The sequence below is a fragment of the Magnolia sinica genome, chromosome 9 (assembly GCF_029962835.1).
Source record: "Magnolia sinica isolate HGM2019 chromosome 9, MsV1, whole genome shotgun sequence".
Lineage (NCBI taxonomy): Eukaryota > Viridiplantae > Streptophyta > Magnoliopsida > Magnoliales > Magnoliaceae > Magnolia > Magnolia sinica.
Window position 1 is genome coordinate 50,365,243 of NC_080581.1, and position 68,677 is coordinate 50,433,919.

The window sequence follows — 68,677 nt, forward strand, 5'->3', positions numbered from 1 at the left end:
ACAAAGAGAACCCAAAATTCAACCCTAGATGCGATATAGGTTGTTATGACTAATCATTAATGAACCCGACCCTTAAATCGACCATCAAAACCATCCAATATGGACCATGGAAGGCCCTAATCTTAGATCATCTTAAAGATCGGGACCTAAATCATCAGATTCACTGTTCACCATATTCACACTACTCAATTTAGAAATCCATCACTTGACCACTATAATCAAGCCATATGATCACCCAATCACTCAATCTACTAACAATTGTCATCTATACTAGGAAAGAGATTTTAGAATGTTGATCTTAATCATAGGTAGTTTGTATAACTTGGATCTAACTGTACAATTTCATAATCCATGATAGGATTCGATCCTAAGGGCACACGTATTCCCTAACAACATTGGTAGGTGATTCGACTAATAAGGTGATGACTTCTTCCCCTTGGGCTTTCCGCTTTCATGTTAGCTTAAGTGATAGTTTCTATTTTAATTTTGACTGATAATTGATCTCTATTTCATTATTACTAGTGCTAGTTAATGGAATTAATCCTCAAATTATATGCTCAACATATATATTGTATAAACACTTACATGCTGCACTTGAATATCTGCTCATACTTGTGGATTGTTTATGGAACTTAAATTGCTACATCTTTTAGTGGAAAACTCCACTTATATATGTATATCCAAACTTGGGATGTAACTTGATTAATTGTGATTATAATGAACCATCGACCTAGTGGCCATTTTTCTTAATGGATTAAATGGAATTTTTTTGTATATTTATGTAACGCCCTGAAAATCGGGGGTCGAGCAGGCGCCCAGCTCCCGAGTTCCAACACTTCACTTATGCAACACAGATAATGATGATTAAATATTGTCTATATTAGTGCATTAAACATGAGTGGGATTATACCAAAATCAGCATATCATACTCCAGAGACAGTTAAATTACGCAAGCAGAAGACTGTGATATTATATAAATCATATAAGTACTTATAAGTCTCTTGAGTATGATCATGTTGCCAGGTCAATTAATTACATGTAAAATTCTAAAATATACAAAATGTGTAATGTCATCTATTCAACATCCCAGTAATCCCCGTCGATCAGAACATGGTCTACATAGACCTACCTGATAACTGCATGTAGGAGAACTCTTCCTCGTCGTCATAAAAATCAGGCTCCGCCTCGTAAGCATCCCCATCATTTGTAACTAAACCAGAGTCTTGTTGGTGTTTTAAAACACCGTCCTAGAGTGAGAGTGAGTGATCAACTCAATGGTACTATAAGGCAAAGGTTAACATGTTATCAACTCAATCAAGCAGTAATGATAAAGCAGTATAACAAACATAGTCTAAGTACTCTTGTTAATGTAGAAATGGTATGTGATAATGATGTATGCCCTCGCCTACACTCCCTCAATGACATCATCTCATGATCATGGCATGCACCACTCCGGACACATGCACTTCCTCGCTAAAGCACCGTGCAATGCGAATGCATGATCGTGTTAGCCAAGTTCTTATTTAGGCTTATTCAAATAGCATATTCGGGAAGCTAAGGTACCTCCCTTATATCATTACCCAAACAATGATCCATCTAGGGTCATCAATCCTAGTCAATCACATACGATGTGCATGTTCCAGGTCGCCATGGAGAGGCTCGTCACCTCAGCGCAGGCCTAGTTTATACGTAAGGTCACTATAGAAAGGCTCATCACCTAAACGTAGTCCTACTGTATACTCAAGGTCACTACAGGAAAGGCTCGTCACCTTAACTTAGGCCGACAGCTCGAATACAGTGTCTCATACCACCGTATTTGGCTCACGAGTTTGGGTTGCTCATTGGTCACTACGGGGAGGCTCATCACCCCAGCGTAGGCCAACAGCTCAACCACGGTGTCCCATACCACCATGTTTGGCTCATGAGTCTTAGCGGATCAAGGTACCAAGGTTAAACGGATTTTTCACTAGTAAGTTAGTACCTTAGATTTAAGCAGTAGCGTCCATACATGGTGAACATACATTAGGCCAATCGGGTTGTTTGACGAGCTCGACTGGTATGAGCGTACGTTGAATTGATCGACATGGAGTGTGTAAGCATTCCACGTGGCCTAACCACTGTCAACAATTGGCGTACGACTCGGATTCATCGAACATGTCTTATGTGGTGTAACGACCTCGGCCACTAATTCGGGAATTCATTACCAATTGCCTGGACTACATCGTAGCCCCAAATCACACTCCAAACAATAGCATTAGCATATGATAATCCAAAACAGCATATGACAACCAAATCTAAACATAAATCTCATTCAAACATTTCAACAAGCACAGACTACACATGTCATCATACATAGGCATCTCATTTGTAAATCACATAGTAGTAAGATAGGTTACATAAAGGAAACTGTAACTATGTATAAGGGGATTAAGAATCCTATCTCAAGACCCTCATTAAGTACGTTACATTAAGCATTTTCTCATTTAGGCATTTTATCAAACACTTAGGCTACACATATTAACATGCATGTAATATAGTAGTTATAACAAGAATTATAGCAAATCCTTTCACAAGGAAGTTGCCACACGTACAACAATAATGTATCCTCAAACATAAATTATGGGAAGCACAAATCATAATTCTATACTCATACAAACATTTCAACAAACACATGGAATGTATGTATTTCAACATAGTTCATATATATGTGTAATACACGGAAAACATCGTATCTAAGTATATGTGATAGCAATCAAGTCAGACACAAATTATTGCTGACATTGAAAGCCTTAAAAACCATAACCTAAACGTCTATAGTCCGCACCTTTCGCCGGTAGACTCGTAACGAACTCGTTTCGAACACTATGTCTTTGTCTATGGCATAACGACAACCTATAGCATGAAATAGGTTAGCTATTCCACCATCTGCTCTATTTGAATCCCTAAAATATATTAGGGTTAGGATTTCTTACCTGAAAATGGAATCAAAATCGCCGGTATAGCAACACGGAAACGGTAGCTAAGCACGTGAGTGGTGGGATCGAATCCTAGGAGCAATCCCTAACTCTCTCTCTCTCTCTCTCCTCCTCACTTTCTTCTTCTCTTTTCTCTCTTCTCTCTCCTAGGGTTTTAAAATTCGTATGGTAAGGGAGAGAGGGTTTAAGGCCCTTATATAGGCCCAGAACTGATGAGAATGGCCCCAGGGCCATGGTATACTTAGGTTATAGCCAAAAGTTAGCTAATTCGGTCCAACGGAGCACATCTGGAGGCCCCTTTTCATGTACGGTCCGGAGTAAGTCCCCTGACATTGGATATAGGTCCAGTTAAGTTTTCGGTCTGATCGGATTTACAGATCGACCACGGAGGACCAGTTTCAGTTCAATCGTCATCGACACTCGATCAAGGCCACAAGTGCACTGACCTGTTTTAGAAATTTTTCCTAATCCGAGGGTGTAGTTGGGTTAAAATCTGATGGTCTAAAATCTTAGATTTGACCTACAATCGAACGACTCAATTCACTTAAGTTTCAGTTCATTTTCTAAAGGTATTCGCGTTTCTCACACACTTCGCTCCGGGCTCACGTTTATGCATTTCAGGATACTATCTGGACTTGATTTCTGAGGTGGTAGTCAAGCCCATTAAGGCGGTCATAACCTGTGATTTCGCAGTAATCAAACTTTTGACGCGCGGTCCAGGTCCGATACGGAGTTTCGCGATGCTCCCGAGAGCAACTGGGTTTTGAGACGGATCCTAAGTTTTTAGGTAACGTAGCGTTAACGATTCTACTCGTTTTAGGTCTACAGAACGTATTTAAAATGCTTAGAGCTAATTTCACAGATAATCTAGTTTAGCACTTAGTTAATTCACGTCTAATTTCTAAAGGATATGGTCCTTAATGATTTCTGCCTGAGGTGGTCCTCGAGTCTTTGTACAGATTTTTCTGAGAGTTACAATTTACCATCTTATGGATCATTGTGCATATGTGGCTTTTTGGGGATAATCCTTTTTTTATTACATTCCTCGATGGACTATTTGTCCTTTGTGGATTTGATTTGATATTTGCCCTATGTGACTTCGATTTGATATTTCCACATGTGGCTTTGATTGAATATTTGCCCTAAGTAGCTTGATGGATTATTTTTGTATAACCTTGCAATGGTAAGTTCCACTTGTTGAACTATGATTGGCCACTAGTTAAGGAGGTTACCATTAAATATCCTAATGTTAGAATTTCATGAGCCAGGGATGGTGATATAGGACATTATGCATGAGCTGTCGGCTTATACTAGGTGACGAGCCCCACCTTTGAGGTTTCTTAAATTGGCTTTTTGAAATTGAAATAATAATGGTTAGGCTAATCATACATTCATAGCATGCGGATGATGACAGGTGGTTAATTTTGGATGTTATAGCATGTGCCCTTTGTCATGGCATCGTTTCAAGAGCTCCCAAACCACTAACAATAGACCCACTTTTGGTGAGTTAGTCACTACACACGTACTTGATGTATTTTCGCTGGTAGCTGGCCATATGCATGGGTTTTGCCCAAAAGCCAACTGGATGAGCATCTCCAGTTGATGTGCATTCATGCATCCATGCACTTAAATAAGATTGCGTCGTAGATTGTTTTGTATATCTTCTTGTTTGAACTAAGTTTAACTAATATGGTAGTGTGTAATCTTGAAGGGAATTCACATTGAGTTGGTCACTCATTCTTTGAATATATAACCGTATAGATGTGTAGGTGATTTAAAAGATACTTATATTCAGACTAATGGGGGCAGGATACAGATATCGAGGATGCATGGTTGTATCTACTTTGAGAGAAGTTGCGAGATCTTGCAGCTCATGTTTGGCTGCATTTTATTCTATTTTGTGTGTTAAATTTCTCATTCATTTATTTGTCAGCATTGAGACATTAGTTTGTACAAACCCTATGGGTAGCCGCTCGTATATTATAAATGTGTATGCAAACTTTCCTTTATGCTTGATTTATTTCTCTTTCGCTGAACTACTGACTCTAAAAAGAAAAGAAAAATAAAATAAAATATACATGAAATTGGACTATCTTTAAAGGTTGACACTCGAATTTTTAAAAAATGAATAGTGTACTCGGGTAACGAGAATCGGGGCATTGCAGAGAGAAAGAAGAGTTACCGCTGAGTTAACTTGGTGAGTTTCACTAAGTGCAGCCCAGTTCAAACTCTATTTGGTTCAGTTCAACTTATTTCAATTTAGTTCAGATTCAACGATGTCAGGGAACCTTAACTGGGTAATTCATTGAGTTTGGTTTGAGTAAAGAGCCAAGTTTCGCCACCAAGTGAAGTTAACTAAACCTGAACAAGGTGAGTTAGTCTTGAGAATTTTAGGGTTTCACTTCTAATTAGATATATGTCATTTGATTCCTAATTGATATACATAAATCTTACATAAAGGAATCTTTTGTTTGGACTGAGTTGAAATTAAGTTCGGGTGGAGTCGGTTTAGTTAATAGATGTGAGTTATCTCTGAATTGTGTATTGTGAATTAGATTCATTTTTTCTATAGATTTTAATTTTAAAACCTAAATCTACGCCCTAGGTTAGAAACCCTATATATGCACCATTAAACAATATTTTTTTATCTAACCATACAAATGATGTATCGTGATGATCTAACCACACCATATCTGCTAACTTTGTTGGAGGTTGATCTTGAAGTATGCGTGAGAGTATCTAACAACATTGGAAGCCAATTTGACTCTTAAAAGGTGAGGATCACCCTTTAAGCTTTTCTACCACATGATAATTAACCTAGTCCATTTATCTTAGTAATTGCTTAATATAGTATTCAATGAAAATGATGATAAATATTAGTTTCTATTTGAGTAATTCTTCATAAATGATCGATGATTGGATTTAAATTCAAGTATTTGAACATGCTATGGATCCGAAATATCTCTATTATGGTTTAAGATGAGCACTTTATATGTATAAATGCTAACGATATTGTACACGGCCTGTTTTGTCACTTGTGATTACTTGATAGTATTTTGGAGGTCTTCGAACTAATAGCCATTTGTGTAATGGATTAAATGAAATTATGTTGTGGACTTGCCATCTTGTGGATCATTTGTACCTATGTGGCTTTTGGGGATAATCATTTTTTATCGCATCATTTGATGGATTGTTTGTACTATGTGGCTTTGATGGAATATTTGCCTTATGTGGCTTTGATGAATTATTTTTGTATAACCTCGTGATGGTAAGTTCCACTTGTTAAACTATAATTGGACAGTAGGTGAAGAGGTTACTATTAAACATCCTAGTGTTGGATTCTCATAAGCCGGGGATGGTGGTATGAGATACTATGCACGAGCTGTTAGCTTATGCTAGGTGACTAGCTCCCCATAGTGACCTTTGAATTTCTTAATATTGTTGTTTGTAATTGAAATAATAATGGTTGAGTTAATCATGCATTCATGGAATACGGGCGATGACGAGTGGCTAATTCTATATGTTGTAGCATGCATCATTTGTTGTGGTATATTTCGCTAGCTCCTAGACCACAGACAATCGACCTAATTTGTGTGAGCTAGTAACTACGCACACACTTGATGTATTTTCACTGGTGACTAGCCACTTACGTGTGGGTTTCACCACACTTGTGGGTTTTACCCAAAAGCCAACTGGATGAGCATCTCCAGTTGATGTGGATTCATGCATCTATGCATCTAAATAAGATTGCAGCGTGAATTGTTTTCTATGATTCTTATTTTAGAACTATCATTGACTAATATGATGAATTCCAATATTGTTTATTATGATAATTAGGAATGGTTTAGTGTAGATAAACTATGTTTAACTGTTATGATGGTTTGGTAAATCTTAAGGAGTATACCTCACTAGGATAGCCATTAACACTATTGAAATATATCCAGTTGTTGCAGGAGACGTAAGTGATGCACAGGTTGGTGCTCATGGTGAGCATGAGGAGCTAGATGATCTTTCAGCTTTAAAATCTAGAATTCACTTATATCATTTTTGCACTTTCTTATATTTGTAATCTTGAGACTTTGGTTTGTATAAGCCCTATGGACAACCGCTCGTGTATCTTAAATGTGTATTTAGACTTTCCTTTATACTTGACTTATCTCTTTTCCACTGTAATGCTCACTCTGAAAAAGAAAAATTATATGTGAAATTTGGATTATCTTTAAAGGTTAACACTCAGGTTTTTAGAAAATGAGTACTAAACTCTAGTTATGAAAATTGGGGTGTTACAAAAATGCAACCGTTGCCTCGTTCATTAAAACACATTCCCCCAGGGGTTTCCAGAATGATTGTCGTGTCCTGATCAATCTCCACGTTGTGAGAGGGGGGGGGGGAGGGGTAGACAAAGTTTTGTCCAAAGAGAGCAGTGCCACCACCGTTGCCTGCATCGCCGGCATAAACAGTTTGCTTCTCTCAATGGAGAAACCACCACGATCCTGGGGTAAAATTGAGGGTCAGTTTAAAGAATGCGAATCGATGAAATGGTAGACATCTCGTGAGGGAGAGGGGAGTAGTTGGCACTAAAAGTCATGAAGACATCAGCTACGGACAAATAGTTAAATTCTCCATAATTGAGTGGCTCTTCCTTTACAAGAGTGTTCGCTTGGCCAGTCGGGTTAGATACATCTTGCGGGACATTTTGACCAAATGTAGTGATTTCGCCCACGATGTTGTCCTCCTTATCAATATTTACTTCCCCTTCCTCTTCTAAGTCACCGCCCTCAGAAGGGTTGCTTTCTTCAGTAGAACTATTATTGGAGGAATGATTCTTCATTCTCACTCTCCTAATGATTCCTCCTTGGCGGGTTCTTCGATCATGACTTGTTTATCTTGGTTGGAGGGGTCGGCTCTACCCATATGTGTCCTCACTTTTGTTGGGGTAGGGGGAGCACCTTGGTGGCTCTGTTATATATATGGAGAGCGGATTTGCATGTGTGAACAAGTCATGGGAAATGAGGAACTTCATCTTGCATACCTCATCATGGGAGACGCAGACCTATCCTTAATGTTCGTTATAATTTCTCTGGTGGGAGTATGAAACACGGCCGTTGGCGCTTGGGGGGTTGAGTCATTACCTTTTTCCTATGGAGGTGGTGTCATGGCCCAGACAGATTGCTCTCCCGTTCTCCTCAATTTTTCTAAACATATACCATATGCAATCCAATCCTTCAAAGTGTCGACAGGCCTTATGTGGCGAATAGGCTCCTTTAAAGAAATTTTCAGACACAGTAGATCGAAGGCAGGAGCATGATCCTTCTCCATCATGTAGCCAATCCCCTGTTCGGGCATCATCCTTCTCCACTATATAGTCAGTCCCTTATTCAGGCATGATCCTTCTCCACTATGTAGGCAGTCCCCTATTCAGGCACGATCCTTCTCCACTATGCAATCAATCCCCTGCTCAGGCCTGTAGTTCCTCAAGTGCAGAGGAGCAATCTAGATGGGATAATTCACAAAGTGGAGTAGCAATCCAGACAAGATAATTCACTAAGTGACAAGGACGTACTAGAAAATTAAAAATAAAAACCAATGTACCCACCATCGATCCTATAGCATGAAGCTCAAACCAAATGATGATAACTCGAAAGAAGAAAGAGGAATGATTAGAGTGAAGGGGGGCCTACTTATATAGATAGCATGACCCAATTCTATTGCGCGGACCCAATCGTACAACGAATACTAAGAAGAAATTTTACGCGATTAAAGGATCAATCCCCCATTTGATTTTATAAAAATCAAATAAGGGTCAAGGGGGCATCTGTTAGAGCAAAAAAATAAAGTAATCACGAAAAGATAGTATTGTTGCATGGTCGCACAATAGAGGTAAGTTGCATGGCCCCGTAATGAAGAATGATACTGGGAATGGATGGCATTACCCAGTTTGCCCACACTGAATAGAAGCCCTGTTATGTGACCGCGCAACAGGGGTACATTGCGCGACCGTGAAATAAGGACTTGTCGCATGAATTTGGTGGTTCACACGTGCGGAGGCCTATAAATACCCCCACCCCCTCTCATTTGGATCATCAGAAAGGTCCGAGAAGCATTTGGGAGCCCTTAAAATCGAGAGTTACAACTTTCAAGTATCCCGCAGGAAGCAGCCTGGGAGAAAGGAAGGAAGGAGATTTAAGCATCGTAAGAGTCTGGCATGGTGCACAACCGCACAACAGGGCCTGTTTGCATGACCGTGCAATAAGGACCCTTGTGGACCATATGTTATGCTATTTTGCATATTAGTCTGAGATTCAGTCTCTTACGCACATATCCTATTCACATGATGACCTCCAAGTATTCCTTTAAGGTCCTTTAGACAAAAGGATATGATCACCAATCGTATGATCACAAAAAGAGATAATCATCAATCTTTTGAGTTGATCATTGGCAATAATAATGCCGTGGAATGTTAATTGCAGCTAAATTATTATTACGGCCTTCGAAAGGTCTTCAAATAAAATTATATACATGACTTGAAAGGCTTCGTCGATTATCAGGGAATATCGTCAATTATCTTCAATTATCAAAAAGTATCTCCGATTATCTCCGATTATCAAGGAATATCGTCGATTATCTCCGATTATCAGAAAGTATCTTCGTTTATTAGGGAATATCACCGATTATCTTCGATTATTAGAAAGTATCGACGACTATCTCCGATTATCAGGGAATATCGCCGATGGGTTCCCATTATCAGGGAATATAGCTAATGAGTTCCCATTATTAGGGAATATCACCAATTATTTTCGATTATTAGAAAGCATCGCCGCCTATCTCCGATTCTTAGGGAATATTTCGATTACCTCCCATTATCAAAAAAGTATTATTGATTATCTCCCCGATTTCACCAATTATCTCCAATTATGACTAGATTATATATAATCATCGATTTGCCAAATATTATGTAGGGTAGTGGTGTGCGCCAGTGGCTCAAAGCCCATGAAGGCCAACCACGTGTAAGACATATGTTGTATCGCCAATTCACCAAATATTATATATGGTAGCAATGTGCGCTAGCAGCTCAAAGCCTATGAAGTCCAACCACGTTTAAGACATATGTTATATCACCGATTCTCTAAATATTACGCAGGGCAGTGATGTGCGCCAGCAGCTCAAAGCCCATGAAGGCCAATCACTCATAAGACCTATGTTGTATCACCGATTCACTGAATATTACATGGGTAGCGATGAGCGCCAACGACTCAAAGACTATGAAGGTCAACCACATGCATAAGACCTATGTAGGTAGCGAAGAGTGCCAGCATCTCAAAGCCCATGAAGGCCAACCACGCGTGAGACATATGCCACCTGTATCGTTCTTTGGTAGCGTCATGGGGATGGGTGAAAGAAAATCCTCCCTTATAAATAGACCCAGGTCATACAGGCGAAGAAAAGTGGGCCGCAATGTGAGCTATATAGTTCATCCATAGATACGCCAACTATGCATAAGACCCACCAGGTTCCTGGCTTGATTTCAATAATAACTCATGGAGAAGTGTCAACCTCTATACGGCTCCCCCTCATTGATGTATTGGTGGCCTTTGACTTAATACTCTTACAGGTGGCCTTGTGAGCCCTAAGAACTTTAGCAAATTATTGAGGCCAACCCTATGCATAAATACTACCGAGTTCACTGCCTCGTTAGCTTCAATGGGGCCCTTTAATGGACCGAAGGTACGTGGACTCCCCAAGTCGCAGTGGTTCAACGAACTAATGAGAGTTACAAGGACCAACTTGCATAAGCTCTACTTACTTCAAGTACTTATGAGCCTAAATTGTGATGCCTCCAACTACTTACAAGCCTAAACTATGATTGCTCCAAATACTCAAGAGCCTAAACTGTGTATGGCGCCTTAGGACTACTAATTAAACTCTAAGATAGTTTTTCCCACTAAGGAGAATACTATACAGAGCATACTAACAAGAAATAATTAAATTATCGTTATGACATGTCTTCAACCATGAAAATATGCAATAAGCATGGATTGTTAAAAGAAAAACTATTCATGATTATATGATCATCATGTTATGTTTCAAGCCATAAAATTATATGCAATAGAAGCATGATTTGATAAAAACAATCATTCATGATTATATGCTGAAATATAAATCACTTGTGCCATCCATATTCAAAATTGCTTTGAGATACTGTCAAAATTCTTATATATGTATATAAAAATGTTGATACATAGCAATTGATAATATTAAAATTATTCTAAAATGCCCAAAGCAAGAATGAAATTTTGTAGATCTTTCTTAAACTGAATTTGGGCTACAATTATGTTGAGCTTGACGTCAATGATAAGCTTGGCTTAATCTGGAGCACTAACAAGATCCTGTTCCAAAGAAGTAGTAGCCACCTTATCCCTCAGAAGTTCTGAATCTTCAAGTTTAGCTATACTAATGTTTTTAGCAATATCAGCCTTGGCATTGCTCAGCTTCATTTCCTCAGTCTGCTTTTGGGCCTCGAGATTAGCAATCTGCTCGTTAATGGTTGCCAAAGTTTGGTCAAAGACCTTCACTTGGTCTTGAAGCAAATCACACTCCCTTCTATATCCATAAATGATAACAGCATTCCTAAATATTTTGTCTTTGAGGAGTAGTAACTCTTTCTAATTGTGAAGTATCTCTTGAGCAATGACTATGTTGCGAGATGACTCCAGTTGTTGCAGTGAAGCACAAAACTGGATCATAGAATTGTGAAGTGTTAAGACATTGACCTTGGTCAGCTTCATAGAATTATCAAGAATCGTCAGAGCATCACCAAGGAAGGGCCATTGCCCAGGGTCTTGGAACATACATGCCACAACAGAGAGGGTATTCTTGACCAGCATGAGCTTATACGGAGGAATCTTCTCCAAGGAGAGAAAGTTCGACTTGTTACCATTAAATTGAAGCCCACAAAACATCTTAAAGGCAGAACAACTATAAGAAAAATAAAGAAAATAATAACATTAAAAGGATGAAATGAGAAAGTTATATCTAAAAAGCTAGGATGCAAATTATAAAGACTTAAGGTTATACCTGCTACCGGAGCAAGGAATGATGTAGCCGATGAAGTTGAAGCCCCTATATTGGCAGGAATAGATGAAGGTTCAGGCACTTCCACTCCAAGTGTGACATTAAAAGATGGCTCCCTAACTATAGTGCTCGAATCAAGTGTTGTCGACATCATCACGGCAATGGGCTCCAACAGGAAATGAATTTCACGAGCGACTAAAGTCAGGACAGTGGAAGATGTGATCATGGCCTCCTCTATTTGGGCATGCTCCCCATCAATGATCGTCACCCTGGCGGTTGGTGGAAAGACTGTCATGTCTTGATCCAACTCCACAATGTGTGGGGAAATTAACGGCTCTACTACTGCATGCGCCGCTAGTGTAGAAGTTTGGTTTCTCTCAATGATGAAACCTTCATGATCTGTGGAAGGATTTAAGAGTCGAGCAATGTAATGCTGATCGGAGGGATAACGGACATCTCATGTGGGAGAGGGGAGTAGTTGGTGCTGAAAGACATGAAAATGTTATCTACGGGCGAATAGCCAAATTCCCCATAATTAAGAGGCTCCTCATCCATAGGAGTAGCCGCTCGGTTAGTTAGAGTAGATATGTTTTGCGGTATTTCTTAACCAATCGTGGTGACTTTGTCTGCAACCTGACCCTCCTCGCTAATATCCACTTCTCCCTCCTACAAATCATCGCCCTCAAGAAAGATACTCTCTTCAATAGAGCTACTGCTAGAAGATGACTCTTCATTCTCGTGCCCCCTAAATGAATCCCCTTCGGCATGTTCTTCAACGATTATTTGTTTCCCTTACAAAAGGGACCAACTTCACTTGTACACACCCTTGCTTCCGCTGGAGTAAGAGGGATATCTTGTTGGCTTGAGCGCATCTGAGGGGAGTAGGATCGTGTTTGAGAACGATTCACCGAAGATGAGAAGCTTTGTCAAGTTGACCTTATAAAAAGGGTGATATGACCAAAGAATCGAGCCTAGTCTTAGTGTCCCCTGCAATCTCCCTAATGGGAGTGTAGAGGGCGGTCGTCGGTGCTGGTGAAATTGGTTCATTATCCCTTTCTAGTGGGCTCGGCATAGTAACTGCAGTGGATTGCTCCCCTGACCTCTTCAATACATCCAAGGTAGTCCCATAAGCAATCCAACCTTAGTGTTGATAGGCTTTACTTGTTGAATGGGTTCTTCCGGGGAGATCTTCAGGCACACTTAGCTGGGGGCAGGGGCATTGTCTTTCTTCACTACATAGTTGATCCCTTATTCAGACCTGTAATTCTTCAATCTCGAAGCGGGCACCCAAATCGGATAATTTGTTGAATGATGATGGTGAATGAGGTAGAATTGATGAATCCACCATCGCATCCAGCAATAAGAGGCTTGAATTGAATGGTTGTAGCCTGATAGGATGAAATGGGAGCCCTTGTGCGCGATCAGAAACTTTTCCTCGCAGACCTCATCATCAAAGAAGTGGTTGAAGGTTCAAGCATGTTCTCAGTACCCATTGTAGTCTCTTGGTGGGGCTTTAAAGTGCGGTTGTTTGTGTTTGTCATGTTAAATCATTACCCTCCTCTTATGGACTGGGAGTCGTGGTAGTGGCAGCCTACTCTCCCTGATCTTCTTATTTCTTCTATAGAAATTTTATAGGTGATCCAGCCTTCCAAAGTGTTGGTGAGCTTGACCTAATGAATAGGTCCCTCTAGAGAAATCTTCAACAAACCTGATAGGGGGTAAGAGCATGATCCTTCTCCATGATATAACCAATCCCATGCTCTGATATATAGTTCTTTTGTCTTGGTGGAGCTATCCAAACTAGATAGTTTACTGAATCACAGTGACGAACTAGATGGAATTGGTGGACTTGCCATCATATCCAACAATAAGAAGCTTTAATTGAGTGGTTATACCCCGATAGGATGAAGTGAGACCCTATACACATGATTAGGAGCTACTTCCAGATGAGTGCCTAGTTATAGGGGCCGACACTAAGGCTCCTCATCACTCGGGTGACGAGTTCACAATTCTCCAGTATGTTTTAATCGTAACTAAATTGACTCGTAAACCTACTAGGGTAGTAGGGCTCCTGCTAAAATTTGTTACTTTCCCTCAAAGGGAGACTGCTGTATTTGATGTAAATGAAAATGATATGTTTGCTTGATGACAGAGAGTCGTCGCCATGGCTTCTCTATCCTCTAGGATGTTGGAGAATGGGAATTGGAAGAAGATGATGGATTTTGTCCTCTCAATTTTATCCACCACCCAATCATAAGCCTTCTTGATAATCTTTCTCCATTGATAATGTTATAGAGGGAGATGATTTGGATTGACGTACGTCTTTTTCGATTTGTCATAAGTCCACGGAAAATATATTCCCAACCACCCTCTGAAGTAGTGCCAAGGAGCATAAGCAAAAGATGCTCTAACTGAAGGACTCTTGTAGTGAGTCGCCACGTCACCAAAAGCGTGATATAGAGAGTAGAGAACTGGAGGGACCAAGGAATATTTTCTACCCTCCGCCATTTCTCCATCGACCACAAATATAGTGAGTTTGATAGCATTTACCCACTTGGAGTTAGGGAGTACTACCAAGCTGAGTCAATAGGCCAAGAAGCGGCTAGCTCACCATATTTGTTGTATTCTGTTAGGGCCTTGATCTTTTGTCGTAGACCATTCAGTTCTTAGTTGTGGTTCCAGCAAAGCTGCAAAATCAAAAGAAGTATGGTCTAATAAGAATTAATGATGAAATATAAGAACATACAAGTGAAAGAAGGAATAAAAGAGAAAGAATATAGCAAAGATCTCTTGTGAAATGCATAAGCCATATGGGGTTTCACCATTTCTCTGAAGAGTTCGATGGCAGACTCTTAGACTTATGGTTGACAATTTGTGGGAGAAAAATGGGCGAACTCCTCGTTTATGGGCATGCACTTGTCAAAGAAATGGTCGGTGATGGGAAGACCGACTAATCTATAAAGGTCCCATAGTGTGATGCTGACTTCGCCAATGAGTTGGTGGTAGGGCACTAGTAATTCAAAAGGCCCTTGAATACGATCACGTATATGCAGAAATAGTTGGATGTGACTTCGATCGCATTGAGAAGATCGATCTATATCAGGATGTTTGAATGCTTGTTAATTATTTATTTAGCCCAAGAGTTGTAGTAATTGCGCGAGGACAAGAAGCCACAAGTATGGAACTCTTTTGTACCCCATAAAGAGTCTCGAGTGCGGAAGTGTTATTGCGTGGTCTTAAAGAAATGAGTGGGGAAAAGGTTGTGAGGGTTATAACATGACATTAAGAACCGCATGGGAGAGATTTTTTTGGTCAGTTGCATAGAACCCTATCTATTAGAAGACCCTCTATGATTTAAGGTTCCCTCATGACCCAATGGGTTGTGTAGATGATCTTATTGTGTGTCATCCTATCTGTGGGTTCGCTATAGAGAATTAAAAGGTGGCAACGAAGATTCATCAGGATGAAGACCATTTCATCCTTAAAGGGATTGTTGAATTTAATCATCTCTCGGTGCACCTTCACACTGTCCTAAGTGTTCCGAAGGCATTCCTTGTTGAACTCATTGATTTTCTCTTGGAGTTGTTGTCCTTTACTTTTCGACTGCTTCTTCGTAAAAGATGGCGGGGGTTGCTTCTCTGTTAGACTATTTGGAACTATCCATCCATAAGTTCACGGTGGCCTTCAGCCACTCCTCCCATTTTGCTTCACAACCCTCTTAAGGAGGTCGTTTTTATCTCCCCCATTATTATAGCCTAGCGAATGGGGCTAGCTAGATGTGTGATATTCTTTCGGAAAAATTATTGTTGGGAGACTTGGATCCTTGAACAGAGAAGGATGACTAGTCATGGTTTTTACCATTTTTCTAGGGTGATAATCAGTTTGGGGAGATTGAATATTTTACAAAGATTCCGTCCTCTAACTCCTATGAGTCTGATGGGTAGGAGTCAAGGATTTTTAGCTAGACCCATGGGATCTCTTACCCTTTGCCATTATGGCGTGAATAAGGGGAAATGTAAGAGAAATTTTGGTGGAGTCTGAAGATTTGGGCAATTTTCTCCCAAAGTAAGGGAATGTTGTGTAGTCGCGCAAAGGAAGTCAGCTGCGTGGCAGTGCAAAGGAAGTTAGTTGTGCGATCGAACAAGATGGTTTTGTTATGCGATCGCGCAAGGGGATGATGAATTCAGGGGGAAAAGTTAGAGCGAAGTAAAATGAAGGACGAGAAGTTTATATAGATTATGAGACCTGATAAGGCATTACATGGATTGCCCAATAAATGGAGTTTACGTGCAAAAGGAGCAAGTTGGTGCGAATAGAGGTTTAGTCCCCCATGTGCATTCTTTAAAGAAAAGTTAAAGGATCGAGGGGGCATCTGTTGGATTACAAAGTTCATTGTTCGCGCAATAGGAATGTGTTGTGCGACTGCGTAGTGTGTTGCGTGACAGCACATCCGAAGGAAGCGAAGTGGAATAAAGAACGGTGGCACAACTGTGCCAGTATAAAATTCACAGAATATAGCTATGTTATGCAACCACACAACATAGTAGTAGTGTGCACCCGCACAACAGGGTTATGTTGTATGTATACGGGGCTTTACATGTGCGGAAGCCTATAAATACCTCCTCACTCTTCTCATTTGGACATTAAAAATATTTGAGAGCTTTAGGAGTCAAAGAGTTGCAAAATTCAGGTATCACATGGGTCATGACATGGGGAGAAGAAAGAAGGAAGATGAAGAAGTTGTCGTGACAATCAGCTTGTTGTGCGACCGCGCAGCAGAGTTTGTTTGCACGACTGCGCAATAGAGGTCCTCCACAACTAATGTGTTATGCATTTCATATGGATTCAACATGGATTCATCATCTGATGCACATCTTATGCGGATTCATCATGGATTTATCATCTTATGCGCGTCTTATGCTTACTGGCTTGAAGTAAGGGTTTTAAACCTGCATAATTCTTTTGTCATTGCGATAGATACTCCATAAGCTGAAATGTTGCCAAAAATGTTGTTGAGCTATATTTATTTGTCATTTGACATTCTCACAATTAATTATACTCTATTTTAGAATCAATGGCAATGTGAGGAATGTAATAAGAATCCATATTAATGAAATAATTGACAATGAGTATCCTTTATTCAAACTTCATTTGTTATTATTAAATGTAGATATTATAATCTTCGTGCCATGTTTCTAATCAAAACACCATCACTGACCAACATCGAGATCTCAGTACTAGAGGGGTCACTACCAAATCCGAATCTAGTTGGGTTACACACAACTTATGTAACTCCTCAAAATCGAGCCCTCATCTTCCTTCCTCGACACCCTCTTTAAAGCAGCTACTAAAAGGAAGAAGAGGGAGTTAGGGAGAGAAAAGAAAACGAAGAAGAAGAAGAAAAAAAAGCAGGACGTCGAAAGGCATACAGATAATGGGGCTCATGTGAGAGAGAGAGGATTTGTGAAATTTGTCACTTTTCACTTAAAATCCCTTTTATTTAGACTATCTGGTGGGTCTCACATAAGATGTGGGATGGGTTCAATAAGTGGGTCTCTTGCGCTGGAAAGGCCATTTAGCCTCTTCTCTCTTTCTTTTTCTTCTTTTTCATGAGAATGAACCATTTTGTCCGTTAGGACCATTGCCACCTCCGTGGGACCCACCCTAGTGAACTTCCAGTGTCATTCCCTTCATTCCATAAACTTCTGAGTGTTTTTTTAAGGTTTTCAATCCCATGAAAACAGACATAACTCCTTCGTTATATGCTCAATTTGGGTGATCTTATACTTGTTGGAAAGGTAATTTGATGATATTTCAAATGGATTTAGAATAAACTCATTTAGACATCATTTGATTGCCTAAAATTGGGCCCAAAGTTAATTTGGCTCGCTAATACTCATTATGGATGGTCGGTACTCACTATGGATTGTCGGTCTTATGAAAACCATCATAACGCCCTTGTTACCTATTCGATTTGAGTAATCTTGTACTCTTGGAAAGGTAATTTGATGAAATTTTAAATGGCCTTGGAATCACCTTATTTGGACACCATTTGATTGCCTAAAAGTAGGTCTAAATTTACTATAGTTCGATGATACTCACTATGGATCCCACATCCCATGAAAATGGTCATAAATCCCTTGTTACATGTCCGATTTGGATGATCTTTTACTTGTTGAAAATGTAGTTTGATTAAATTTAAAATTAATTTAGAATTACCTCATTTGAACACAAGTTTATTTCCCAAAAGTTGGCTTAAAGTTATTATGGTTTACCAATACTCACATGATTATAACTCCCTCGTTACATGTTTGATTTGGGTGATATTATACTTGTTCGAAAGATAATTCATGAAATTTTAAATTAATTCGAAATCACACCATTTTAACACCAATTGATTGCCTATAAGTGGGTCTAAAGTTCATCTATTTGGATATCTCATTCGGTAATAAATGTCATGATGAAATTTGTGCCCACTTTTAGGCAATCACATAGTTTTAAAATGGGTTGATTTTGAATTCATTTTAAATTTCATCAAATTACCTTTTTAACAAGTATAAGATCACGGAAATCGAACTTGTAATGAGGGAGTCATGACTATTTTTATGGGATCTGCGATCTATAGTGAGTATCGGCAAACTACGGTAACTTTGGGCTCACTTTTGGCCAATTAAATGGTATCCAAATAAGGTAATTCCAAAGCCATTTGAAACTTCATCAAAATACATTTTAAGTAAGAATAAGATCACTAAAATTGAACATGTAATGAGAGAGTTATCACCACTTTTGTGAGACCGAAAGCGGTGATACCGACGATCCATAGTGAGTATCGATGAACCATAGTAACTTTGGGCCCACTTGTAAGTATTCAAATGGTATCCAAATAAGGTGATTATAAAGACATTTGAAAGCTCATTAAATTACCTTCCAACAAGTACAAGATCACCAAATTTTAGATATGTAACGAGGGAGTTATGATCATTTTCATGAGACTAATGATCTATAGTGTGTATCGACGAACCATAGTAACTTTAGGCCCACTTTTAAGCATTCAAATGGTATCTAAATAAGGTGATTCCAAAGTCATTTGAAAGTTCATCAAATTATCTTCCAACGAGTACAAGATCACTAAAATTAGATATATAATGAAGGAGTTGTGATCGTTTTCATGGGACTGACGATGCATAGTGTGTATCGACAAATCATAGGGACTTTGAGTACCGACGATCCATTGTAAATTTGGGCCCCACTTTTGGCAATCAAGTAGTGTCCAAATGAGGTGATTCCAAAGGCATTTGAAAGTTCTTCAAATTACCTTTTCAACAAGTATAATATCACCCAAATCAAACATGTAATGAGGGAGTTATGACCATTTTTGTAAGATCTGTGACCCATAAGGAGTTATGACGGTTATGACCATTCATCCATTTCAATATTCTTCTCCCAACACATTTATTCATTAAAACATTCATTCATTTTAACATTCATCACATTCATCCATTACAATATTTTTCCATTTCAAAATTTACTCATTACAACATTCTTCCATTATAAAATTCATCTTTTTTACAAACTCTCGACATTCATACCCATAAAAAACCAAAAAATAATTATAAAGAGAACCACCACACCATCCTCCCTTTCACAAACTCCCATCATTGATACCCATAAAAAAAATGCACACACAAAACTACTATTATCCTAACTTAAACCTACATTTGACTGTTATAACTTTTACATCGGAAAGTGTTGTCGGGAATCTTAAAAAAAACACATAGAAGCTCATAAAAAATGGAGGGAATGATGCTGGAACTATCCAATTAAAGTGAATAGATCATATCGGCCAAGGGGTGGCCCCAGTCATTGATTTAGTAGGGCCTACACTCTATTCTTGAAATGCCCTTTTGACATCCGTGAAAAGCTATCGCAGTACAAGGGGATAGCTAGTAGAAGGACATTTTTTTCTATTAAAAATCCAAATAGTTCTTAAAAGATTAAAAAAGTTATGAATTCAAAATTTGGTGTCAATGCCTTTATTACATCATAATTAAGGGCTATTTTAATTAATAACCCATCCCTCGTCGAGACTCCATTTAGAACTAACACAGCAAGTAGTGGTGCCATGGGCCCCATTGTGATTTATAGGGGTGTACACCAAGTCGAGATGGCCTCGACTCAACTCGGCTCAGCCAATAGTTGACCCTAGCTCGAACTCGGCTCGACTCGGCTCGGTCCTCGAGCTTGACTGGCCAGCTCGGCTTGGGCCAGTTTAAGCCGAGTTCGAGCCAAGATCGAGCCAAGTTCGCCTGTGCAACATTTTCACAAACACATGGACTGCACCTTTAAAATCTCACTGTATGTAAAATAACAGCAGTGGTTTTATAGGTATTTCATCAAACACCTTCTAAGCAACATAAAAAATGAAGAAAAAAAGGATATTTATTTCATATACATACCTTCCTTGCAACCGGCCACACTTCGTTGAGTTATTTCGTCAAACACTTGGTGAGCAACATCAATATCAAAGTAACCGAGTCACTGAATTGGTTCAATCCGAGTTCAATTCGAGTTGGGTTCGATCCAAGTCAAGTCGAGCTCGGGCATGCTTGAACTCAGTTCTAAATTTTTTTCGAGCTCAAAAAGTCAGCTCAAATCGAGCTTTTTCGAGTTGAGTTGGGCAAGCCAATCGAGATATCTCAATTCGTGTACACCCCTAGTGATTTGTGTGATTTATCCATCATGTGTATTCACTTTATGAGGTCATATTATTATAGAAGGATTCTAAAAATAAGATTCCAAAAATGAGGTACATCTAAATCTCAGGTGGCCCATTCCTTGGGAAACATCGGTGATTGAAGGCCCACCATTAAAAACTTTCCTAGGGCCACAAAAGTTTTAGATCAAGCTAATATAAGCTAATATATGTGTTTTCCCTTTAATTACCATGCGACATGTTGGTCCACGTGACATGTTCAAAATGTTGGATGGCTAAGTTTTTAATAGTGAGTTCTCAATCATCACTGATTTCTCGTGGTGTCGTCCGCGTGATATTTGGATCTGCCTTATTTTTGGGTTTCTGGGTTTATGCCTCGAATGAGATGGAAAAATGGATGGACGGCGTGGATGTAATACATACATCATGGGGCCACCAGCACCGACCAGTACCGAGATCTCGGTACTGGAGGGGTCACTACCGAATCCGAATCCGAATCCGAATCCGGTTGGGATACATGATATCCATTGGTTACACGCAACTCGTGTCCCTCTTCGAAACCGTGCCCTCATCTTCCTTCCTCGATACCTTTTCTGGAGCAGCTACTGAAAGGAAGAAGAGGAAGTTAAAGGAGAGAAGAAGAAGAATAATAAGAAAAAGCAGGACGTCGTAAGGGATACAGAAAGTTTATATATATACATAGAGAGAGAGAGAGAGAGAGAGAGGGAGGGGATCTGTGAAATCTATCCCTTTTCACTTACATACAGAGAAGAAAGAGAATCTGTGTAACCGTCATGGGTAGGAAGAAGCCGGCTGGGGTCCGGGACGAGGAAATCCCGACCACTGCTCAGGGTGGGAATAAATCGAAGAAGAAAGGGCATGCCATCGATGACGATGAATACTCTATTGGGATGGAGTTGTCCGAGGATCCGCTTCACTCTGAAAAACAAGACTTTGAAGATAATGATCTCCCTTCCCTTTCTGGGAAGAAAAAGGGCAAGAAAGTCGGTGCTAAGGCACGGTTTGTTGATGAAGACCAAGAAAAGAAGCCCAACTTGGAAGCAGAAGAGGACGATCCCCCTCCAATCGTTTTCTCTGGTAAGAAGAAATCAAATTCCAAGAAAAGCAATAGCAGTCTCTCCACTGCGTCTGCTTTTGATGCCCTCGAAGAGGACGATGATGCTTCTCAACCTGAGGATCCGCCTGAGGCTGACGATGAAGAAGATAGCAATGACGTCCCTGTGATTGCCTTCTCAGGTAAGAAGAAGCCGTCCAAATCTTCCAACAAGGGCGGCAGCTTGTTTAATGCTTCTAGTTTTGACGCCATTCTCGATGATGAGGATGGTGCTAATATCACCCCAGCCACAGAGCAAGGGTCTTCTGGTAATGATGTTAATGAAGAAGATGATGTCCCTGAGATTTTGATTGCCTTCTCTGGTAAGAAGAAACCATCAAAATCTTCCAAGAAGGTGGGCAATAGCTTGACCTTTTTGGATTCAGTGGGGCTTGATGATGAAGATGCCATTGAAACTGCCACTGGCACTTCTGGTAAAATGGAGGATGAAGATGATGACGACGCTGATGCCCAAGCTGCAATTTCTTTCTCTGGAAAGAAGAAGTCTTCTAAGTCTAAGTCCTCCAAGAAGAGCAATAGCTTGTCTAACACGTTCAATTACAATGCCGTTCTTGGCGAACAAGTCAATGAACCCGAACAGCCTTCTGTGAGAGGAGGTGGTAGTAATGAGGCGGGTGGGAAGGATGGTGTTGATGCTAAAACTAATAAACAAGGAAGTGAGGACATGGCAGACACTTCTAAGAAGCAAAAGAAGAATAAGAAGAAGAGTGGGAGGACTGCCCAAGAGGAAGATGACCTTGACAAAATCCTCGCTGAGCTTGGTGAAGGCCCTCCTTTGAGGGAGCCTGCCCCTCCTCCAGAGGAGAAAGTACAGGTTAAGCCTGACCCCGTTAGCTCCGTTGATGCTACAGTTGAGGAGAAGGATGGTGAAGCAGAAGGTGGTGAGTCCGCGGCTGCAAAGAAAAAGAAGAAGAAGAAGGAGAAGGAGAAGGAGAAGAAGGCAGCTGCTGCAGCAGCAGTGGAGGTGAAGGTGAAGGAAGAGAAACAAGAAGAGACAAAGAGCAAGGTTTCTGACAAGAAGGTCCCCAAGCATGTCAGGGAAATGCAGGAGGCACTTGTGAGGCGTAAGGAAGCTGAGGAGAGGAAGAAGAGAGAGGAAGAGGAGAGGTTGAGGAAGGAAGAGGAGGAGCGTCTCAGGCTAGAGGAGATTGAGAGGCTTGCAGAGGAGGCAAAGCGCAGGAAAAAGGAGAGAGAGAAGGAGAAGCTTCTGAAGAAAAAGCAAGAGGGTAAGCTTTTAACTGGTAAGCAAAAGGAAGAAGCACGTAGGCTGGAGGCAATGAGGAACCAGTTTCTTGCTCAGGGCGGTCTTCTACCTATGTCTGACACTGGTAGCATGACGACCACCAAAAGGCCAAAATACCAAAATAAGAAGGGAAAATCTGGTCCCTCTCAGGCAAATGGTGGGGCCTCTGTGAAGCCCGCTGAAGCAGTGGAGGCAACTGATAGCCAACATGACATTGTACCTGAGGTCAAGCCATCAGAAGTTGAAAAGGTTGAAGAGGAGTCCACGACGGTGGATGCCAATGAGAAGATGGAAGTCGAGCAGCAGGAGGTTGAGGAGAATGGAGTTGAAGAAGAAGACAATGACGATGATGAGTGGGACGCGAAAAGCTGGGATAATGCCGATCTTTCGCTGCCTGTTAAAAGTGCTTTTGCTGAGGAAGATGCCGAACCTGTGGTGAAGAAAGACACCAAGCGTATGACACAACTGGCTTCCGTCAATTCAGAAGTGCCTTCTCCTGCACAGCCGAAGCCCACCATTACTGCTAAAAAGGCTGCTGCTCCTGAATCGTTTAAAAGCCATGAAATCGAAAGTAAAGATGATGAACCCCAAGTTGAAGTTTATGACAAGAGGAAGATAAAAGAAGCTGCAAAGAAAAGGGAGGCTCGAATGGCGGAGGCTCTCTCACAGAGGAGTGCCGATAACCTCCGTTCTCCAATCTGTTGCATTCTCGGTCACGTTGATACTGGTAAGACCAAGCTGCTTGATTGCATCCGGGGCACTAATGTTCAGGAGGGCGAGGCTGGAGGTATTACGCAGCAGATTGGCGCAACCTATTTTCCTGCTGAAAATCTACGGGACAGGACCAAGGAGCTTAAAGCTGATGCAAAGTTGCGGGTCCCAGGTCTGCTGGTGATCGATACTCCGGGGCACGAGTCATTCACGAATTTACGGTCACGAGGTTCGGGTTTATGTGACATTGCGATTTTAGTTGTTGACATAATGCACGGCCTAGAGCAACAGACTATTGAATCACTCAACCTTTTGAAGATGCGGAATACTGAATTCATTGTTGCCTTGAACAAGGTGGGGAATGGTAGCTGCATGACCATTCACAATAGCTTCTGAATTCAATTATAATGATATGTTGTTCTTAATCTTTTTTGCGTGTTGATTTCGAAGGTTGACAGATTATATGGATGGAAGACGTGCCCAAATGCACCTATTGTGAAGGCTATGAAGCAACAGTCTAATGACGTACAAAATGAGTTCAAAAGGAGGGTGACTGAGGTCATTCTCTCTATCCCAGCCTTTTGTTTTCTGTTCTGCATGGGACTTGTAACTTGATGTAAACATGGTTGAGACATTTTCTTTTTTCAGGTTATCACGCAGTTGAAGGAGCAGGGCCTGAATACTGAGCTGTACTACAAAAATAAAGAAATGGGGGAAACATTCAGTATTGTCCCGACAAGTGCAGTAAGGTATCTCTACTGTATCTAAGTGGAGTCTTGCTGTTGCTGGATGTTATATAAGTAGTTTGCAAAATGTGACAAACTGTTTTCAGTATTTGATTTTCTGAAACATCTGTGATTGTGATACTGCAGTGGTGAAGGCATCCCTGATCTTCTTTTGTTATTGGTGCAATGGACACAGAAAACCATGGAGCAAAAGCTTATGTTTGTCAATGAAGTACAGGTGTGGTATCTCTCCATTGAAAAATATCTTCTATTTCAGCACTTGTTTACTAACTTCGTAGTTTGAAAATTGAACTTGTTAATCACTATTCTACCCAGTATCATTTTTCAGAGAGGGTTGGTTTTTTTTTTTTTTTTTTGAATAAATCAGTCATGAGATCGCGATATTATCTTCTTCAAGGGGAGGGTTGGGTTTTGTGCTAGTACATGTGAGGTGTTGCCCCCACATGTATCTCAGATATGGGACACCTGGCCCTGTTTTCCCAGTCAACTGTCTACCTTTTCCCGCCCTCTTCCTTTTCCCAGCCCTTAGATCCTTCATCTTCGGGTGCGAATGAGATCAGGATATTATCTTCTGCAAGGAGAGACGAGCGTATTGCTCTGATATCTCGTTACAAGATTTTTAATTATCTTCCTTTTTCGGATCTCTCTCCCCTCATTTATGAGGAGATTGGCTCGAGATCCCCCTTGAGCTCCACCCCGACCACTTGTCACGAGGAGAGTATCGCTGTGCCTGATTGTGTCAGCTGCCTAACAATCAACTTTACACGTGCTGCCTCTCTCTCTCTCTCTCTCTCTCTCTCTCTCTCTCTCCCCGAAAGGATACATCGGGTCAGGAGGCATTAATGCAGGACAATACATGCCTTCCTTCTTCTGTTGCTGGCGGAGATAGAGAGAACTGTTGCTCCTATTACTGATTTGGGCGGTGATTTGGGAGATGAAGCTGAAGACGTTATTAAGACAACTGACAAATATGTCCAAATAATAATCATTGTAGGGGACGCGTGTCAAGATTCGGGGGCGATTGAAACCTTGTTAGTGCTAGCTAAGGTAGATATTTCCTTTTGCTCAAGACTTAAGCCCAGTTTTCCCTCCAACATCTACTGATTTGGAATGTCTCCAGTAGACTCGAGTTCCTCTCTCTCTCTTACGATGGTTCTTCTGTTAGTTGCTGGGAGGAAGATGCTCAATCTTTAGGGTTCTCCCTCTCCTTTGATGATCTCTCCACGGACGTTCTCTCCTCAAGTTAGTCCGAGTCCTGGTGAGTTTTGTATCCCCATGGGTTTGGCTTCCTATCCCCGTGGGTTTGGCTTCCTCCTCGCCTCTTCAAATCTCTGTTGAAGTTTTTCTTACTCCCTCTTCCTTGCCGATTATTTTGGCTCCCCTTTGGTCTTTTCTTATTTCAGATCCTCCCTCCCCATGGTTTTGAACGACAGTATTGGCCGCCGTATCGGCCCCGCGGAAGAAATGATAAGATACGATGTCGCGTATCGGCCCGTATTGGTCAGAATTTATTTTTTTAAAAAGAAGAAAAAATATCAGAAAAATAGGAAAAAATAAGATATTCACGAATCTATCACACACACACACATATATATTTGTATTTTGACTTTATTCAATGGTGTATCGGACCATTCTTTGTTAAGAATGCTGTCCTGGTGTGTGTGTGTGTGTGTGTGTGTGTGTGTGTGTGTGTGTGTGTGTGTCGTGTCGATATGTCATACCCATTCCTATTCCCATTCCCAGCTATCCCCAACAAATACAATTATACAACAATGGCTACTCTACAGTCTGCACAAGCCACAAACACCACAAACAATAAAGAAAATGTGTTATCAATTTGCATCATCAAAAGAAACTAAACATTTGAAATTGAAATTGAAGCAACTTAGAAATTTGCATCAATTTGCATCCCCCTAAACATGCATTACATTTCAAGTTTCAAGTTTCAACATATTAAAAAAAATTAAAAAAAAATTTGAAATTGAAGAAAACCAGACATAATATTTGACAAAAAAAACAACCAAACTACTCAGATAATGTAGATCTTAACAAAATTAGCCCCCCCAAAGCTGTATATTTGAAAAAAATCATTTTGTGGAAATTTCAGAAATTTTGATAGAAATTAGCCCAAAAATAAAAAAAAAACTTTATTTTCAATTAGATTTGATGTAGATCTGATCGAAAATGCCTCCCCTCTCCAGATTTGTGATCAGATTAAAAAAAATGTAATTTCTAGAAATTTTGACAGATTTGATAATAATAAAAAATTTCGATCAGATCTGTTGTATATCTGATTGGAAATGGTTCCCCTCTCCAGATTTGAGATTAGATTCGAAAATTTTTTTTTGGAATTTATAGAATTTTCAACAGATTTTTTTCCCGATCAAGTCTGCTGTAGATTTGATTGGAAATGGTTCCCCTCTCCAGATATGATATCAGATTGCAAAAAAGCAATTTTTGAAAATTTCAAACAAATTGGGCAAAAAGAAAAAGAAAAGAAGATCAAAACAATCTTCGAATCTTGTAGGTTTTGGTAGATCTAGGTTTATGATAAACATTAATATGGATTTCAACAAGGATCAACAGAAAAAATTGATTTTTTTTTACATTTTTTTTTTTTTTCAATTTTTTCACAATTGGCCCATAACTATTTCGATCCTTCAAATCGGTTGAAATCCGATGTTTTAATCCTCTAAGTAGTTGTTAATGGTGCCAAAAATCCCTATAGGTTGATGTATGTTGACTATAAAAATGACAACCTTGTCGAATTGAGCCCCGTTGATGTGCCTTCTTGAGATGCTTCTTCGATGCTTTCCCGTGCTTGAATCAACTGCTCATTTGCTCCCTCGATCATTGATGTGGATGCTTCATCTCCTATGATCAATCACATTACATTTGTTGATCCAATGAGGATACCAAGGTAATGGGAGTTGGGTTAAATCTCCTACAACTAATGGTTTTAGTTGGTTTCTAGTAGGGATTCACCTAGATGGAAACTCTAAAGGTTAATAGACATTAGGATTTACCTATGGAATTGATGTCTACACTATAAAGAAGGCTTGGGATCATGTTCTTCTTATAATGGAGCTTTGGAATGCTCATTAGAGTGAAGAATCACTAAGAAGAAAGCATGAATCTCTTAGGGATAGAGCCTATGAATTTTGTTAGAGCTTGGAATACACTAGGGTCTCTAAAACACCAAAATCCATTGATTTGCCCAAGGATCGAATGCAATTTTATAGAGAAAAGGTCTCCAACGGCTGTAAAACGGCTAGTTCAACGACATTGTCGATAGGATCGAGTGAGCCTTCAATAGGATTGAATTGGCCTTCGTTCCTATTGAGAAAATCTAGAAATATGTAGTTGGGTTGCTGGACTGTATCTTCAATTGTATTCAGGAGATCTTCGATCGTATCAAGTTCTATCGACGACCTGTCGATAGGATCGAGATCCGAAACTGTTGATTGGGTTGTATATTTATCAGCAACTTTGCACCTCTAAAGCCTAACTTGCCATGATAAAATAAAGGCTCCTAAGGCAATGAGATGATCAAACAAAGGTTTACCTATTAAGGAATAGATCATCTAGAGGCTAAGGTTATTTTGGATCTAAAGGGGTCTAAGGTTAGGGTCACCAAGGCATCTCAATTTATTTGTTTTTTCACTCTTTCATGCTTTAAGTCTTCAGTTTCCAAGGGCTCAACTGACTTACTGGCACACTAACACACATGATTGACAAATGTGTGCCCTTACAATAAGCGGTCTTAAGTGAAGGAGATATGCTTTTGATTGAAAGCTAAGCCAATTGTCCGTAAGGAATCTAAATTACAAGGTGTTGATAGAGGTATTGTTAATTCAATTTCAGATTAAAAAAAGGTAAGGCTTGGGAAGCTCTTGATGTTGTTGACTCAGTAGGGGGGATCCTGGTTCTCTAGGATCATTTTTGATGGGCTAAAGAAGATAGCTGGTTGGGCCTTTTCTCCATTAGTATTATGTTTCATGAAGTTTCTTTTGGCTTTCGCTGGGTTTTTTCTAGAGTGCATGGCCCTTCCAGATCATCTTTTCGTAGTTCTTTTTGGGAGGAGTTATCTTTTGTTAAAGAAAGATGGGCTCTCTCTTGGTGCATAGGAGGTGTGATGCAGGACATGAAATTCAAATATGATATGCAAGATTTTCAAGCTTTAGATCGCACTAGTTTAAAAACAATTACACAAAATTCCATATCCTACACAAAAGTTCAAGCACTCAATGAAGGGGAATCTTATGCGGATCCAGGCCTACACATGCTAAGGCCGGATCAATCAAAATTATAGACCAAACAATAATCAAAGAAGGGTAAATTCATCCACACATGTACAAAAATAATTCCCCAATCCAAGGGATTCACAGATTTCAATTCAGGGAACCCTAAAGTTGAAGAAATGGCATAAAATTGGGGATTTGAGTAATTTAGGGTTAGGGTTAGGGATTTAGGGTGAAAGAGGAGTGAAAGAGAGGAGAGAGACGAACCAGAGAAACGCCACAAGCGTGGACAACAATGAAGGCTCAGGAGCACGTGCACCGGTGGTGTCACGCACGTGTGTGGGGCCCACGAACCAGAAAACGGCCAGCACATCAGCAAAATATTGATGGATTTGCAGGTAGAATTGTTGTAGGAGGAGAAATATGGAAGGTAGAAGGTGGGGGCGACTTGGGATGGATGTGGCTTCGCACCACGGTAGTTAGCCCTTCAAAGAAGGGAGGGTTTCGCACCCAATTAGGCTTCATAACTCACAGAGGAGCAGGAAAATGAAGAAATTTTATTCAATCTTCAATGAGAAAAAAGACTACAAGGGGTGCCTATTTATAATAAAAACCTATACCCCAAAACCGTGTCATGTGCGCATACTATTACTTAAAGACGAAGTAATAAAAAATAGCAACTAATCAATGCAATTTAAACCGTTCATAATGTTCTTAATAACGGTAATAATCAAAACTCAAAGTCGTACGTCACCTAGGATAGTGGGCCACGATCATGAGATCCAATGATGGGATCCACATGATGATCGGGTCCACCCTAAGAAACCAAAACACAGTCCTCTAACTAGGAGTCCCTCCATGGATGTCGTCATCGATCTAGATCGAAGGTGGGGCCCTCCTCCTTATGTACGTGCGAAAGGGGGGCGTGCGTGTGCACGAGATGTCCCCATCAAGGTGATATTAATGTTGTTTGATTCATGCATGTAAAATTGAATGGTTACAGGGTGACCTCTTCTATGAGGGGATTCTCGGACTGGATAAGCAAACATGAATAGTTGGATCTTCCGATGGGGGATGTTAAACATACCTTGTCCAACAGGCACTCCTTCCCTGCTATATGTCTTTTGGAAAGATTTTTGGTTTCCCCAGATTGGATCCATCAATTCCATTTTTCCCATTAAAGATGTCTACCTAAGCTTATTTCCGATCACTGTCCTATTCTTTTGGAAGTTGATGAGATTAACTAGGGACCGAAGCCTCTTAGGTTTGAGCTTGCTTAGCTTGAGGTAGAGGGCGTCCACTCCGTGGTCTTGGATTGGTGGTCCTCTTTCGATATTGAGGGCCTTCTGGGCTTCAAGCGGTTCAAGAAATTACAGATGTTGAAATTGAAGCTTAAAGTTGGGCATATGGAGATATTTGGCTAGGGAGAAGCCCAAATGGCATATCTCGTAAGTGATATCCAAGCCTAGATGTTAAGGAGGAGGGAGACCCTCTTTCAGAAGAAGATCGCTCTGCTAGAGATGAGTTATCCTTTGACCATTGTGCTAGGCTCAAAGAGGAAGAAATAAAATGGTGGTAGCAATCTTGGGCAATCTGGCTTAGAGAAGGTGATCATAATACAAAATTCTTCCATGGGATTGCCAATGCTACAGTGCAAGCAAATTCTGTTTCCTCCTTTGTTATTAATGGTGAGAAATTATTTCAGATAAAGTTGGTATTTGTAATTCTATTATTAGCTTTTACTCCAACCCACTATCCTCGGATAACGTTTATTGTCCTTGCTTAGATAACCTTGATTTTACGCGAGCAAATTCTGTTTCCTCCTTTGTTAATAATGGTGAGAAATTATTTCAGATAAAGTTGTTATTTGTAATTCTATTGTTAGCTTTTACTCCAACCCGTTATCCTCGGATAATGTTTATTGTCCTTGCTTAGATAACCTTGATTTTACTTGCTTATCTTAAGAAGACATGGCCTTTTTGGAGAAGCGGATCCTTCTAGATGATATTAAGGCAACGATTCTGGACTTGGATAAAGATAAATCTTTGGGGCCTGACAGTTTCCCTATTGCATTCTTCTAATCTTTCTGGGACCTTGTCAAGTCGGACCTTTTTTGTTTTGTGTTTGATTTCAATGAGCTTGGCCAGTTACCTTTGGAAATGGGGAATACCTTCCCTGCTTTCATTTTGAAGTTGGAAGGTGTTGTACCCCAAAGATTTCTGGCCCATTAACCTTACTGGTAGCCCCTATAAGATCTTAGCTAAGGTGTTAAGTCAAAGATTGAGATAATTGATTCCAAGGATAATCTTCATTCCAAAGCGCCTTTGTTCATAGGAGATAGATCCTTGATAGTGTTCTTATAGCGTATGAATGTCTTGATTCCTGCCATATGCAGGTAGGCCAGGAGTTCTTTGTAAGCTTGTCCTTGAAAAGGCTTACGACCATGTTGACTGGTCTTTCTTGAATTATTTGCTATTCAGAATGGGATTTGGGGACAGATTGAGGGCTTGGATTCACTCATGTGTATCCTCAGCTAGCTTTTCTGTCATCGTGAATGGTTTGCCCTTTGGTCTCTTTAGGGCTTCGTGAGGTCTTCGCCAGGGTGATCCATTATCCTTGCTTCCTTTTGTTATCGTTTATGAAGCTCTTAATTGCTTGCTCTTCAGGGGCTAGAACGTAGGTATTTTCAGGGCTTTTTAGGTGGATAATTTTCCTCATCATATCTATTATTTACAATTAGCTGATGATACCTTGCTGTTTTGTGAAGCTGATGATTCCATGGTGGACTTCTTGAGCATGACCATTTGTTGGTTTGCGGCAGTTTTAGGTTTGAAGGTGAATTCATCCAAGAGTGTTTTCTTCGGGACTCATTTAGCTCCAGAGGTCACTTCCTGCTTGGCTAAGTCCTTTGGTTGTCGTGTGGGATTCCTACCTACTAAATATCTTGGCCTTCCTTTACATGTTGGAAAACCTCTACTCCATTTGCGGGATAAAATCATTGAGCGGATGGAGAGAAAATTATCCCCTTGGAAGAGCCAACATCTTTCTTTGGCGTCTTCAAAAAGGTCTAAAGGGTAAGCTACATAAGCAATATATTGATTTTCCTAAGCTTCGTAGAGAGTTCCTTTGGCAAGGGGGGTACTTCCTCTCGAAAAGTCCCGTTTTTGAATTGGAAGGAGGTTTGTTCCCTGTTCTCGGAAGGTGGAGTAGGGTTCAAACGGTTGGATTTGGTCAATGAGGCTTTATTAGGGAAATGGGCTTGGAGGTTTGGTCGAGAGAAGGAAGGTCTTTGGAGAGTGACTATTCTGCTAAATGTGGGACAACCCCCCAATGGTGGTGGACTAAATCTTCTTCTCTCTACCGACCCTCCTTTTTATGGAAAAGTATTGCTAAGGTTGCCCCTAAAGTCCATCTCCTAATCCATGGCTTCCTCCGGAAGAAACAAGAGGGTAGATTACGTTGCGAAACTGAATACTCAAGCTGACAGAGACAATGGGAAGAGTAGTATGATTGAGGAAGACCAGCCTCCTACAGGTAACAAAGACCGTGAGTGGAATGTGGTCCCCCCTAGGAGACGCACTCGGAAAGATGCCGGGGACTCGCGGTAAGTATGCTATGTACCCTACCCTTTTCGTCAAAGGCTATCCCCATGGGTGGTATCCTCTAAATCTAGAGAAGGCTTTCGGCCGAGCGGGTGCAATCATGGATGTTGTTATGCCAAGAGACAGAGAAACTGGAGTGTATCGAGGATTTTCTTTAATCCGAATGGGTAGCGAGGCTGAACTGGCTAGGGCAGTCGCCATGCTTCACGGCGTAAGCTATGCGGGTAAGAAATTGCTAGTTCAGAGGGCTCGGTACGGGCCGGAAACCCTGCATACCTCTATTCCCCCTAAGCGACCCCCTCCTAGACCTTCTATTCCTTCTGTCCATCCTGCTATACTCCCTACCCTGTTTGTGTCACTTCCGCTTCGTCCCGAGGGCCTTTCTTTTAGAGATGCCCTTACACAGAAGCCTATCCGGAATGCTTCGTCTCACCAGGAGCCAGTAGGACCCCCGATCACCCCTTCTTCCGCCGTCGGTACTAATTTTCCCGACAACTCCTCGGTTCCCTCAGTGTCTGTTGATCAAGACATTTTCGATAAAAATATAGCAGATTTGGCTAATTCGGTAGTGATCATAACAGAAGAAGGCGCTACCATTTCGGCTGTCAAGGCATGGATCAAAGATTGCACGAGTTTCATATAGGTAATTCCAAGTTGAAGCCTTTGGGCTTCAATGCCTTGTGGGTTAGAATTTGCCCTGGCCTCAACCCTCAGTCGTTAACTATGGTAGGTGACCTGCATGCCTCTGGTCCAGTTCGAAAAATTGTGCCCTGGGAAGATTTCTCAATTTTTGGAAAGGAAAATATCTGGGTCTGTATCTGGGATGTTCCTATGGAATGTTGGTATGATGAATTCCTGGTTAAAACAACATCGAGTCTGGGTTTCCTACTCGAAATCGATCTCAAAACGCAGATGGGGGTGGAACTCGGTGTTATCCGAGCTCGGGTTAGAAGAGAGAAAGGATCCCCACTCTCGTCTCATGTCCGAGTAAAGGTGAATAACCGGGTCATTTCACTATCGGTCCAGAAGGAGCCCACAGAGTTGCCTCAACCTAGATGGGGCAACGTTTGGAGCGGTAGGGAGTCGACCGACCACCCATCAGTTCCATCTCAGAACAGAACGCAGGAAGGAGTTCCGCTACGATTCTCTAGTGGACTACTGTCCCATGGAGCTGTCACAACGCCTGCAGCCATCGCATCGCAGGACAGTTCCGTCCATTCAATCGCCACGCGGCGTCATCGCCTCATCCCACCTGTATCGTCTGCCAGAAGTTATCGCCGCCCCTGGCAATATGATCCCATCTTCGTCAGTGTTTGAGACAGGCGTCCCTAAAGCAGACCTACTTCATAGGGTGGGCGACTTTCTCCCTACCCGGGCAGCTCTCATCCAGACACGTGGCTCTCCGTATCCGAAAAATATTAATGACGTTGCCATGTCAGCTGAAGACTCTCGAATTGGTTCTCCCGCTCTCTCGATTGACGATAGTAGCACCCTCCACGTGGAAGATTGGACAACATCCCCGCGGCTTACATCCCTCATTGAAATCAGATTTGTTGAAGTGGGTCCATTCTCGACCCGAATCCGACTTCCTCCAAACAATTGCCCCTCCTTCAATCTATCCGAACCCGCCTCTGCCAATCCTAAACCTCCTCTTTCATCGCACCCGACCCGAACCATCCCACTCTACCCGCTCTCTCCACCTTTCCCCCGATCCTAAGCCTTCCTCTTGGATCCCTGCTCTCTCTTCTCTGCCCGAGGATTTCTACAGTAGTGACTCTATGCCACCATCAGAATTCTGCTCTGATTCTCCCGTCCCTTCAACCCCTGCCAACTCTGTGCCTTCTTGCAGAGACTGGGCAGATCTCGGCCCGATTACGTTGTTCCAGGAAGAAATCTCTACCGACGTTTTAACCGTAGAACCACTTTAGATGTGCTCGGACACTTCTCATCAACAACAAGGAGTCAATTCCAAGATGATCTCGGGAGATAAATCCAAAGAGGAAATCTACGAAGAAATCCATAAAAAAAAAAAGGATCAGGGACACAGTGGGTCATGTGGGTCAATCTTTGGGCCTCTCGTTCGGCAATAGAACGAAAGACTACATAGATCTCTTTCAATTTATAGAGAATAGGGGCAGACCTCTTCCTGCAGCTAGGCCCTCAGTCAAACACAGTCATCGTTCAACTACTAACAGGGAGTTAATCAGGCTTCAAGCTTCGCCGCATTCAGCTTCCACATCTACTGTTAGACGTGGCTGGAAGGATACTTGGGGAAGCTCGGTTTCCCAATGATCATCTTCTTGTGGAATGTTAGGGGGGTCGGCTCCAAACAGAAGCGGAGCCTCATCAAAAGTTCGATCCGGATGTTGTTTGTTTACAGGAAACCAAAGTCCCTTCATTCTCGGGGCATCTCTTGCATTCACTGTGGGAAGCCCAAGATGCTCAGTTTGTCACATTGGATGCGAAGGGCTCAGCGAGTGGCATTCTCATCGCTTGGAGGTCCTCCAAGTGGGACCTGCAGTCTTCCTTGTCGGGTGCCTACTCAAAAGCGGTTATTCTTCAAGATAAGATCTCTAAATTCTGTTGTTTTATTATAGCTGTCTATGGTCCTAATGATGACTCTTTATAGCTTCTGGGACGAACTTTCTGCCATCAGACAATTCTTTCCAGTTCCTACTTGTTTCGTGGATGACTTCAATGTCGTTCGTTTTGCAGAGGAACATTCTCGTCAAAGACGATTAACCTTGGCCATGCAATTTTTTTCTAAGTGGATCGAGAATCAGGAGCTGGTGGATCTTCCTCTCTCTGGAGCTAGATTCACTTGGTCTAACCGCCGCAGATCTCAGATTCAGTCAAGACTCAATAGATTCCTCTTATCTCTGGACTGGATCGATGAGTTCCCTTCAGTGTGCCAGCATGCCCTCCCTAGGACGACGTCTGATCACTGTCCTATCCTGCTGTCAGTATTGACGATGATTGGGGCCCTAAACCTTTCAAATTCAACCCTTCTTGGCTTCGTATTGAAGGTTTCAAGCAACAGATCATAGAGTGGTGGACCTCTTTCCGGGTTGATGGATTCGCGGGGCACAGATTGGTTTGCAAACTACGACTCCTTAAGGAGAAATTAAAAGAATGGAGAAAAGAAGTTCTTCAGAATCGAGAAAAGGAAACCGAAGCTCTGTTTGGTGAGTTACAACAGATCGACTCCATTATTGAAGGTAGTGACCTTGCAGAGGAATATCTATCCAGACGGATTCAAATTATCCAAGCCATCTCTTCTAGATCTCTCGAGGACAAGTTATCTTAGAAGATTAAATCGAGAGTTCGGTGGATTTCAGAGGGTGATAAAAACACCAAATTCTTCCATTCTATCGCCAATATGAGAGCTCGGACAAAAGCCATTCACAGCATCATGGTCGAAGATAGACAAACTGAAGATAGAGAAGAGATATCCGAGCTAGCCATCGACTACTTTAGATCTCTTCTTTCTCCCGAGGGTTGGTCTCGACCTCGTCTGGACGGGATCGATTTTCTCTCGCTTCTCAGCTCTGAAGCCGCTTCTCTGGAGGTCCTGTTCTTTAATGAAGAGGCAAAAGTTGCCCTTGATTCCATGGAAGGTGACAAATCCCCAGGCCCTGATGGGTTCCCCATGGCCTTTTTCCATTCCTTTTGGGATGTTGTTGGTCCAGATGTTATGCGTTTCCTTAACGAATTCCACTCCAAGGGTAAGCTATCCAAGGGTATTGGAGCTTCATTCATAGCCAAGGTGTCCCGTATCGGTATCGGTTGGCGTAACGGTGACCTCCAAAACCGATACGGATACGGGGGCGTAACGGTGATACGGGGGCGTAACGGCCCGTAACGGCGCAAATTTTTTTTTTTTGCCAAAAAAATATGAAAAAATATGGATTAAATCCGGAATATTCTAAGCATTCCAAATATGCATTCATTTATAAATTGGAACATGTTTATGGTGGTGTAACGGTCCACTCTTTAGTGAGAAGTTGTATCGGACTGTCTGATGAATTTATGAACCAGATAACCTGAATTTGACTACAAATTTCATATATTTAATTTTCTAACTATCTACTATCAATGATAGATATATTAGAATGAATGTAATATGAAAATATCTTACATTTAGGTGTTTGCAATTATTTTTGAGGGCCAAAATTCATGCGTAAATAGAAAAAAAATATATAAAATGGCACCCCAAATATGTAAAATGCACATTAACATGTTCTACTATGATTAACACATCATATGGCATCATTAAAACAGCAAAAGAATCATTAAAAAATGATTTTTCGAATTTTCAAAAAAAGGGCCGAAATAAATGCGTAAATAGAAAAAAATAAAAAATAAATATAAAATGGCACCCCAAATATGTAAAATGCACATTAACATGTTCTACTATGATTAACACATCATATGGCATCATTAAAACAGCAAAAGAATCATTAAAAAATGATTTTTCGAATTTTAAAAAAAAGGGCCGAAATAAATGCGTAAATAGAAAAAAATATTAAAAAAATATAAAATGGCACCCCAAATCTGTAAAATGCATATTAACATGTTCTACTATGATTAACACATCATATGGCATCATTAAAACAGCAAAAGAATTATTAAAAAATGATTTTTCGAATTTTCAAAAAAAGGGCCAAAATAAATGCGTAAATAGAAAAAAATATAAAAAAATATATAAAATGGAACCCCAAATCTGTAAAATGCACATTAACATGTTCTACTATGATTAACACATCATATGACATCATTAAAACAGCAAAAGAATCATTTAAAAATGGTTTTTCGAATTTTCAAAAAAAGGGCCAAAATAAATGCGTAAATAGAAAAAAATATTAAAAAAATATAAAATGGCACCCCAAATCTGTAAAATGCACATTAACATGTTCTACTATGATTAATACATCAAATGGCATGATTAAAACAGCAAAACAACCATTAAAAACTGATTTTTCGAATTTTAAAAAAAGGGGCCAAAATTCATGCGTAAATAGAAAAAAATATTAAATGGCACCCCAAATCTGTAAAATGCACATTAACATGTTCTACTATGATTAACACATTATATGACATCATTAAAACAGCAAAATATATTAAAAAAAGTATAAATACCTATTTTTGACGAATTTCTGAAAAATGGCCCACCGAGCTTTGATTCAAAAAAATCTATAATATAATGTGTTTTTCTATCAAATACCTAGCTAAGGTTGGTCGAAATTAGTAGTAGAAGGAGTTAGAAACAGTTTGGAAGCAAGAGGTTTCAAAAAAACAGCAAAAACAGAGCTAAAAAAATAACCCTTGATTCCATGGAAGGTGACAAATCCCCAGGCCCTGATGGGTTCCCCATGGCCTTTTTCCATTCCTTTTGGGATGTTGTTGGTCCAGATGTTATGCGTTTCCTTAACGAATTCCACTCCAAGGGTAAGCTATCCAAGGGTATTGGAGCTTCATTCATAGCGCTCATACCCAAAGTCGCTGGCGCAAACTCCTTTTCTCAATTCAGACCTATCAGTTTGATTGGCAGCCCCTACAAAATCCTGGCCAAAATTCTCTCAATTCGCCTTTCGACAGTCATGGACAAGCTGATCTCCAAGTACCAGAACGCTTTCATTAGGGGCAGACAGATCATCGATGGAGCTTTGATAGCGAATGAAGTTTTGCATTCCTGTCACAGGTCTGGAAAGAAATCTGTTTTCTATAAGCTTGACATTGAGAAGGCTTACGACTGTGTTGATTGGGATTTTCTCTACTATATGCTTACTCGTATGGGATTTGGTGCTAGATGGAGGCACTGGATCAAGGCCTGTATTGAATCGCCTCACTTCTCGGTCCTGCGGAACGGTAACCCAAAAGGATTCTTCCCCGATTCGAGGGGTCTGCGTCAGGGCGACCCCCTCTCCCCCCTCCTTTTTCTGATAGTTGCTGAAGCTCTATCTCAATTGCTGCTTAAGGGCTAAAGCACCGATTTTTATTTATTTATTATTATTATTTTTTTTTTTGTGGTATTTCAATACCAGGGATAGCTGATCCGATATTTCATATTCAGTTTGCTAACTATACGCTGATCATGATTGAGGCGGACCTTCAGGCTATCTCCAATCTCCAGACAGCTTTACGTTGCTTCATGGCAGTCTCAGGTCTAAGAATTAACATGGACAAGTCCAAGATTTTCGGAGTTAATGTCTCTGATCTTGACTTGAATTTGTATGCTGAGCAATTGGGTTGCTCGCACGCCCAATTCCCGATGTTGTTTGTTGGCCCGCCGCTGGTTAGTGGCTCTCCCCTGATTTCTATGTGGGATAAAGTGGTTGCGAAATTTCACACTATGCTAGCAAGATGAAAATGTAGGTATCTATCCTTGGGGGGTAGACTCACTCTTATTAAAGCAGCCTTATCCAACTTACCTACGTATTTTATGTCCCTATTCACTTGCCCCCTGAAGGTTTTGTCGAGGATCGATAAGTTGAGGAGGGAGTTCATGTGGTGTGGAAAGGAAAATCAGAAGAAGATTCACCTGGTTGACTGGCGCGATGTTTGTAGCCCTTACCAGGAAGGAGGCACGAGCATAAAAAATTTGAAGTTGATGAATAGAGCCCTTCTGGGCAAGTGGACCTGACTGGATTCGGAGCCGGACGCTTTATGGTGTACTCTTATCAAAGGTAAATATGGGACAGCCTCGGGAGGATGGTGGACCAAGGATTCTTCATCTTGTAGAGCCTCTCATATATGGAAAGGTATTCTGCGCACCAAACACCCTGTTTTTCAGCACTCTGGTTTTCAAATAGGGAACGGTCTAGTGATCCGGTTTTGGGAGGATCATTGGTTGGGGGATTTGAACCTTAAGGGTAGATATCCTTCTCTCTATCGTCTAGCTGTTAATAAGGACAAGGTCATTGCTAATTTCTTTTCTCACTAAAAGTCAGGCATCGTGTGGGATATTAGGTGCTACAGGAATCTTCACGATGCGGAGGTAACGGAGTACGCAAATTTACTGGACCAGCTCTCCACGGTCACCCCGATTCAATCTGAGCTGGATAAAATCATTTGGAAAAGAGACAAATCTTCATCATTTTCGGTTAAGTCTCTTTATTCTATTCTCTCCCGCAGGTGCTTTCCCAATTCCCCCGCCTCCACTTTCATCTGGAAATATTCTGTTCCGTCCAAGTTCATTTGCTTTGGCTGGTTGGTATCAAGAAATCAGATACTTACGACTGACAATTTAAAGAAGAGAGGGATGCAATTAGTCAACGTTTGCCTTTGTTGCATGGGCAGTGAGGAATCAGTCGACCATCCTCTTGTCCATTGCCCCTTCATCTCTCTGATCCGGCAGGACTTCTTCTCCAGATTTAATGTCAGTGGCTGCGTCCCAGTCTCTGCCTCCTCCCTCTTAGCTTACTGGCACGGCTTCAAGTTGGGTAAAGTTAAATCAAAGGTTTGGAAAATGGCCATCCTGGCAATCTGGTGGGCGGTCTGGAGGGAGCGGAATGACAGATGCTTCAACAACATTCAATCTTCGGCTCTCCAAGTCGGCTCAAGGGCAAAATCTTTATTAATAGAATGGGCAGCTAATGTCTCCTGTTTAAAAGATTTTAATTGTCTGTTTTTAGGTCTTTAGTTTCTTTCCTGCCTCTGATCTGCTATCTCAGCAGTTCCCCTGTATCCCCGTTTTTGTTTCTTAATATATTCCTGTTGCTTTTTTAACAAAAAAAAAAAAAAAAAAAAAAGAGGTTGCCCCTAAAGTCTTTCAAGAAGTGAGGTTTGCTTTGGATGACGATTTGAGGATTAGATTTTGGTTTGATATCTGGTGCGTTCACCTCTCCCTCTCTTCAGTTTTTCCTGCTCTAGCTGTTGTTTTTCCTAATTTGGACATTTCGGTAGCAAATTGTTTCTCGAGTGAGGGTGAGGGCGGAGTTTGGCTTCCTCCTAAATGGAGGAACCTCTTTGAACTTGAAATCCAGGATCGTAGGTTCTCTTATCTCAGTTGCATGGTTTCACCTCTTCACCGGATTCAAAGGATTCTCAGATCTGGATCTCAGCTAGTTCAGGTTTCTTCTCGGTGTGGTCCTCCTACCATTCTTTTGCCTCCTCCTGTACCAAGATGTGGTCACACGGGAGCTGTCTAGTTCTATGGAGCTCCTCCCAAATTTGCAGCCTTTGCATTTAGTTGCGAAGTATTGGGTGCTTGCGATTGATAATCCGAGGAAAAGAGGCATATCTCTCATAAATGTTTGTCTATCGCGCCTCGATGATGCTGATTCAGTGGACCACCTGTTTCTCCATTGCTCCATTGCTGAGATCTGGTAGCACGCTCTCGCATTGGCTGGAGTTTTGTGGGTTATGCTTCCCTCTATAGATGGTCTCTTTAGTGTGTGGCATGCCGATGCGGGAGGGACCATAGGGAGAAAGAGGTGGAGAATTCTGCTCGTGGCTATTCTTTGGGCTGTCTGGTTAGAGGAATAATTGTTGTTTTCAGAACTTTCTGGTCTCCTCTGCGGGGGTCTTTAGTAGGGTTTTATGATATTTTAGAGATTGGGCGTTGTGACTTTGTTGGGTTTCTTGCAGGTTTCCTAGGCTTGGTTTAGTTATTATTATTATTATTTTTTTGTAGCTTTTTGGATTTTTTTTACTTATCTGTTTTGTTCTCCCTCTGTTTTGTTTCTGTTTTTGGCTTTGTCTAATAAATTGCTTCTTCTTTCGTAAAAAAAAAAAAAAGAACTCATGATCGTTTCTTAAGAGGAAAGAAGAGGACATATATCAGGCAAGGGATGCTGATTAAAAAGTAAAAAAGATAGGCAATACAGAGTTTAGATTTCCATTTAGTAGAGGCAGTTGTCCATTAAGGCAAGGGATACTGATTGGCAATACAGAGCTCAGATTTAGACACACCCCTTAGCAAGAACACCTGCTAATGAATTAGTCTCTTTAGGGGCATTAATAAAAGACATTGGAAACAAGGGTGCTCTTGCCTTGATCTCACTTATCAGAAAACTCCTCCGGGGAGCTATACAATCACCAGCTTTGCACTAAAGCATTTTTAGAATTACCTTCCCCAATTAATGGGCCTTCTTCTCCAAATAAGGTGATCCCACCTTAATAGCATATTAACTCAGCACAACTTGCATCCCCTCTCCTAAGCAGGCCAGAGAACACATTTCTCATCGTTTTCATCCCTCAGTATAACTTGCACCCCCTCTCCCAACTGGGCCACAGAAGACAGTTCTTATCCTCCCATTTTCTTCCCTGAAGGCACCATCAATTCCATAATTTCCCAGTCTTCCCATAGAACTTTCATCTACTTTTAACTTCCACCAATCCGGAGGTGTTTTTCATGTGTTGTTCTTCTTTGGAACATTTCTTCACCAAAACACTTCTAAAATGAGTGGACGCGAGGCCCCGACTTGTGTGATTGATGTTGATTCTCCTTATACTTTTTGCAGAGTTGAAGGTGATTGTCGAAAAATCTACTCTCTATTTAAATCCTCCCCTTCAAAATGGCTCAAGGAAGGAAGACTCTTATCATGGATGGATCAGAGATGGATTATTGTTTCTTTTTCTCTATTACCTTGTTATGATGCAAATTCCTCCGTGTCATAAGTGGCTCCACCAGCAATCATGGTGGAGCATTTGATGGGAGGGGCTGGGTCGGCCACCAGTTTCATGTGGCTCTAAAAGCACCCAGATAAGAAGATCACAACTGTTTGATTAGGGGTCTGCAAAATAGACAGCATGTGCATTTTTTTTTCTTACCACCATTTTGTTTTTGCATGTCCTTAATCTGTTGGCTGTGATCATCCAATATGCTGATTTTATGGCCATATGCAATCTTCTGTGGACTCCTATCCAATGGTTGTTGGTGATCATGTGTGGGTCCACCTGGCCTCCACAGAGGAATAGAGGAATTTGAACTGTAACAAGGCATGAAGAATTCTTAGTGGATCATACCTCATGTTTTATACATGCTTCTTGCTTTTTTATCTGATGTATTTGTCAACTTTTGGCCGCTTCTATCACTATCTTAGATTGTAGACTTGTCTTTGGAATACACGAAAATTGTTGGGAGTTTCTGGTTGATAATTTTGCTAAAATTTGGAATTGTTCTCCAGTGCACAGTCTTGGAGGTCAAGGTTATTGAAGGCCTTGGAACCACCATTGATGTTGTGTTAGTCAATGGTGTGCTTCATGAAGGAGATCAGATAGTTGTTTGTGGCATGCAGGTAAGCATTTGATCTTTAGCACAATTTGAAAAAGTATCATGCAGTGCTTCTAGATTCTTACATATATTCCCTTCTTCCATGTTAGGGGCCTATTGTTACCACAATCCGAGCTTTACTGACACCTCATCCAATGAAGGAACTTCGAGTAAAGGTGAGCAGTCCCACCTTTTTGTTTTGTGTTCCATCTCTTCTTTCTATTGTCTGCATATCTTGTTTAGAAGAAATGATGAACTGCTGCTGATCAATAAGGCGACATGAGAAAGTTTTTTTTTTTCTTTAGGGAGACGTGAAGTAGTTCTTTTTTTTCTTCGTTGGGGACACATGAAAATTGAAATAGTGTGCAAGTAGATAACAGAAAAGGATTCAAATGCCATTATCTTTTGGTGTATGGTTTAATTGTTGTACCCTTTTGGATGCTAATTTCTGCTCGTCTACCTTAGTTGTTTTTTCCTTGGTATTATTTCGGTTGATTTTTGTACTAGTTTATCCTGTCTATTCTATGCTTTTTTTTTTTTTTTGGGTTGATTTTTCCTTTATATTTGTGTTTATAAAATGGGGTTCAATTTCAGTTCTTTGCGCTGTGCCAAGTGATCAAGTGGGAATTTTATGGACCCCAGTTTCTTTAAGGTGGATCAGATTGCATTCTACATAAGCTTCTTATTTGTTTTGACCCTTGCACAACGTTATGCTTTAGGGGTTACTGTTCATTCTTACCAGATGATAAATTTTTATTTTTTATTTTTTTTCCCAAATGTATGATCACTTGAATTTGTTGAGAATTTGTTGAAATTTCTTGAGTAGAGAAGTTCAAGAATTTTGTTTCGCATGGTAGTCACACAAAAGTGGCAAATCTCTACTACACAATGCTAGGTGCAGTGGACATTTATACCCATGCAAATTTGAGTCAATGAGCTTTGGGTTTTAAGGGGACATGGGAAGGTATTTACACAAATATAAAGCGATGGTAATTTTCGCCATTTAGAAAAGTGTGGCTGGTTAGCAACCTACTGTTGTGATTTTTCTAGCAAGAGGCTTTTCCAAAAGGCCTCTCTTTCTCTCTATAAAAAAAACTCTCTATTTGTTGCTCTCTCTCTCTCTCTCTCTCTCTCTCTCTCTCTCTCTCTCACCCCTTTTTATTTTATTTTATTTTTTTGGATTTTTTAATGATTTTTGGTTCATCCATGTTGGACCCATTGTTCTAGTATTGCCAGTATTATCAATAATAACCAGCCAATATGATCTGTATTGCAGGCCAGTGATACAGATTCAAGGTCTAATGTAAAACTTACCCTTTATTGACTGATATTATTGATAATATCCCTGATATCACAACATATCGTGAGATATCTGCCACTGTCCTTCACTACAAATGTGCTGCATCCATGATAATATCGTCAACATCAATACAACATTTGTAAATACTGCAAAATTTGAGAGAAAATAAGGAGAAAAGAGAAAATCCAAACAAACTGTTTTTTTATTTTTTATTTTTTTTATTTTTATAAATTGTTTGCGGGATCTCTTCGTAGGGATATTTCATCAACTCAATTTAAGTTGATAAAAACTCGGATTTGGAGGAGAAATCGGAACTCGAGAGCAAAAGGGGCCAAAACTCCAAGATGAGAAAATATGAGGAAAATGTAATTTATTTACACATTTTAGCATGTATTGTAATAGAAATCTATGTCTATACATTATTCTTTTGCGTCTCGATCTCATCCATTGGAGATGGAGTTGACAACTTCCAATCGCCTCGTAACTCTGTATTTTTGTGTTTTATTACTTGGATTGTATCATATTTGAGCTGTATGAACCCATTTTGGATATATTGCACTACTTTCGTCTGACAACGCATAGTATAGGCCCTTATAAAATGGAAACCTATTGTGTAATTGCTTTTTGTAATATTTCGAGTCCTATAAGTGTCTTTACCATCTCCTGTATCTGTGATACACCACCTGGTACCTGTGATATTACTGACAACATGGATACGTTTTTCCATTTCCCAGATCATTGACATGTAATGATAATGGTGCTTTGAACACTTAGACCCATGATCTATACTTAAGCATCTATTCGCTGACCAAGGGTAGGATAATTTGGTCAAAACACTTCAGATGTGGGGATGGAATTAATCATTTTTGGGGGGATCAACTAACAATTTCCAGCAAGAAAGAATTCAATGGAAGTTGCTAATTACCTTCCTATGGAAGAAGCATCCATACATGCATCGCATCAAGACATTTCATTTTCCTTGCTTATGCTATATTCTCTCCTTTGAAACTTCGTTTGGTCTATTTTGCCATCCATGTGACCATGGACTTGACACCAGCCTCTTTTTAAGAGAAATGATCACATAGTTCCCAAACAACCATGTTTCATGTGTCGAATATCTGATCCATGCAAAATCAGGGCCACACCATGATTATCATCGGTTACAAAAAATGGTGGGCCATAGGCCAGACCAGTATACTGAGCCATACATTGGATGTGAATAGCTCACACGCGAAAACAAAGAAGAAAAAGAATAGCTCACATATGTGTAGCCCTCAAGTTTTATTTCCTATATCTTTGACTATAACCGGACACCCCCCCCCCCCCTCTCTCTCTCTCTCTCTCTCTCTCTCTCTCTCTCTCTCTCTCTCTATTTGTAACAGCACCCTTTCCCTACTCTCTTTTTCTCCCCCTCCCTTACTCCACGTGTGCGCACCTGACATTCCCACTAATTGGTGTAATGAGAACACATCTGGTCAGTCATATATGGTAGGAGTCTAAAATTGATAATTAAGGAATACTTGAAATTTCCTCAGAGCTGCTATATACATTGAATTTCAGGGAATGACTGCTATTGATGACATCAAGGAAGAACTTGTGGAGTTCTTAGAAGAAAAAAGAAGCTTTGATTCCTATCAAAGAAGAACACATGGACATTCCTTTTCCAGATTCTAATGGTTTGGACACATTGTATATTCATTTTGATCTCTCTCTTCAAATTTCTTCCAATCCATCACAAACACAATATGGGAGCAAGGGAATCAAAGATGGTTCTGTTGAGTCCACCCTGCACACATAGAGAGGAGCGTTCACTGGAAACTTCTATTGTTTGTTGTATTTTCCTCTTGATCCAAGTGTGCCCCACCTAGAGTTGATTACGGATAGTTTCTATTTTCTTGGTAGTCTAGTTTGCCTCTTCCATTTTGGAGTTGGTGTTTCTTGAGGAGGTTGCACCTCATGAAGTTGATTATGAAAGAAGGTGAGACAGTCAAATTTTTCTTGAAGGTGAAGGTAACTGGAAAATCTTCCAGGGGAAGAGAAAAACCAAAGTCTCTCAACAAAATTGATGGATCACCTCTTTACTGGTGTGAAGTTGCATGGATGATTTAGTTTATCTTTTTTGGCTTATTTGAAGTTGAGTCTCTCCACTCTGTCAATGGCTTGTTTCTAGGGGGTCCTCTATCTCAGCTCCTTTGGGAGTGGAAAGGATGCATTGACTAATATAGGTGTGAATCCAGAATAAAAAGAAAAAGAAATTTCGAGTTTGGCCCTTCCTCGCGATGGGAGCTGTAAGGTTAACATAGACGGTAGTTTGTTGGCTAACCTTGGACAGTCACGTAGCAGAGGGGTGGTTACAGATAAGTTGATACTCAATCGGTTTTTGTTTCTCAGGTGAGATGGGGCAGTCCTAACAGAGCTGGAATTATGGTGATTCAAGTAGGGATTAAACTATCTCTAGATTGCTTTGAGCACCCACTTATTGTGGAAGGAGACTCATTGGCAATTGCATGGGCCTTGGGAAAGCTTCAGCCCTTGGGATGCTTTCTTTTGTCCTAATTGACATCAGGATGAATTAGTGCTTCTGGCCTGCTGGTCAAAAAAAGAAAAAGAGCCTAAGAGAGAAAAAAAGAATGCATTGTCACTCTTCATGTATTACTTCTAATCCAATCCTAAGGGAAGCTAATTGTATTGCCTACAGTGTTGTCAAAATCCTACAATTTACGATTTAAGTTGAATCTTAAGCAAAATGATTTGAATCTCACCTTTGAATCCCGTTTTATACTAATCCTATAATTCTATGATTTGAATCCTATGATTTACGATTCGCATTATACTTATTCTCTTCTATTTTAGGCTTTACTTGGCTTTCATTTTATGTTTTTAAATTGGTGGGGGCTTTAAGAATCATTTAGAAAAAAAAAACTTTTTAAAAAAGAAAAAAAGAATCGTTCAGAAAAGTTTGATTATTTTAATTTGTTCTTTACAAGTGATTAAATGATATATATTCTCTTCAATGTTAAACCATAGAGCTTAAAAAAAAATAATTTGATACTTCTTAACTGGTTGAAACACCAAATTGAAGTACGACTTATCTGAAATGTTTTCGTGGATGGTTATGATCATGTTGACTTTACATGTATTTTGGAATAATGGTTAGAAATCAAAATATCTTTTTTCATTAGTCTATAGATTCAAATGGTGCTTTTCCAATGTGATTCTACATTCAAGAAAGGTAACAAGAATATAAGTTACTAAGTATCCTTGTATGTTTTAAAGGAAAATTTCTTGAAAGACCAAAAGAAAGAAAAAAAAGGAGAGATAAGAATCTTTTAACACTATCATGACATGGTATTCCTTGGTGCATATGATGGCAAAAGGATGATTGATGAGTTTTTAAATGATTTTTTTCTGATTTATTTATATTTTTCATATTTTTCCATTAAAAAAAGAAGAAGAAAATCATTAAAAAAATGTTACAATTTACGATACAATTTGTGATTTGATACGATTGAACCCCTATTGCGATTTGCGATACAATTATGATTTTGAAAACATTGATTGCCAATTCACTCGCAAAGGGGTCCATGGAGAACTCCTTTGTTTAGGGGACTTATCTATTACCTTGATAGATTGTATGTCATTTGCTTTTTTTTTTTTTTTTTTTCCTTTTTGCTTAGTAAATTTTAAACGTGAAAAATCTTATCTCTCAGATTTTGAAAAGTTAGTCACCTTCTTCTCCAATATATCATTCGACATGAGGGTGGAAGAGTTGTTGCATCTATTTAGAGATTGGGATGGTAAAAGATGTATTCATACGAAAGGATAAATTATCCGCTATGTCTAGAGGATATACCTTTGTTAGGTACAAATTAAGGAAGAAGTTAACCCAACCATCAAAGAGATGAATAGCGTTCTCGTGGATGGTAGTAGGATTGAAGTTCCAATCTCTAAATATGGTCGGAACGGTAAGAGAGATGTTCATCTAGCTTGGGGAAGGCACCCTATCAATCGAAGGGGAGAGTAACAAATTCTAGTAACTAATCTCGATGTTGGCAATCACTCTTAATTCCAAAAGCCAAGCTGCCCATAATTGTGGAAAGGACTCGCTTATTGAAGGTGATTGTGGAGTTGCTCTGCCCAAGAGACTAACACCAGCTGTTAATCTTAAAAATATTATAGTTTGGATAGAGAAAGGTGGAGGTGGGCTAAACATCTCCAAGAAGAGGTAGCAAAGGAAAGAATTATTTTTGAAAATACTCTGGTTGGTTCTTCTCACTAAGAGTTAGTAGAAGAAGATTTCTTTACCAATTCCTAGGAGATAGCTAACCATTGGGGGAAAGAGGGTTCCTTCTTGCTTAATGTGACTAACATGGGATGCAATGGTAACCAAAATCTTCTCTATATCTTGCATCTACAACCCATAAAGACCCTATAGTCATCATTAGTTCATGAGATCATCCTTTGGCTAGAATTCGTGAGTGAGGATTGTTTGGTGTCATGGACACATATTATGGGATTCCTCTTCATGCATGGTTCCTTGAAACATTACAAGCTTTTGGGTTCGTGTTTTGACGAAGTGCTGGAAGTGGATTAGAAAGAATTTCATGGGTTGAAATGGAACATAAGGGTTATATTCCTACATGGAACTTGAAGAAGAAACCAAGGAGGGTTGTGTTCCATATCAATGATTGCAAATAAGAGAGGAAGATAGAGATCGGTTGTATCTTGCAGTGGTCCAGACCATCATTGGATTTTTATTTTTATTTTTAGCTAGGTAGGAGACAAAGTGAAGGGAGAATTTACAAATTAGATGATGAACTGGAGGATACACATCTTTGATTGGCTTAAGAGGTGATGAGGTGGATATGGTTATTTAAAAAGTCACCCACGACAGGATTGGTGTTATTGGCATGTGATATGATAATATAATCCCCATCTTCTGTGCAAAGTAGATAGATTTCCCATTTCCCATATCTTTGAATATCAGTTTCAGGGGTGCATTGACCCGATTAAAAAGTGATACAATATGGGCATTGCATATCGGTATCCGCATGTATTAGGCTGTATCCATTGTTTGAATTATCTCTGATATTATCATTATCTCCAGCTTGGAGATTTCGATAACACCGGTAGTATTAGAAATTCCAAGCATCAGCAATGTATTGCTAAGTACCGCCAACGAATCAATATCGCCAATATTTTCAATTGTGTAAATTCCAGGAGTCGCTTGTATTACTAATGTATCGATATCGCCAATGTATCGCTAATATTTTTGACTATGTAAATTCTAGGTGATGCTTGTATCACAAGTGCATCGGCGATATTTCAATAATATCGCCAACGTAGAGATATCACAGAAAGTTTGTTTATTAAAAAAATCTATTTCAAATGAAAACTTATTGTGTATGCATTCTTTTTGTAAATTTTTTATTCCTAAATATGCAAATAAGTGTATTTTATCATCTCCTGAAGTTTCATTGAAAATTCCTTTGTTTTTCCCATGTTTTCTCACATTTTTTGTTATCAGCGATATTATCGGTGAGATCGATATTGTTTCCATATCCCCGACTAGCGAAACTTGTAGCGATAACGATACTTTGAACACTGGCTGTATCAGGACACGTATTTTGGAAGCTATTTCTAGGAACAAGAGAAGGGAGGGGCTACTTGGGTTCATCAATGAAGATCCTCTCTTGGAATGCGAGAGGCTTAGGCTGCCTCGGAAGCGGTCTTAGGTGAAGATGTGCTCTCGTTCTAAAGCAAAGTTAATTGTCCTGTAGGAAACTAAGTTGCAGGCTCTCGATAGAGGTATTGTTAATTCTATTTTGGGGAGGAAAGGTAAGGATTGGGCAGCTTTGAATGATGTTGACTTGGCAAGGGTTTGGTCCTTTGCGATTCCTCCCGTTGGGCCAGCGAAGAGTGTTGGTTGGGTGTGGTTTTTTTTTTTTTTTGCAGTTAACTTGATTCTTAGAGATATCTCATCTGGATTTTCGTGGGTCTTCTCTGGTATGCATGGCTCAACTAGACCCTCTTCTCGTCCTTCCTTTTAGGATGAATTCAACCTCGGTTAGGGATAGATGATCTCTTCTTTGGTGTGTTGAAGGTGACTTTAATGTAGTGAGGTTTATTCATTAAAAAATCAATGGCTCTCAAGTGACATCCTTTATGAGGGATTTCTTGAGTTGGGTGCATAAACATGATTTGTTTGACCTTCTTATGGGGGATGCCAAATTCACCTGGTCGAGTGATCATTTATCCTGAGCTAAGCCTTTATTAGATAGATTATTGGTCTCTCCAAATTGGGTCCAACAATTCCTCTTTGCTTGTCAAAGAGGTTTGCCTCAACTACTCTCTGATCATTATCTTGTTCTTCTTGAAGTTGACGAGATCAATTAGGGGACGAGGCCCTTCAAGTTTGAGTTAGCATGGCTCGAGGTGGAGGGCTTCCACTCTTTGGTTGAAGGTTGGTGGTCCTCCTCTGAAATTGAGGGCCTTCCGGGTTTTAAACATTTTAAGAAGATTCATATGTTAAAGTTGAAGTTAAAAGCTTGGCATCGAGTTCTTTGGCAAAAGAGAATCTCAAATGTCGACTCTTCTCAGCGCGATTCAAGGTTTGGATGTTAAAGAGGAAGGAGGTCAGCTTTCAGAGGAAGAACTCTCTTCCAGAGATAAGTTATCCTCAGATTACTGTGCAAGGCTCAAAGAAGATGAAATAAAGTGGCGTCAACGATCTTGGGCTATCTGGCTAAAAGAGGGAGATCATAATACGAAGTTTTTCCATGGAATAGCCAGTGTTAGGGCGCGTGTTAACTATATCCTCTCGAGTTGTTGAGGGCGTGAAATTTCAAATAAAGTTGGAATTTGCAAATTTGTTGTAGGTTTTTATCCTATTTTGTTATTGTCGAATAATGTCCATCGTCCCTTGTTAGATAATCTTGATTTCCTTCTTATCTCCTTGGAAGATGCAGAATCCTTGGAGAAGCCGATTCTTGTCGAAGAAGTTAAGGCCGCGATCATGGACTTAGGGTGAGATAAATCGCCAGGACCTGATGGCTTTCCCTTAGTTTTTTTTTTTTTCCAGGTTTTCTAGGATATTGTTAAGTCAAACCTATTCAGTTTTGTGTCCGACTTTTTTTAGTCTAGATGGCCTTTGGAAATGGGGGGCACTTTCTTAACTCTGATTCTTAAATTAGAGGGAGTTGTTAAGCTAAAAGTTTTTGATCCTATTAGCTTGGTTGGTAGCCCTATAAAATTCTAGCTAAGGCTGGAGTTAGAGATTGTGAATAGTTATCCTAAAGATCATCTCTCCCTTCCAAAGTGCTTTCGTTCATGGGAGACAGATTTTAGATAGTGTGCTGATTGTGAATGAATATATCGACTCATGCCATAAGGTGGGAAGGTTAGGAGTACTCTATAAGCTTGACCTCGAAAAGGTTTATGACCATGTAGATTGGACTTTTCTGGATAATATGTTGTTCAAGATGGGTTTTGGGGACAAATGGAGGAATTGGATATGTGTTTGTGTTTCCTCTCCTCGTTTTTCAATCCTTATCAATGGTTCACCCTTTGGCTTCTTTAGGGCTTTCAAGTGCTTCAGCACGACAATTCCTTGTCTCCTTTTCTGTTTGTGATTGTCTCAGCAGCGCTCAGTCACATGCTTTCCTGGGATTAGGAAGAGGGTCTCTTTCAGGGTTTTCAGGTGAAAAACTTTCCCCATCAAATCTTCCATATCCAATTTGTTGATGATACTCCGCTGTTCTGTGAGGGTAATGATTCTATGGTGAATTTCTTGAGCATGTCTACATGCTGCTTCAAAGTGGTGTCGGGTTTAAAGGTAATTTGTCTGAAAGTGAGTTATTTGGGAGGTAATTGCTTCTTTGGCAAACTTTCGGTTGCAAGGTGGGGTCCCTCATTATCTTGCTCTTCCTCTTTGTTTTGGTAAACCTACTTTGTACCTTTGGGACAATTCTCGAGAGAATGGAGAGAATTATCCCCATGGAAAAGCTAGCTCCTTTCTTTGCGGGGCAGAATAACCCTAATTAAGGACTCCCTCTCCAATCACCCTATTTATTATATATCTTCATTTCGGTGTCCCAAATCAGTTGTCCATGTAGATAAACTCTGCAAGGAGTTCCTTTGGCAAGGAGGTTCCCCCTCTAGGAAATTCCTTCTAAATTGGAAGGAGGTTTGCACCCCTTATGTTGAAGGTGGAGTGGGAATCAAGAGGTTGGATTTGGTCAATGAAGCTCTCATTGGTAAATGGGTTTGGAGATTTGGAATAGAGAGGGAGTCTCTAGAGATCAGTTATCTCTGCTAAATATGGGCTAACCCCTACTTTGTACCTTTGGGACAACATTCTTGAGAGAATGGAGAGAAAATTGTCCCCACGGAAAAACTAGCTCCTTTCTTTGCGGGTTAGATCAACCCTAATTAAGGACCCCCTCTCCAATCTACCTATTTATTATATATCTCTGTTTCGGTGTCCCAATTTGATTCTCCATATAGATGAACTCCACAGGGAGTTCCTTTGGCAAGGAGCTTCCCCCTCTAGGAAATCCCCTCTTCTAAATTGGAAGGAGGTTTGCACCCCTTATGTTGAAGGTGGAGTGGGAATCAAGAGGTTGGATGTGGCCAATGAAGCCCTCATAGCTAAATGGGTTTGGAGATTTGGAACAAAGAGGGAGTCTTTAGAGATCAATTATCTTTGCTAAATATGGGCTAACCCCTAAAGGTTGGAGGGCAAAACCTTCTTCCCTTTAGCGAGCCTCCTTTATTTGGAAAGGGATTGCTAAGGTCTTTTCTTCAATGTTTGAGGGGAATGTCTTTACTTTGGGTGATGGTGTGAAGATTAGGTTTGGTTGGATATTTGGTGCGGAAGTCCTTCCCTGACTTCTTCTATCCTTGCTTTGATTACTGTATGCCCAAGGTATTCCGTAACGGTATAAGTGGCCATAACGGCTACCACCGTTACCTTTATGATATGGGTCGTAATGGCTGTTATAACCCCCATTACGGTCTCTCTCTCTCTCTCTCTCTCTCTCTCTCTCTCTCTCTCTCTCTCTCTCTCTCTCTCTCTCTCTCTCTTTCTCTTTCTCTCTCTCTCTCTTTACTATTGAAAAAAATCTCCAAAAATCCTGTATCTATCTTGCAATGTTGAAAAAAGTCTAAAAAAAACCTGTATCTGCCTCGTAACAGACCATTATGGGGCTGTTATGACCCTTACATGGGACGTAACAGGCCGTTAACGATGGTTATGGGTCTTTTTTTTTTTCCGTAATGGTTGTTATGGCCGTCTCGACCCTGTAACGATTACCACCGTTATTTTTACGCAATGGCCTTTATGGCACACCATGTGTATGCCCTTCTCTGAACATTACGGTGGCTGGGTGTTTTTCAGGACAGGAAGTGGTCGGTGTTTGGCTTCCCCCATTTAGGAGAAATCTCTTAGACCCTGAGATTTCGCATCTCATGTCTCTTTTGTCTCGTCTGCAAGACTTCCTCCCTTCTCTATATTCGGAAGATTCTCTAGTATGGAGGACTTCTAGGTTGGGTTCTTTCTCTATTTGATCCTTTTACCAGTCCCTTGCTTCTCCAGAATCTTCTATTAGTTGCTTCCATACGGGAATTTTTTGGTCTTATGGGGTGCCTCCCAAAGTTGCAACGTTTGTGTGGTTGGTGGGGAAGAACAGGGTGCTCATGATCAGCAATTTGAGGAAAAGAGGCATGCCCCTCACCAATGTGTGCCTGATGTGTGCTCATTTGTCTATGAGATCTGGTGGTGTTTCCTCATGTTGACGTATCCTGGGTTATGCCCTCATCCATCGATGGCCTCTTTTGTTCCTGGCACGTAGTCTTTGGTGGGAAGATTGGTCGAAAGAAGTGGATGATTCCTCTATCCGCGTTCCTTTGGGTAGTTTGGGCAAAAAGGAATAATCAGTGTTTCAGAAATTTGCGGCGATCCATTGTTGGCATGTATAATAGGTTGTTATTGGTTTTTTAGGAATTGGGTGTCTTGAGCAATCAGATTTTCTTCCATTGGGTTTACTTTTGTTCTTGGCTATGCCTAATAAATTTTGCTTCATCTTTCAATATGTGTGTGCGTGCGCGCGCGCGTGTGAAATGTTGTATCAGATCATTGTTTGATGAGAATGTTGTTTATTGGCTTGTCTTATTCAAAGTCAATCACGTAGGCCCTAATTCAACACAAATCAAGCATGATTTGGTGAAATAGGTCTATCACATTGAAATACACCAAAAAAAAAAAAAAAGAAAAAAGAAAAAAGAAAAAGAAAGAAGAAGACGATGAAACTTGAAAAATAAGTGATGGCTTACCCTTTTTTTTTCCCCATAATGATCCATTCTGGTTCGATTTGTTGAATCCCACTCAAATCTTTTGTTTTGATCTCCAAAATAGGACTAGATCTAGTCTAAAATGACTTTATAAGATTCCTTCATGGTTGACATGAAAGAGGGGAAAAAACTAAAAATAAAAAATCAAAGTTAGGCCTTTATGTCTGTATTAGTAATATCAGGCCCTGTCGATATGCCCATATCATCTAATATAGCCCAATTTTTTTGGTTGGGGCTGATTTGTGGTGTTCCATATTGTATCTGGCTGATATAGATATAATACAATTATATCAGTTAAAACGATGCCAATATTCAACTCTATACCAGTTGCTACTTGCTTCATCATCGTTACCCGATTATTACCAACACGTTGGACCCCATGTTAGTCGCTGTGGTGGTGACATTGGTGGCATGTTGAGAAATAAGGGTGCAATTATTTGCTCCTCTTTCTCCTATGCCATCGGTGTGTGGTACTCACCACAGTGGAGACTTTTTGCCATAGAAATGGGTTGCAATTTGTCTAAAACATGTGCTTGGCCTTAGTTCTTATGAAGGGGATTTTGCTAATTTGATAAATTGAGTGTGGAGGCTTCCAATGAATCGTAGTGGTTAAACATTTTGTTTGTCCTTATTGCTAGAGTGGCAAACAATATGGTTGATGACTTATCTACACAAGGGGACAATTGGCCTTCATTATCTATAGGGAATTTGTTCCTTCTTACTGTGTTTTGTTTTCTCTTTTCTTAATAAAAATATTCTTGTCAGTTCTAACAAATGCATGTTACTCCATTCATCTTGAAGAACTAGCCCCTCTATAATCATTGTCATATCTTGAAACTTGGAGTTGAGATGTGTTGAAGAACGTTCATATTTCAGTGGGAAAATTTTAAGTGCTAGAAGTGTAACAACCTTCTGTTCTAAGTTGTCACTTACCTTCAAGGTATCCTAAAATGATTATGTAACGGGTTATGTAAAGGTTACCATTATGTGTTATGGGGTCATAACAGCAGTAATGACCCTGTAATGCCCGTTATGAAAAAAATGATCTATAATGTTCTTGTAATGGTCCTGTGACGGCTGTAACGGCCTCATAATGGTCAGTTATGGGACCAAAATAGTTTTTTTTTTTTTTTTTTTAAAGTAAAAAGAAAAAGAAAAAAGTTATAACAGCCGTTATGGCCCATATTGTAATGGTACAGTGGTGGCCGTTACGGCCACTGTTACTATGTTACCGCTATGGAATACCTTGCTTATCTTTAAAATTTATGGTTCACTATCTCAAATTCATGATAGGGCATTCCAAACTAAATGACCTATTGTCTAATTGAAGTTATAACTCCTGATAGAATGGAATGGTGGAACAAGATTCCTGTATCCGACCCCAACTAATTTGGGTAAGGATTAGAACTAGTTTTAACACAATGAGCTAAAAAACTAATTGTAAAGTTTTTACATGGCTTAGATATTTAGACGGTTTGAAACCTCTCCTCGAAACTCACATCTATTCAAATTTCAAGGAATCCATTAATTGTTCCAGATTAAACCAATCAAATTCTTAAAAATCATTTGTTGGAATCATATAATTTTCAAAAGCAAACAAAGATTACGAGTCTGGCATTTCTTTCATCTAAGTAAATTTCAGGTGGTGTGCTCCCACCTTTTGATTTTCTTTTTCTTTTTCTTTCTTTATTTCTGTCTTCTTCATCTTCTATTTCTTCTTCTTCTTCTTTATTTTATTTTCTTTTTTTAATGAAGAGTCTATGGTAGTTCTTTATTACAATTTAAATGAATCAAATCATATTTCAAAACCGCTCAAATATTTTAGAAACCAAAAGTAAAGCCAAGCAATTAAGCAAGTCATGCATCAAGCCATCTATTCATTATACTGTCCATCACTGTGATGTGTGAAGGTAAAGGTACTAATCTCTTACAAAGTTTATAAGTTTAAGAACCAAGCCCGTTAGTCATTCCAATTAAACCAATCATATTCTACAAGACCATTCAAAGGAATCAAATTGTGATTCTTAATCATCAAATGGATCAAACCCGAGATTTTTATTAATTATAGAGAATAAAGAAATAAAATGACAGATGTCATCCAAAAAACTGCTTGCAGTTAGCACTTGCCTTTAAGGTGGTCATAGGTTGAACCCTTTGCAGCTGAGTTTTACGCTAAATTTTATTGTTTTTTTTTTTTTTTTTTAAATTTTTAATTTTTTTATTTTAAAGTAATGCCAACTACTGTTGAGTCAAGTTACCGAGTCTCAATGAGTTACTACGGAGACTTGTTGAAATTGAGTTATAGTCAAACCCGCATCGAAATTTGACTGGGTTGAGTTGACTACACTGAGTTTTGAGTAAACTCCGTGAGTTTTAGAATTTATGTTGGTTACATTAGACAATTCATGTATTTAAAATTTTTATTTCTTTTGAGATTCTCTGTGGATAGTGGCAGTGGGAACTCCTTTGCTAATTTATGTAAAGATACTCGCTGTTAGTAGCAGTGCGAACTACTTTGCTAATTTATGCAAAGATACTTGCTTTTACAATCATCTTGTCTGGGTTGGATTACGTATGGAATTTTTACAATCACTTTTTGGCTGTCTGACTTCAGGGATCTTACCAGCATCATAAAGAACTTAAAGCTGCACAGGGTATCAAGATTACTGCACAGGTAATGTTTAATTTCCTGAGTACCTTCGAATTTTGCACCCATGTGGATGTATTTTTTCATCAGTATGTTTTTTGAGAATCGTTTTCTTCTGTGATATTTGGTTCCAGGGCCTCGAACATGCCATTGCAGGTACTGGGCTATATGTGGTAGGGTCTGAGGATGATTTGGAAGACATCAAGGAAGCAGCAATGCAAGATATGAAGACGGTTATGAACAGGATTGACAAGAGTGGGGAGGGTGTATGCGTGCAAGCCTCTACCCTTGGCTCATTGGAAGCGTTGTTAGAGTTCTTGAAGAGCCCAGCGGTGAACATCCCGGTCAGCGGTATAAGCATAGGTCCTGTACACAAGAGGGATGTTATGAGGGCTAGTGTTATGCTTGAGAGGAAGAAGGAGTATGCCACCATCTTAGCATTCGATGTCAAAGTAACACCTGAGGCTCGGGAGCTTGCAGATGAGACTGGTGTGAAGATATTCATTGCCGATATTATCTATCACTTGTTCGATCAGTTCAAGGCTTATATTGACAATCTTAAGGAAGAAAAGAAGAAGGAAGCTGCAGAAGATGCAGTCTTCCCCTGTGTTCTAAAGATTATGCCGAACTGCATTTTCAACAAAAAAGATCCAATTGTCTTGGGTGTTGATGTCCTTGAAGGGATTGCAAAGGTATTTTATCTTATTTCCACTAGTCTTTCTTTCAGTTCCAGTTTCTTGCTGAATTTAAGACATGGCACAGAAACATGGCATCGACTATGTATCCAGTCCCTATGGGACTAGCTGAACTGGTGGCTTTTAACGCAAGGGCTAAGATTGCGGTAACAGTTCTTTAACACCTTGATATTGATGGTGACCCATAAGCTGTACATGTGGAAAACAAGTACTGAAGTCCAGATCATCCAAATCATCAGGATGGTCATGGATGGGGGCGTAGTCAAAGTTAAGACTGATTGGACAATCTTAACCATCCTATTATTCTCAAACAGATTGTTATAGATCTTATGTTCTATGCTCAAATGTGATGGGCGATATCAGATGGTCAAGGTCATCTGATCAGGGTTGATTTTTGGCTGTGCTACATCCAAGATGCACCTTGCGATTTGGACACTCAAGATCTCTCTACTTGTTGCATTCTCCTGTATGGTGGATACGTCACCACTATTTAAATATGGTGATGAGCTGCTGTCTACCCTTAAAACATATTTTTTCATGGTGGAGCAACTCTTTGGGCATTAAATGTTGGATGGTAGACATTCTCACAAATGCCAAACTTTGACCCTAGATTTGACAATGAAGAAAGAGCAATGCGGTGATTCTATTTTGAACTTTATAGCTGTGTGTGTAACAATGTATGCTATTTTCTGTCTCTTGAACTCAGGTCGGCACTCCAATCTGTATTCCTTCAAGGGATTTTATCGATATTGGACGAATAGCTTCCATTGAGATTAACCACAAACAGGTTGATATAGCAAAGAAAGGCCAAAAGGTGGCCATAAAGGTATGTGGAGCATAGGGTGTGGTACAAAAATGGAAAATTTATTTGTTTCATGAGTTGTGTAATTCCTGTTACAAGTTGCTTTTTTGGTCTAATTGGCTCCAGTTTGCCTACTGCAGATTGCTAGCACCAACGCCGAAGAACAACAGAAGATGTATGGCAGGCATTTTGAGATTGATGATGAGCTTGTTAGCCACATCTCGAGGAAATCTATCGATACACTTAAATCAAATTATCGGGTAACTTCACATAAAATTCCCACACAAACACAAGCACTCCCACATTATCAAAGTTCTTCTGTTAGCTGCTAGCGAGTGATTATAGGGCCCTGATGCAATGAAAGGGACAGTCTGCTTCTTCGTTGATCTTGTGGTCTCAATCATGGATGTCAGATTCTTATAACGTCTTCCAGATTGAAAAATTGAGACTCTGGATGTTAAATTCACTCTTCCAGATTGAGGAATCCTGACCTTGAACTCCTTTTCTTTTAACCATTACAGTATTTTTCTCTCATCCGTCTATTAGTTGGTGGATGAGTGAAGGGTTTGGATCTTCAAATCTAATAGATCCCATGGGTGTCCAACATATTGGATTCCCAGTGTATGTGTGTACATACATACTATTAAGCCCTAAAACATCAGGATCCTATAATTTCTCAATGTTAGCAATAGCATATTGGATTCCTAGTTGCGTGTTTATTTTATTTTTTGAATCCTTTGTCCATGATCTCTATTTATTGTCTGGGAATTTGGTGATTCAATCTACAATCCTTTGTCCTTTGCTTCTCTTCCAAGGCCCTGTGTAACAGTAATGCTAATCCTTGTGACAAATATCACAGAGATTTTTAAAATCTCGTGAGAAATAATTTTCTAGCAATATTATTTCTAGAATATCATTTATAAAAAAAAAAAAAATCTTGATTTTATTGCGAAAAAAAAAACTATTTTGATGATAAAATTTTACCCATATTAAAAATATTTAAATTTATGTATTAGTCTCTCTCTCTCTCTCTCTCTCTCTCTCTCTCTCTCTCTCTCTCTCTCTATATATATATATATATATATATATATATATATATATATTATTTCCAATTAGGTTTTCCTAATAATAAAATTGCAAGAAAAATGTCAAAAATCTGAAAATCTCCTCAGAAATTGTTGAGAGCGAGATTGATTACTATAATGCTAGTGGTGTAATGTGCAGGACGACTTGTCTATTGAAGAGTGGAAGCTGGTAGTGAAACTGAAGACTCTCTTCAAGATACAGTAAGCTAGAAAAGAAAAGAAAAGGAAAAAAGAAAAAGCAAGAAAAGGAAAGGGAAAAAGCAGAAAGCAGAGTGAAGAATAATTACAATCCTTGTTCAGCTGTGGTGATGATAATGAAAATGTGGTGAGGGTTTTGCATGAGTTACAGCTTTCGACTATGACAGATTTTGATGTAACGGGTTGAAATTTTGGTTTTGGGAGAGTTTTGGTTGGTGAGGGAAGATTTTTTTTTTTTTCTCTGAGAATCGAGGGAGGGATCACCAGAAACAACAGCCTTGACAGAGAGCCAATCTACTCACAGTCACCAATAGAAGGTTTCTTCATTTCCTTTTTATTTTTATTTTTATTTTATGTATGCTATTGCCTTTTGGTTTGAAAATAAACTATTTCTTTAGAATTATTTTTTGTCTGGGCTACCTTTTTAAGATGTGATCTATATCTTTATTATAAAGTAAAGAGCAATGGCATCGGAGTAGGGGTGATTTTTATTTTTCAAAAAACATGCTTTTAGCAAACATAGAATGTTTATTACAAGTAAAGAGCTGCAGCATCTTGGTGCTGTTGGAATGCCACAGAAGCTGGCCAGATCATAGATGTGACCAGTTTTGCCACAAAATCGAGTTTGAGCTTGCTTGAGTTCGACTCGACTCGGATCGAACCAGTTCGGTGACTTGGTTACTTTAATATTGATGTTGCTCACCAAGCGTTTGATGAAATGACTCAACGAAGTGTCGATTGGTGGCAAGGTAGGTATGTATATGAAACAAATACCCTTTTTTCTTGATTTTGATGTTGCCTACAAGGTGTTTGATGAAATACCTATAAACAGCTGCTGCTGTTTTTCATACAATAAGAAATTGAAAGTGCACTCCACGTGTTTATGAAAATGCCGCACAGGCTCGATCTTGGCTCGAACTCGACTCGAACTAGCCCGAGCTGCTGACCGAACCGAGCCGAGCTGGCCAGTTAGGCTCGAGGACCGAGCCAAGCCGAGCCAAGTTCGAGTTGGGGTCAGCTAGTGGTTGAGCCGAGTCGAGCTGTGCTAAGCTCGACTCAGTTCGACTCATGTACACGTCTACACAAGAACCTATTGAGTTTGGGTTACAAACTCTTACCCGCAATCCTATATAAGGAAAGAGAGTATGGACTCACTAATTGACACTTGTTGAATTGAGTTTCTTTGATGCACTGTCTTGGGTTGTTTGATCGATGTTATCTTGTGCTTCAATCAACTCCCCTTTCGCTCTCCCGATTGTTGACGTCGACGCTTTTCCAATGCTTCAACTCCAAGATCAAACACCTTACATGTGATGCTCTATTGAGGTCATTAAGGTGATAGGAGGATGGTAGAATCTCCTATAACTATTGGGGTAGTTGAAATCATAGGAGGTTCACTTAGAAGGGTCTTTTTTATGATTTAGACAAATCATGTGCCAAGAAGATTGAGTCTAATCTTTAAAAAATGGAGTTTAAGTTCATATTCTCATAGGTGATTGAAATTCTCATTAGAGTATTAAAGCTCATGAAGATGACTTGAAAAATTGATTTACAACAGCTATAAAACGGCTACTTAATGGTTCTGTCGATGGGATCGAAGTAGTCTTCGATGAGATCGAAATGCCCTTCAATAAGATCAAGTAGGTTGTCAATCCTATCGAGAAACCCAGACAAATAGATCAATTCTTGTTGGATATATTTGGGTTTCCTAATTGATCTCATTAAGTGGATCTTCAATTCTATCAATACCCATTGACAACATGTCGATGGGATCGATAATCACTCGAAAACTACTATTTTAGGCATACAATTTTGAAGCATTATCGCACCTCTTTTAGCCTTACTTATCATGTTCTAATTATGTTCCTAAGGCTAAGGGATGATCAAACAAGGTTTACCCATTAAACGATGATCATCTAGAGGTTTCGAGTTATTTTGTCACCAAGGCACCTCATTTACCTGTTCTTCACTCTTTAGTGCTTCATGTCTTCTTGTGTCTTTGGTCTTCAGTTTCTAAAGGCTCAATCAACTACATGATACATACTTACGTGATTGACAAACAAGGGGCATAAATTAGTATAATAACAATTTTCCCTTTTGTCAATTACGTGATAAAAACCTATCCTAGACCATATCATAGTCCACACCAATAAAATATTAAAACAAATCAAAATATTATGTCCAATTATAAATGATTTACAACTCCAATATACTAAGACATGTAACACTTGCAATACCCTCCCATAATTGCTCCTCATATCTCCATCAATTCCCTATACAGAGATTCTGCAAAACATAATACACTTGTTTTGGTGGGATTGATATTTCTTATTCTTTTTGTCTGTATTTGACAAAGAGTTAGTTTCATAGATATATCAATAAAAACATAATATAGAAAATTTCTATAAATCATACAAGTGACTATAAGCTCATACTAACAAGGGAATATGGTGTATTATTACATTAATTACATGGAACATGCTTATTATGATCATTCGAAAGATATACCCATTGAATTAGGAATGACCAATGATAGTCTAGTGATAAATATATAATATTAAAATCAAGCAACTTTATAGCTAAATTATCACAAAATGAAGCTAGACTCCTTTAATTTACCTATAGTGCTCAAGATTGAGACCGAAATCCTTAAATTTAACAATTAGCTCGACAAATGAGCCTTAATATTTTGATTTACCATTTAAGCCTTTATAGACATTCTAAAGTTATATCCCTCTTCACAACCCACTTGAGTATGAATTTCCTAAGACCGAGACTATGTTTGGAAGGGAGAATGATTTTTCTAGATTCATCTCCCTTAGGAAAATTCCTATTTGGAGATTTATGTTCGGTAGGTGATTTAACAATGTGAGTCCTACCCTGATTAACATTGACCTTAATTAGCATTTTCGATTTCTCATTAAGCCGGGCAATTAGTTTCAACAATACATTCATTTGATCAGTCTTTTTCGGAAAGGTTGGAAATTCTCTGTTCTATTCTAATGATATTTTTGGGATGCTTCTCTATTAGTGTGTTATTTTCTCAGTCACGAAAATTTTACCAATTTAATTTGTGACTGAGGTGGATTGGGCCATTTTTAAGATTGCACATTTAAATTTAAAGTAGCCAATGTCTCCACAAGCATGGCACACAAGAGTGTCCCTTGAGTTACTTCCCGAAGTAAACGAGTCTATTTGGATTACTGGAGGGGTAGAGATAGAGGTAAATATGTGATTATTAAGTTCAAATATTCTATTATTCCCAAAAGGCTTACCCATACTAGATTTACAAATATATTCGTTTTTTTTTTTTAACCTTAGTTTTCCCCTTATAGGAGACATCATTCTGAGGCTTTTGGATCAACTCAAGGCGGCTAAGCTCTTTAAGAGTTACTTGCTCTGATACTAATTAAAATTGCACGAAATAAGATACCACGACTATGTGCGGTAGCGTGGCGGAGCTATAAAATGATGGTTATGTCCAAGAGGAGGAGTGATTAGGGCTAATTAAAATTTATGCATTTTAAAACTAATTACTTACTTAAACTAATATGTCATTTCAAATTAAGTAAAACAATTAACATTAAGGCTTTCAAGCCAATAGTGGGTCCAATCACATAAACTACAAAATATATGCCAATTAAGCAACTAGTCTATAAATGATAATGTACATGTGTATGTGGGATGTGCTAACTATCAACTCCTAACATTCATCTAATTAGGCATACATATAATTCACAAATCAACCACATAAGTATAATTAGAAAAGTTTACAAATGACAATCCCAAACACAAGCACGTATAGTGGTTTAGTTTGCCTACTCTACTATCGATGGACACACTCTCCCTGAGTTATCTAATTTCACTATTAGAGATTTTAAATCAAGTTCACCTCTAACCCTTACATTCCTACACAAGGACCTGCCACATACTCACCCATGTCGGTGGCTTACAAAAGGACTTACCACGTATTCACCCGTGTTGGTGGCTTACACAAAGACTTACCAAGTGTACAATCCCATCGGAGGCTTCTACAAGAAACTTTAGTTGGTTTTCTGTCAGCTAACCAACAACCTTGGTCGTAGTCTAAGGACCTATGTTTGCTTTTACTGAAGGCTCCCGCGGAGACCAACACATACACACCCATGTCCGATGAATTTGGCCCTAAATATGAGCTTAGGCTTTACATAAGACCCTATCGAATTTGGGTTATAAACTCTTACCCCATACTCACTAATTAACACTTATCGAATTAAGTCGCTTTCATGTGTTGTCTCGGCTTGCTTGATTGATGCTCTCTCGTGCTTCGATTAGCTCCTCTTTTGCTCACTCGATCATTAATGCCAATGCTTCAACTCCAATATCAAATACCCTGCATACAATGCTCCATTGAGGTTACCAAGGTGATGAGTGGATAACAGAATCTCCTACAACTAATGTGGTAGTTGAAATCCTAATGGATTCACCTAGAAGAATCTTCTAGAGGATTTATACAAATGATATGCCAAGAAGATTAAGTCTAATATCTCAAAAATGGAGTTTAAGTTCATCTTCTCATAGAAAGTTGGAATCCTCATTAGAATGTTAAAGCTCACAAAGATGACTTAAAACTCATGAGATTAGAGGTCTAGAATGTGTGATATCAATGTGGAATAACTCAACCTTCTATTGCACTAAAAATTTATTGTTTTGCCCAAGAACCAAATGTCCTTTTATAAGAAACCGATTTGCAATGGCTATAAAAAGACTAATTAGCGACTTTGTCGATAAGATTGAAAAGCCATTCGATAGGATCAAGCAGGTTGTAGATGTCATTGAGAAATCCAGACAAATAAATAAATGTTTGCTGGGCAGATTTGAGTTTCCTAATCAATCCCATTAAGTCGATCTTCGATTCCATCGAGACCTATTGATAGCTTTTCAATGAGATCGAGAATCACTCAAAAACTACTATTTTGTGCATACAATTTCTCTGCAACTTTTCACCTTTTCTAGCCTTACTTATCATGTTCTAAGTAGGCTCCTAAGGTCAAGGGATGATTAAACAAGGTTTACCTATTAAGTCATAATCATGTAGAGGTTTAGGTTTGTTTTGGGTCAAGGGTTAGGGTCACCAAGGAACCTCATTTACCCGTTCTTCGCTCCTTGGTGCTTTATGTCCTCTTGTGTCTTTGGTCTTCAACTTTCAAGAATATATATATATATATATATATATATATATATATATATATATATATATATATTAGGAGATAGATAAAGGATTTTATAATCATTATACTTTTTCAAAGCATTATGGTGAAATCTTAAATCATTAATATATTTTAGTAATGATTTGACATTAAAGTAATGTAAAAATGTTATAATTATGAATTTACTATGATAAACCAAATAGGAAATCAATGGTCAAATGCAAATGCTCTCAGGAGGCGAGTAAAGTAGTTTGTAATTATTGCACATTTCATTTACATTAATATGGCAATGCTACATAAATTACATAAAATCATCAATGAAAGAGATGAAATATTCCATGTTTTTTTTTTTTTAACATTAAGAGGACCACCAATATATGAATATACTAAAAATAATACTTATGACCCTCTGTTTCCTTGAAGAAATTGTTTTTTTTTTTTTGTTAATCTTACTAGACAAACAATGCTCACATTTTGGAATTCTATTTGGTTTAGATAAGATAAGATATCAATGCAGTGACTCTGTTTTTTAGATAAAATTATATATAAAAAAAATAATGAACACACACCCACCCACCCACACACACTTGCACGCACTTCACACATGCATCACACCCCCCCCCCCCCCCAACACACACACACACCACATACCACACATGCGTACACACACACATGCATGCATGCACGTGCATAAGACACTCATGCGGACATGCACATGAAAAAGGGGGAGGGGCATGTTTAGGGTTTCAAAAACCCTATTGTTAAAAAACATGAAAAGAAAGAGGGGAAAATGTGTGTATCTTTTCAGATATTATTTTACTTTAGCACATGCACATATTTTTACATTTTGATGCATCTATTTGTTTCTTTCTTTTACAGATTATATTTTAGAGTAGTACATGTAGAGATTTTCAGATTGTAATATATTTTCTACAATTATCCATCTTGTAATACATTTTCTAGATTTTTCAGATTTTTGAGATTTGTGTTCTATTACAATAATTGTATGAAAATTCTCGAATCTATACTATATTTCATTTTACGAAAATTTATGGATTGTATTTTGTTACAATATTTGTACAGAAATTCTATAATAGAAATATATTTCATTTTTACAAAAATTTCAACTTTCGATATATCCCATCATCATGCATTATTTATTTTTTTAAAATTTTACTTATAGTAATATACGTGCAGGTTTTTCAGATTGTAACAATATATGTATAGTTTTTTTGAAGATTTTCGATAGTGTGAATTTAGAAGTAATTATGAATCATGGTTGGACAGGTGTGTATATCACATGAACTATGATTTTTAGTTTCTCTGATTAGAGTAGAAATGATTGGGTGATATTTTGGAAATAGTGATTTAAGAAAAAAATCATGCGTTGCTTAATTATAAAAATTATGAACGGGATGGGAACACCAGAAATAAGTAGGGCAATTGGGTTGAAAATCCCTAAAGTGCAAATATGTGGAGCGATCGAGACCATTTGGAAACTCCATTGATCTAGATCAAGTGGTTGCAATAGACCACTTATGCATGCTGAGTGGAGTAGCCACTTATGCATGCTGAGTGGAGTAGTAGTCTTACCTGCTAACGTACAAATGGTCACCCATTGATCGAGGCCGGGTGGGTACAACAGACCACTCATGTAAGTCGGGTGGGTTTAAGAGTGTTGGCCAACTACTATAAGATGGCCTTGGTATTCAAAAGTATAACTGTATTGATTATTATGACCGTCTTATGTACAAAATGCATCAATTATTTGTGATTTTTCTATAAAAAAATGCATTGCTTTTAAGGACGGTTGGACATTTATGCCATACATGTAGCATTTTGAATGATATTTTATTAAATGATGTGTCACGCCCTGCAATTGATGGTCGGGATCTCCTTGTTATCGAGTGTTGATCCCAATTTGTTGTAGCTACCTCACCACCCACCAGACTTGGCAAACAGGTTCACCAACTTCCCAATTTGTTGAAGCTACCTCACCAAATTCCCAATGCCATATACATGTATCATTTGAATGATATTTTATTAAAGGATTTTTTTTTTTCTTGAATTATTTAAACAAATTACTCCTTGTTTCGACAAGAAACGAATGTGTTTCGTTTGGGGATTATCTTACTTAATCATAAAAAAGAAAAGATAAAGAGAACAATCATCAATTTTATTTAATATGAATTCTTTTATATCCTTTGATTTCCCTTGATTAAGATAGAATATCCAAAATACAAGTATTTGAACAAGCTTGAATATCAAATCCGAATATTAGATTATTAAATTCGGCAGCATTTCGGCTTGTGATCAGCTCATCTCATTGAGAGGAATATTGTATGAATCTGATCATCCTGTATCTTCTTCTTGAACTTATAATCATGATTCTGAATTGAAGATAAGCTGGAAGTGAAGAAAAGCTTGCCAGTTGATAGTATTTCGATTCATTTTGACAGCATCTCGGCTCTTTGATACAAGTTCCCGCGCAATAGACTGTGTTTGCGTAGGTCTGCGCAACAATACAATGGTTGCGCGGGCCGGCGTGACATGCTTTCTTCCTTCTTTCTTCTCTTTTGAATAACTTCAAGTTCTTCTTCTTCTTCGGAGCTCTTATCTTCTTCGAAATCCTTGTAGTAGTCCAAATGAGAGGGGGAGTGAGGTATTTATACGCCTCCACACGTGCGAACCCTTGATCTTCATGCCATGGACGTACTTCTCATCAGATCCCAACCGTCCAATTCATCCTAATCATATTGGTGTTGTGCAGGTGCGTGCAACCCATCAGCTTGTTTGCGTGGTCCCGCGCAATCAACATGGTTTGCGCAGGTTCGCGCAATGCCATGAATCTCCTTTGTTTCTTTTATATTTTCTTCATTTTTCTCTCTTAACCTCTTTTTGATTTATTCTTGAATCTTCATTTTTATACCCCAACAGATGCCCCCTTAATCCTTTGTTTATCCTTTCTAGGATGAAGAAAAAGGATCAACCTCCATTCTCTCTTTTCCTTTCATTCAGCCTCTATTGTGCTCACCCACGCAAAGGCTAATCGGGTTCGATTCCTATACATACAGGAGCCATCCTCTCTTATGTTCATTCTTCCTTCTCTTTACTGAAACTCTGTCCGTCCATCAACTCCTCGCTCAACAGTATTCGTTTGCATGCAATCCCCGCGCAACACTTCCTTTATTGTGCGAAGCCTGAAACCCTTTTCGCGCTTCTGCACAACGAAGCTTTGTTTGCGCACACCCGCGCAAACGATCTTCTGTTCAACAAAAACTTCTAAGTGCCAGGAATCCAATACTTGAACTTTTTCAAAAAAATTTCCTTATCTGCCCTGTTCAAGAAACTCAATCACTTTGATACCCATATTCTTCGTTTTATCATGGCTCGCACAAAAAGAACATTTCGCCTTGTGAAATATCCCACTTCACACCCTTCTCATCAGGAATTACCAAATCCATCAGCCTCGCATGCTCCTGAGCCTTCTTCATCTCCACCTCCAGAACAACTGCAGAGAAAACGTGTTAAGACTACCAACAACCGTCTTGCGTATATCAAAGAATCTATTCTTCCCACATTCGACTTTTCTGATTGCACCAACGGGTTATCTTCCCCAATCCACAAAGCGATCTCGATGGGTGACATCGAAAGGCCACCTTAACACGGTCGTGAATATGACCGGGAGGAGTGGTTAAAATCGACGACCCATCTTCAAACCATCAGCCAGAAACCACCCATAAGAGAGAATACTCCG

At 39.4% G+C, this 68,677-nt stretch overlaps 1 protein-coding gene across 1 annotated transcript; it reads left to right on the forward strand.

The window, feature by feature from the left end:
* The first annotated feature begins 21,480 nt into the window (after positions 1-21,480).
* Positions 21,481-60,134, forward strand: LOC131255425 (eukaryotic translation initiation factor 5B-like). Its single transcript, XM_058256129.1, has 11 exons — positions 21,481-24,203; positions 24,300-24,407; positions 24,498-24,598; positions 24,722-24,812; positions 42,569-42,679; positions 42,765-42,830; positions 56,919-56,978; positions 57,086-57,643; positions 58,353-58,472; positions 58,589-58,708; positions 59,673-60,134. The coding sequence occupies exons 1-11, from the start codon at positions 21,555-21,557 to the stop codon at positions 59,736-59,738; spliced, it is 4,050 nt and encodes a 1,349-aa protein (XP_058112112.1). The 5' UTR covers positions 21,481-21,554; the 3' UTR covers positions 59,739-60,134.
* Positions 60,135-68,677: the final 8,543 nt, after the last annotated feature.

Bases quoted from the DNA above. Each gene is read 5' to 3' on its own strand.
- LOC131255425 (XM_058256129.1), top strand. From the start codon at position 21,555: ATGGGTAGGAAGAAGCCGGCTGGGGTCCGGGACGAGGAAATCCCGACC. The intron at 24,408-24,497 runs GTCATTCTCTCT...TTCTTTTTTCAG, and splicing joins TCAAAAGGAGGGTGACTGAG to GTTATCACGCAGTTGAAGGA. The intron at 58,473-58,588 runs GTATGTGGAGCA...TGCCTACTGCAG, and splicing joins GCCAAAAGGTGGCCATAAAG to ATTGCTAGCACCAACGCCGA.